At 45.3% G+C, this 72,089-nt stretch overlaps 1 protein-coding gene across 1 annotated transcript; it reads right to left on the bottom strand.

Moving 5' to 3' along the window:
• Positions 1–38,063: 38,063 nt before the first annotated feature.
• LOC136004429 (cilia- and flagella-associated protein 20-like) lies at positions 38,064–71,292 on the bottom strand. Its single transcript, XM_065660915.1, has 6 exons — positions 71,068–71,292; positions 67,054–67,293; positions 41,302–41,380; positions 40,141–40,253; positions 39,303–39,491; positions 38,064–38,183 (listed from the first exon to the last, which is right to left on the bottom strand). Exons 1-6 carry the CDS (start codon positions 71,290–71,292, stop codon positions 38,064–38,066), a joined length of 966 nt encoding a protein of 321 aa, XP_065516987.1.
• Positions 71,293–72,089: the final 797 nt, after the last annotated feature.

Genomic DNA, 72,089 nt, shown 5'->3' with positions numbered 1-72,089 from the left:
CTCAAGAATCAGGAAGGTGCCAGAACCAGAAACACATCAGAACTGAGAAAAAGTATGGCATGTCGAGTCTTCAGGACCCGCACATATGAGACTATATTGATCATAATATTAACTTGTATAATAATAATAGGTGTAGAAGCATGGAATCAAAATCTGTATCTGAGATTGATACAAAATGTTACTAATGTCTTAAACAAGAGTGACTGTTGGATCTGTACTCAGCTACCTAAATCAGGAGAGAGACTGGGTATTCCTTTAATTGGCCTCCCTATCCCCTTTAAAACAAATGGGAATAGTTTATGGAGAGATCCTGTTTATACTGACAAGAGCCATATGAATTTTAGGGATACAAGCCTCAAATATGTCAGAAGTTAAATATGTAACCACTAACAAAACTCTTAATCAAGGCAACATGTCAGTAGGAAATTACCCATATTGCAGCTGGGCAATGCAACTTCACCTTCTAAAACCTTTAAGTGGTTATTGGAATGTTCCTGAAGCAAAAGGGTGGTATTGGTTATGTGGAGAAAATGCCTATAAGGCTTTGCCTCCTAACTGGAAAGGGACATGCATACTAGGAGTAGTGGTTCCAAACTTTACAATAATTGACATTCATCCCTCTGGAACCTGAGTTCGGAGTTTTATTAAAAGAATCAAATGAGGATATAATCCCATAGCAGAATGAAACATTGCTTTCCATAGCTTTGTTAGATGGTTTATTCCATCTCTAAAATCAAATGGCATTACATACACTGTTAGCATCCCAAGGAGGAGTTTGTTCTGTAATCAATGATAGCTGTTGTTCCTATATAGATCAAAGTGGAAGAATTACTACTGATCTAAAGGAAATGTGGAAACAAGATAATGTGGAAACAAGATAAAATATTTCATGAGGTGGCACAGGACAGCACCTCATGGGGATTTGAGGAAATTTGGGAAAAATTAACATCATGGGTACCCAATCTCTCCTGGTTGAGACAATTGTTTTTTACTGTATTTTAGGAATTGTTGCGATTACATGTATAATGGTCCAATGCTCCTTTTGGTGTTGCAAACAAACCATGACGAACTATGACAAATGGAAGAGAAACAAAATTAAGCATCAAGTAGAAACAGGGAAATACTTCAGGAAACTTTAAATAAAAATGAAATAACTCAGTTGCAAAAGAATTTGCAATAGGACAAGAAAAGGGGGGATTGAAGAATGGGGTTGATTGAAGAATAGGGGGGAGTGAAGAATGGGGTTGATTGAAGAATAGGGTTGTAAATAAGTAACCTTAAGAACATCAGGCTTTGTTAGCAACTATAGAGAAAAGGAAATTACAAAGATAAGCTTTACCAGAACCATCTGGTGGTTACTGATATGACTGATACGACAACGATCCTAAAACAAAGTGATGAAGAAATAACCACCAGGGGTCTGAAAGCCCACTACCAGATTTTTGTATGCATACAGGAGGCATTCACTAAAAATTATTATGTAATCTAATGAATATATATGTTTAAGGACAATATAATCACAGCCTGATTGATGCTTGGTAGAGACACGCTTGGAGGAGGGATCCCCCGTGTCTCCCAGCGCCGCAATAAAGAATACCTGCTTGTCAAAACTTTGTTGGCGAGTTCCTGGAGATTTCTCTGAATCACCCCACCGCTCAACACCTGCTGGGTTGCAGCCAACAGCGGAGCTAAAGGTTCTTCTTGGTGGCAAACACAGAGGCCAACCCAGTCTTGCCCTTGACTGTGGTAGCGGACATTTGGCCAACCTCAGTCCTTTCACCTTGTCAATGCAGAGTTTCACCTGCCTCATTCAGTAACAAGTCACTACTATGGCAAAGCACACACAGATTTACATTACCATAGTAACTATTACAGGGTGCAGCAACACGATGAAGATGCTGATGGCAGTGGGGACTAGCCAAAGAAATTTCTTACCAGTGGAGTTCTCCCACCCTCTTAATTTGTTCCATTACCTGCTTTATAACACTACCACTGTATTAGAATCTTTCTAGCTTTTGCCTTAGCATTTTCTAGCAGCTGCTGCAAATTTGCATGCTCTTAACATCTCTTTTAAAAGTGACAAATCCATACAATACAAGGTGTAGTTTCTTATTAACAACTGGCTAGTAAATACAAGTGGTTTTATACACAAAATCACAGCCTCTAATAATAGCTATGTTGCAAGCACACATATTCAAGTTGTTACTTTTCAGTTGCCCCCAAGTGATGTTTTGCAAAAATTTGTTTTTTTCTTCCTCTATCTCATTCTGCTAGGGGTATTCATGTTCAGGTCCTATAGCTGAGGCATCAGGTTCCTCCACTCATATATCCAGCTCATGGTACGGCTTGACAAACTTTGCAGGCAGCCACCGTGGACCTGTAGGTAGGAGGACGCAAGCATACCCCCTCCCCCAGGTTATCAGTTCTTGAGAGGAAGACAGGTTAAAGTTTTTCCTTAAAGCAGAGGCATTCTGATGCAAAAGGAATGTGAAGAAGCTGCAGAAGTAAACTGCACAGTGTTAACAGTCAAAGAGTTTGATGTGTCATTACTGATACAGGGTTAATGAAATGTACAATGTATATCAAAATCACTTTGTAAATCGATAGAAAGAACATGGATAGCTCTGTCATAAATAATATAGTAAAAGAATTTACTTACTGTATAGAAAAGGGGGGATTGATACAGGGTTAATGAAATGTACAAAGGAAAATACAGGGGATTGTATAAGAGAGTTAGAAGAATCCCTTGCTTAAACAAAAGTATTGTCTGCTGTAAACACCTATCATGCTTACCAAGCGAACAAGGCACAGACTACTGATAAGGGGAGGAGACAGAGGCCTGATTCTACTGATAAGCAACTATTGACAAGGAAATGCGAATGTCTGGGTCTATTGATAAGGGGGAGAAGCTGCTGATTTATGGATGAGGTACCGACTAAACCCTAAAGCCATGTGTGAAGATTAAAAGGTGAAAAGTTTAAGAAGAGGAAGACTCATTTACTTCATCTTGAGGACCCCTGCCCACAGGAGGAAGACTCATTTACTTCATCTTGAGACCCCTGCCCATGACCAGAGGGGGCACTGCGCAGGCGCAAAGGACCTTCTAGCTCATTATAATACGAAGCGGGGACAGATACTAAATATGTATAGGCGTATCAGTAATCTAATGCATATGTATGCCTTAAGGGAATAAATGTAAAGGAAAAACGACCCTGGGTGTGCATGCTTTGGAGGAACGATCCCCATGCACCTCAGCGCTGAATAAAGCATACCTACTTTACAACTTTAACGAGTTGTGGAGTCAATCCGCGTATCAATTACCCTTTTTTTTTTCTTCTTTCTCTGCCACCCTGATGCTGCTTGGGTGGGGGCTGATAAAGCTTGTGGTTGCACTACCCCTCTTGCTTTTTCAGTTAGCAGTTCTTGTTTCAACAGATCCATCTGTTCCTCCAAGTCTTGGATTCACCCCCGGGTTACTTTAAACACACTAAGCAGGGCTCCTCCCATGCGCCCAGCATGTTGCAGGAGCTCTTCAGGCTTTGTTTGTGGTGTCTCTAAAATTGCTCAATACTTCAGTAGATCGAGAGGGCTTCTTTTTTTTCTTTTTTTTTTTTCATTCTCTCATGTCACTCACCCTGCTTTGCGCAGCTACAAACGCCGGCCTGCAGCTATAAATGCCTGCCTGTTCAGCAGCAGCCACTGCTGCCTGCCTGCTCTGCAGCAGCTATAAATAAATGCCGGCAACCATACTTCTGCATTAACCCTTTCTTGCCCGAAATGTTAATCTGCTACCAGTTAAAAACTTTTAGGCGAACCCGACAACAAAAAATACACAGAACGCCGTCTGCCCTCAACACACACACACACATGCATGAGATCCCACAAGCACATTCCACACAACTACAATATTTGAAACACAAAATTATATGAGTGTGATAAACAAATAAATGTAGTGGCTTTCGCAAATCATAGGTGTTGCTATGTGGATATAACTGTATGAGTTCGCAAAGCTCACTAAAGACACAAGATTAGACAACAAGTTGAAAATGGCCAGAAATATTGAGCAAAATGGAGTCTGTAAGAAACTATGAATTAGGATATTGTTTATTAAGATTTATGTTAAGCCCAATGTAAAGGTTAGGCAATAAAAAGTATGAAATCGCTTACATAGACTAACAGTCGCCAACCGCAATCGCTGATCGCTTATGCAAACATAGCAGATGTTGCCTAAAGATAGCTGTAAGATGTTCCAGGAAATGGCAGAGATAAGACGAACAAAGGACATAGGAGTAGAGGGGTCAACAATGGGACAAAAGAGGAAGACTTCTCACTTCGGCAGAAAACGACCCCCTAACAACAGCTGAAGCATGCGCAGAGTACCTCCACTACTTCATGAACACGGAAGTAAAGATGTATAAAAAGGGACTGTTTGAACTGCTCAGGACGGCAGTTGGCGGAGCGCAGACTCCCCTGTCGTCCAGCGCTGTCTTTGCTCATATTCTACTTGCTATAATTAATAAAATTTTAATTGGATTATGATCCGTTGTGGTCTCAATTTATAACAATTTCTGGTGCCGTGACTCGGATAAGGAACGGTGGGCTTTGGTCCTCCGGGGAGGCGCCCCGCCACATTTCGCGGCCCCGCGACCAACAGCTTACCTCATCCTTACCGACGAACCTAAATGCTAGAATATGAGCAAAGAAAAAACCGGTAAAATCCCATAAAAATTCTGTGCACGAGAGTCCGGACGAAGACGCAGGACGCGTAAGTATATTGCGAAATTTTCCGCAGAGCGAAATTGTTCGCGGCGGAGGTCTGCAGAGTGAAATTGGTTCACGGCAGATCTGCAGAGTGAAATTGTTCACGGCAGATCTGCAGAGTGAGATTGTTCACGGCAGATCTGCAGAGTGAGATTGCTCACGGCAGATCTGCAGAGTGATTGTTCACGGCAGATCTGCAGAGTGATTGTTCACGGCAGATCTGCAGAGTGATTGTTCACGGCAGGTCTGCAGAGTGATTATTCACGGCAGATCTGCAGAGTGAGATTGTTCACGGCAGGTCTGCAGAGTGAAATTGTTCACGGCAGATCTGCAGAGTGATTGTTCACGGCAGAGTTGTTCGCGGGTTTACCGTTCGGGCGGGATTGGGTTTCCTGGAATATAACGAATGAGAGGTTCGATATACTGAACCAAGCGAGTGTGGACCCTTAAGTACTGCGGTTCCCATCTCCCGCGAGGGACTGGGCCAGGAACAAGGGGGAGCGAGTGAGTGCGTGTTCAGAGATATTCCAGAAGATGGGGGCGAAGGGCAGCAAGCCTTCGACTCCCATGGGAAGGGTACCCATTGTATGTATAGGCGTAAGGGAATAAATGTAAAGGAAAAATGACCCTGGATGTGCATACTTTGGAGGAACGATCCCCATGCACCTCAGCGCTGAATAAAGCATACCTACTTTACAACTTTAACGAGTTGTGGAGTCAATCTGCATATAAATTTGGCGAGCCAGCCAGGAGGCCTCTGTTCGGCTGCAGGATCGGGTGAGGAGCGGATATCCTAAGCCCCCCCCAGGCCGCTTGCCTGGAGGAGCTCCGCTTCTCATCCGCTCACTGCGGGGACAGACAGCGACCTGCGCCGGCTGCGGAGAGGCGGTATGCTTGGAATTTAGGTACTTTGGGGGGCCTGTAGGGCGTACGCGTGGCCCGGGGCTGCTGGTAAGGCGTGCAGAGACGTCTGGCGCACAGCGGAGTTCCCCGTGGCAGGTAGGGCTTGCAAGCTGGGGGGGCTTGTCGACCGATAGCGCGGCTGCAAGCGATCCTGAAGGCGGATCGGGGGAGCCCGGGTTTTCGCTGCATCCTAAGTTTTGGGAGCCAGGGCGGACCTGCTAATGACCGTGTAGGAAGCAGGAGAAGGGTAAGCGAAACTATAGTGTGAGTGTGTGGGATCCCATGTGTTTCTGTGTGACTGAGACGTAGCGTAGCTACGAAGCGAGTGTGGAGTCCTAATCCGCGGTTCCGTGTCTCCGCGAGGGGAGCGGCCGGAGACGGACGAAGCGTTTATGTTTTTCTGTCCTGTGTCTTGTCTGTGTATAACCATTGTTATAAATTGAGACCACAACGGATCATAATCCAATTGAAATTTTATTAATTGTAGCAAGTAGAATATGAGCAAAGACAGCGCTGGACGACAGGGGAGTCTGCGCTCCGCCAACTGCTGTGTTAAATATTTCAAACAGCCCCTTTTTATACATTTTTTACTTCTTTGTTCATGAAATAGTGGAAGTACTCTGCGCATGCTTCAGTTGTTGTTAGGGGGTAGTTCCCTGCCTCCTGGTGATCGATGAGACCAAGGTGAGAAGTCTTCCTCCTTTGATCCTTCATCCATATGTCTTTGCAGGGAGTTGTTAGTCTTATCTCTGCCAGTTCCTGGGACATCTTGCGGCTATCTTATCTTGGCCAGCTGTGTTTTATCTCTGTCAGTTCCTTTACATTTGACTTAACATATATCTTAATAAACAATACACTAGTCTATAGTTTCTCACATGGAACATCTTATAGCTATCTTTAGGCAACATCTACTATGTTTGCATAAGCGATAAGCGATTGCGGTTGGCGACTGTTAGTCTATGTAAGCTGTGTCCGGTGACTGTTTGAGTAAGCAATTTCATACTTTTTATTGCCTAGCCTTTACATTGGGCTTAACATAAATCCTAATAAACAATATCCTAATTTATAGTTTCTCACAATCCCCCTTTTTCTTTTATCCTATTATTGTTTATTAGATGCTGCTTTCATTTTCAGAATTGTAAGCCAACCTTTTTCCACACTCCCAACATTTATCATAGCACTCACAAGGTAATTCCTTACAATCACAGGTATATTTTTTACGTGGCATGACACATTCACAACAATCTTCATCCTCATCAATAGATACACTCTTATATTTTACCCCAGATCTCGTAGTTAAAATAAGCAGTTTAGCTATGTCAAACCGTTCTCTAATAAAGTGTAAAATATAGCGTAATATACAAGGCCCAAATATAAGTCCCAGAATCAACATGATAAGCGGTCCTGCTAGAGCAGACAACAAAGTGGTTAGCCAAGGTGAGACATTAAGCCAGTTTTCATACCATGACCTGCCCACCTCACGATCCTTTTTACGTTGATCTAACCTCTTTCGGAGTTCAGACATGGTGTCCAGGACTACTCCCGTATGGTCAGCAAAAGTACAACATTCTTCATTGAGAGCTACACATAACCCTCCTTCCTTTAGGAACAATAGATCTAATCCTCTTCTATTTTGCAGCACCACTTCTGATAAAGACTTTACTGAAGTGGCCAAATTTTGGATAGATTGTTCTACTTTTGTTAAATCTTCATTTACAGCTGTCTGTAAATTTTGTAATTCCTGACCTTTTATTAGGGAGGCTATACCTGTACTTGCTCCAACTCCGCCCGCTATCAGCAGTGTAGCTAGGGTTATCACTGTAATTGGCTCTCGTTTTTGTCTATTCAGGTCTCCTTCAAAGTGGCGTAACACCTCCTCAGAGGTGTGATAGATCAGACGAGGAACAATAATCACCTGTACACAAAACTGAGATTGATTAAACACTTTTAGGGATATGCAAGGCGTTATTCCGATGTCTGAACAAACCCATTTAGCTCCTGGTGTCGGGATAGCCCATTTATCTTTTTTATTCTTATGTTTCTCTATAGTGTGTTTTTCTATAGTGACTGTTCGGTCGCATAAAGGCTGATATCTCTTGGGCACTGTACCTATACATTTTCCTTGACCAGTTACTAGTTGAATAGTAATTCCTTGCGTATGGTTTCTCTGGTCATTCCATGGGCATTCTCGTGGGTTTGAACCATTGGACCATTGAATCCTACCTAGTTTTCCAATTGCCTCAAAATATGGTGGCCTAATATTATAACATAACCAACATTCCTCAGTTAAATTTGGTTTGCTTTCATTAAGGGCACGATAAGAGGCTTGCATTAAATTCCATAAGGGGTCTTTGGATTTTGACAACTCTAGATTCCTAGATAAGGAGAATTCAGTCACAGTGCTATTAATTGTTTTCAAAAGGGAATCTAGAGAGGTGGGGGTAACACTTGTAGGGATAACCTTCTCTACGGGGACAATCTTCTTTTCGGGAAAAGTGGGTGGATTTAGGACTGGGTTTGGTCCGATTGGTAAGGGGTCATGAGGAAGCTTTTCTTTCTTTATTAGAATAAGGCCTCCTCGGTCTCTTCCAGATTCTCTGAATCTAACTCCCCATATCTTTCCTACTAGCCAGCCATCCTCTGTTGGATTTAATATTTGTATTAGTAAATGATCACAGTTTCCTATTCCTGAAGGGGTTCCTCCTCCTAATGCATACCCTGTCGCTGAAGAAGTCCATGGTCCGAATATCTCACCATCACGAGTGTATATCGGAGGTTTACAATTTGAAGGTCCCCATTTAACCTTTAAATATTTGTCTGTTTCGACTTCCCATTCTAGGGCTATTGTTTCACAACCCCAATATGAACAATAGTAATGTCCGGGACTATTACAATAACTTTTTCCTGGATTAGAGGCAGGACAAAAGTAAGTTGAACTTTTGTTACATATCCATTGATCCTTTGGTCGAGAGGCAGGAGTCCACCTCCATTGTCCTATCAATTGACAAGGGGTTGCTTTAAAAGTTGGGCCACCTACTCCTTTGAATTCACCTATAACTTTGCTTGTCTCCATCTGAATTAGTTTCCAATTCATAGGTTCATGAGGGTTTCCATTTGCCTGTGTTATTAATAACAAAATTAACGATATACCAGGAAAAAGGGTGTTTATCAATTTTTCCGAGTTAAGTATATTTTTACCAATTCTGGGGAAGTTTGGCCATTGCTGCTTTTGCATCCCATTGTTCTGGTTCTTTTCTCCACCGTTTGTTCCTCCTCTGCCTCGCCCGTCGACTCGGTTGCTTCGAGCCACGGGGTGTACCATCTTCTCGGCAGCAAGGGAATTCTTCAGGAGAACAGCCGTTTGGGCTTTTCTGCCTATTTACATAGGCTTAGAACTAATGAGGCAAAGCAATATACGGTCAGTACTTAGTTATAAAGGGGACTGGTTCGTTGGAGCAATATTTTCCAACACTGTGTGCAGACCCCTGTTGGAAGGTGTCCACTTTTATAATATATTCACTGTTTATCCTGGCATACCTTGTATTTAAAACAAGCAAATGGATAATAATTGCAGTTCAAATCATTATACTTAATCTAGCAATTTCCTCTAGCACACTTTGTATGCTTCCATATATAATAGAAAAAAAGAAATAATTATAAGAATACACACTTTATACCAAAAGATAATGCAGCAAAAGAATCGAATAAAGTCTCTATCATTACGTTATCTTTTCAGGGTTATTTTGGTGTCACCTGGAGTACTGATTACTTTCCAGTGGGGTCTCGTCACTGGGCCTTTAATGCGACTGGCATGAGTCCATCCACGCTCAGCAGTCCGGACAGCTGTTTCTGTTGTAAGCAAAACAAGATAAGGTCCCTCCCAATTGGGTTTTAGGGTTTCTTCCTTCCACACTTTAATCAGTATCCAATCTCCGGGTTTAACGTTGTGAATTTTTAAGTCCAACGGGGGTCGTTGCACAATCAGTCCACGTTCCCAGAGCTTGTTACGATATTCTGCTAATTGTGAAACATATTCATTAATCACACGGTCTCGAATTAAAATATTTGTTTGTGGATTTTCAATCCTATAGGACATTCCATACACCATCTCAAACGCTGATATTCCCATATCTGCTCGGGGTCTTGTTCTGAGGATTAACAATGCCATGGGTAGGCACCTAATCCATGATAATTTGGTTTCTATCATTAGTTTAGTCAAAATAGTTTTAATTTCTCCATTCATTCTTTCAACTTTTCCCGAACTTTGTGGATGCCATGGTGTATGGTATTCCCATTTAATACCCAAGCTCTCTGTTAGATCTCTAACAATTTTTGACACAAAGTGTGTTCCTCTGTCTGAATCAATTACTTCAGGTACTCCATATCGAGGTATAATGTTTTCAAGTAACACTTTAGTAACTTGGTTAGCAGTTGTCTTGGAGGTAGGAAAAGCCTCAACATAATGTGTTAAATGATCCACCATTACTAATAAATATCTGTAACGTCCTACCCTGGGTAGTTTAGTAAAATCCACTTGTATGTGTGAGAAAGGTCTGTATGCTGGGGAACGTCCTCCAAAAGATCTTTGTCTCATATTGTTTCGATTGACCTTTTGACAGGTCTCGCAGGCTGCTGTGACTGTCCTTGCTATATTATATACGCCTATACAGGCAAACTGTTGATTAAAATGATCAACTAATGCCTGGGTTCCCCAGTGTGTTTTACTGTGTATTTTTGAAAATATTTCGAGTGCAATGCCCTTAGGCAAGACTTCTCTCCCATCTGGCAATATGTACTTGCCATCTTGTTCCTTAGCTCCCATTTGTTCTAATTTTTCCTTTTCTGCAGATTCAAAACTTAAATTTTTATTAACAGGTACTTGTTGCATAGTCAAAATCATGCTATAATTGCCTGCCACTCGCTTTGCTTCTGTATCAGCTGCATTATTTCCCCTAACTTGATAACTTGTACCTCGCTGGTGTCCCTTTATATGTACAACTGCTATTTTATTCGGCATTTTCAATGCCCCCAGAACTCGCCGAATTAATTCTGGGTGTATCAGTTCTTTTCCCTGTGAGTTAACGAATCCTCTTTCCTCCCATATTTTTCCAAAAGTGTGTACTACTCCGAACGCATAGCGTGAGTCTGTATATATAGTTCCATCCTTTTCCTTCAGTGACACTAATGCTTTCCACAATGCATACAGCTCACAAGCTTGAGCCGACCAACTGGCACTCAGGGGGCCTGATTCTATTGTCTTAAATTCTCCTTTTTCCAACTTAACAATGGCATATCCAGACAATCGTTTACCTTCTATTATTCGTGATGACCCATCTATAAATAATACTTCTCCACATTGTAGTTCATCTTCTTCTAAGTCTGGCCTAATGCGTGTCTGCTGTTCAATTGTTTGAAAACAATTGTGCACTAGTTCATTACCTTCTCCTGAGTACAAAAATTCAGCAGGGTTAACTGCTCCAATAGTTTTCAAAGATAGTTTAGGGGATTCTATAAGTATTCCCTCATACTTTAATAATCGGCTATCTGTAAGCCATTTTTCTGCTTTTTGTTGTAACACTCCTCTGATGTTATGAGGTGCATATAAGACAACTTCTCCATTAAAGGTAATGCGATTCGTTTCCTCAAGTAATAAGGCAGCAGCAACAATGATTTGTAAACAACTCGGCCAGCCCCTGCTCACAGGGTCCAGCAGCTTTGATAAGTATGCCACCGGTTTCTTTTGTCCGGCCCATTCTTGTGTTAATACCCCAAATGCCGTTCCTTCATGTATGTTAACATATAAATGGAATGGCCGCTTTAAATCAGGTAGGCTTAAAACTGGTGCTTGACTTAACTCCCTTTTGAGACTAGCAAACTGCTCTTGATCCTGAGGGGTCCACTTGGGTATTTTGTCCTTGGACAATTGTTCATATAAGAATTTAACTTTAAAACTATAGTTCTCTATCCATTGCCTACAATACCCAAATAACCCTAATGCCTGCCGAATTTGCCTCTTAGTAACAGGCATAGGTAGTTCCAGAATTCCTTTAATGCGCTCTGGATCCAATATCTTTTGGCCATTAAACAAATAATGTCCTAAATATTTCACTTTTTCCTCCACAAATTGTAATTTTTCTTGTGATACCCGCAATCCCTTTTGTGCAAGAAAGTTTAGAAGTCGAATGCTTTCCTTTCTTACATCCTCCTGATTATTCCCTGCTATTAGCAGATCATCTACATACTGTAACAGCACATTTCCCGTTTGTACCTGGTATTCTTTTAAGAGCTCTTCCAGGGCCTGTCCAAACAGATTAGGGGACTCAGTGAACCCCTGGGGAAGCACGGTCCATCTCAATTGCTGTTTACGACCTGTCTCTATGTCTTCCCATTCAAAGGCAAAATAATCACGGCATTCTTCTGCCAGTGGACAGGCCCAAAAGGCATCTTTTAAATCAATCACACTATACCAGGAGTTATGGGGTCCTAGTTTGCTTAGCAGTGTGTATGGATTTGCTACTACAGGAAACCGGGTGATGGTTCTTTTGTTTATTTCCCTTAAGTCATGTACGAGCCGATATTTCCCATTTGGTTTCTTTACAGGCAAAATGGGGGTGTTAAAGGGTGACATACAAGGCTCTAAGATCCCTTGTGCTAACAATCGATCAATTTCTGGCTTTAATCCTCTCCGTCCTTCTAGGGATATAGGATATTGCCTTACCCTCACAGGTATGTGGGGTTCGGAAATTTTGATTTTAATCGGTGGAATTTCCAGTCTACTAATTGTGTCCGGAGAGTACCAGGCATCGGGGTTAATTTGTTTTTGATCATCCACGGTCAAAGGATAAGCAGACACTGTTAGCTCTTGATTTTGTACTTTTATCTCTAATTGTAATTCAACAATTAAATCTCGTCCTAACAGATTAACTTCTGCTTCGGGGACGAGCAAGAGTTCACCCATTCCAAATTTATTTTCAGTTTCAAATACCACATTTTTGATTTTACTTACTTTAAAGGGTTCTCCTTTTGCCCCAATTACTTGTACTTTTTCAGAGGAAACTTTACATCCCTCAGGTATTTGCTTAATAGTTGATTTCTCAGCTCCAGTGTCTACTAAAAAGGTGAACTCTTGTTTATGGGGACCTATTCTTAATTTTATCAAGGGCTCATGATGACTCCGGTCCCCTAAAATATAGAGCCCCTGACTCTCCTATTCCGTTTTCAATATTTCCTCATCCCTGATCCTTTCTCTGCAATTCTTCTTTATATGTCCCTTTTTTTCACTGTAAAAACAACGTCCCTGTTCCTTCATTACCACTACATTCCTTTGTTTTATTCCATCAGATCTGTATTTACCAGTTTGCTCTTTGCGATCCTCTCTGACCGCTGCTACCATCATTTTTACTTGTCGCTTGCTGCTCTCTTCTTCTCGCCTTACGTAGACTTTCTGAGCCTCCCTTAATAATTCATCCAACCCTCTATTCTGCCAGTCTTCTAACTTTTCAATCTTCTTTCTGATATCTTCCCATGATTTTGCCACAAACTGAGTTTTGAGGAGCGCTTGCCCTAAAGGGTCGTCTGGATTCACCCCAGAGTACAACTGAAGGGCTTTCCTCAGTCGTTCCAACCACTCAGTAGGGGTTTCATCTTTCTTTTGCATTTCATTAAATGCTTTATTAATATTCTGGCCACGGGGTACTGCTTCTCTAATTCCCTGAATCACTATAGTTCTCAGGTCTTGCATATGGGTTCTATGCACTGGATCTTGATTATCCCAATTAGGTTTTTGGAGTGGCCATTTAATATCTGCTTGGGGTCCCTGGACATGTTGAGCATCCCACAGTCTCATTCCTGCTCGTCTAATCATATCTCTTTCCTCAATAGTGAATAATTGACCAAGAATAGATTGCATCTCATCCCAAGTATAAAGATTCGGTCCCAAAAATTGATCTAATCTTTCTGCCACTCCGAGTGGGTCCTCAATTAAGTTTCCCATCTCGGTTCTTTTAAAGTCTCGTAGGTCAGCTGAATTTAAGGGTATGGAAATATATCCAATCACAGGTTGAGGCCCCCCCATGGGTATTTCCCTTAGGGGGTACATCTGAGCTGCCCCTTTTTGACTTCTAGTTACGCGTCTAGGAGCAGGGGGATACTCTTGCTCTGACTCTGGTGGGGGAGTGGATGCTCTGGGGACCTCCGGAGGGGCTGTAGGAGCAGGAGGAGTAATGTAAGGAGGGGGGTTTAGAAGGGTTTCGTCTAACTCTTCCTTCTGTTTCTTTTGTTTAGTTTTTATTTCATTCAGCGGGTAAAGTCTAGCTCCTGGTCTTTTTAGCCACACTTCCGCATATTGACTCTCTTTCTGGTTGAGAGGTTTCTTATTATTAACCCAGAGGTTTAATTGCTGTCTTACCCAATCTTCTTCTGACCCATAGACTGGCCAGAAGACATTTTTTAAAATCTTCTTCCCTCCCCATATCTTAGTACAATATTCTATCATTTTTTGCTTATCTTTCCCTAAGGTTCCAGGGAGACATTTCCAATTGTCTAAGATATATGCCAGAGGGGTATTCTTAGGTACAATGGGTACCCATCCCATGGGAGTCGAAGGCTTGCTGCCCTTCGCCCCCATCTTCTGGAATATCTCCGAACACACACTCACTCGCTCCCCCTTGTTCCTGGCCCAGTCCCTCGCGGGAGATGGGAACCGCAGTACTTAAGGGTCCACACTCGCTTGGTTCAGTATATCGAACCTCTCATTCGTTATATTCCAGGAAACCCAATCCCGCCCGAACGGTAAACCCGCGAACAATCTCTGCCGTGAACAATTTCACTCTGCAGTCCTCCGCCGCGAACTGTTTCGCTCTGCGGAAAGTTTCGCAATATACTTACGCGTCCTGCGTCTTTGTCCGGACTCCCGTGCACAGAATTTTTATGGGATTTTACCGGTTCCTTCTTTGCTCATATTCTAGCATTTAGGTTCGTCGGTAAGGATGAGGTAAGCTGTTGGTCGCGGGGCCGCGAAATGTCGCGGGGCGCCCCCCCGGAGGACCAAAGCCCACCGTTCCTTATCCGAGTCACGGCACCAGAAATTGTTATAAATTGAGACCACAACGGATCATAATCCAATTGAAATTTTATTAATTGTAGCAAGTAGAATATGAGCAAAGACAGCGCTGGACGACAGGGGAGTCTGCGCTCCGCCAACTGCCGTGTTAAATATTTCAAACAGCCCCTTTTTATACATTTTTTACTTCTTTGTTCATGAAATAGTGGAAGTACTCTGCGCATGCTTCAGTTGTTGTTAGGGGGTAGTTCCCTGCCTCCTGGTGATCGATGAGACCAAGGTGAGAAGTCTTCCTCCTTTGATCCTTCATCCATATGTCTTTGCAGGGAGTTGTTAGTCTTATCTCTGCCAGTTCCTGGGACATCTTGCGGCTATCTTATCTTGGCCAGCTGTGTTTTATCTCTGTCAGTTCCTTTACATTTGACTTAACATATATCTTAATAAACAATACACTAGTCTATAGTTTCTCACATGGAACATCTTATAGCTATCTTTAGGCAACATCTACTATGTTTGCATAAGCGATAAGCGATTGCGGTTGGCGACTGTTAGTCTATGTAAGCTGTGTCCGGTGACTGTTTGAGTAAGCAATTTCATACTTTTTATTGCCTAGCCTTTACATTGGGCTTAACATAAATCCTAATAAACAATATCCTAATTTATAGTTTCTCACACCATCAAGCAGCTTAGAAAGCGGGGGAAGGTCCGGCTACCCCTCCCGCAGTGGATAACTTTACGAAATACAAGTGCAAGGGAATTTCCTATATGCCCTGTGAGAGTATGTGCCTTGTAAGAGTGTAACTGTATGTGACGGGTGGCATTTCACGTGGATATTGCCACTCAGGACAGCGGTGGGGCAGATACTGCTCGGGGTGTCTTACAAAACACTGGTGGGTGGGAAATTATAATTATCTAATCGGTGACCAGAAATAAAAGATTACTTCGTGGAGAAAAGCCACAAAATCCTGGCGGACTTCCGGGAAGTTAGAATGGAAAACTGAGAAAGGGTTTATAAAAGGTATCAAAGAAAATTTGAGAAGATGTGGTTACAAAGGAAAAAATAAAATGGGAATACAACAATTAATGTCTCTCTTTTTGGGACAATCAACGGGGGATATCAGGAAAACCTTCGTAACCTGACATATGAGTGCATAATAAGTTTTGAACAGTGGAACCTGCTGTGGATACTAGGGCAGTGTAAATTTTGCTGGAACTGAAACTATGTTCTAATGACAGGGGAGTTGATCTGCAGAACCCAGAGATACTATCTTACTGAATCCCCTGAGAATATCATAAAACTTGTGTGTAGGTGCTCTCATATTTTAAGTGCATTTGCAGAGCACTGGGAAAGAGAAGCTATAGAGATTTGTAAGAGATTGTTTGAAATGGGAGCCTGTCAAAACAAGGGAATTCTGAAGAAAAGCCCATTGGGTTACATTTTGGCACATTGGAAAGAACTGGGAGGGTCTTCTGGGGGCTCGGTAAACAAGAAAACATTGGTAAAATATTGTAATCAATGGTGGCCTTTATAAACTTTGGAAAATCAGGAAAAATGGCCTAAAAATGGAACTCTGAATTCTAATGCATTTTTTTTACAATTTATGTTGGTTTTGAGGTGGCCAAGAAAATGCAATGAAGTAATGTATGCAGATATGTTTCGCTTTAAGAAAGCACCTGGAGTGGCAGACAGAATGTGAAATTAATATAACTCTGCCAGATCCCTAATTTTGGTTTTGGAAAAGGACAGGGAAAAACAGAAAGCTAAGCTGGAGAGATGTTCAGCCTGTGATATTGGGACAGTCATCAAGAAAATTATATATCACAGGTACCTCCGAGAGGAGCACCCTCTGCCTCTGTCCTATCAGGTATTGATAAGGAGGAGGAAATTGCTGTCACTGGCAACAAGCAGCACATTCACATTCAGGGTTAAGAAGGGGTTAAACCAGAAGTGCTGTTGCAGAGGCAGGCATCTGTAACCCCTGCAGAGCAGGGTGGGCACCTGTGGAAAATAATAAATAAATAAATAAAAAAGGGAAAACCAAAGGGGAAAGGAGGGAAGCTCCCGCAGTTCCTCTGTTTGAGCATGAGATGGGTGCTGGGGCAGGCAGACAGACATGTTGACAGACGGGATTGAACGGTTGATGAATAAATGTGGATGGAAGTGAAGGAGGAAGCATGGAGAGTGTATAGGAATTGGAAACAGGTAGAAAAGAAAAAGCTGGGTCGTGCTACAGCCACGGCTGCGCTGGTTGCTCTAAAACTGGTGGAGGACGAATGTCGGACAGAAGTGGGGGAGTGACCTCCTCTTCTGTGGAACTGGATCGGTGTGAGTGCTATGAGGAGTTTGGATGCTGGGAGTGAGACTACCCTAGTGGGAGTGCCATGGGGTGGCTCGGGTGACTGAATCGGAACTAGGCTGACGGGACCAGGGGAATCTTCCCTAGCAGATCCACTGGTTATAATGGAATTTTTGGTTGATACAGGTGCAATGTATTCAGTTTTAAACAAAGCTTTAATACCTTTGGGGACGATTATATGATGATAAAAGGGGCGACTGGCCGAGGTGAAAAGGCTTATTTTTGTAAACTACTAAAATATCAATTGGGAAAACAATGGGGCATCCATAAGTTTTTGTATATGCCTAACTCCGCAAAAGCTCTTTTGGGGAGAGATTTGTTAGAACACTTGGGAGCAACCATTACTTTCAAAGGAGGTGAGATCACTTTAAAAAGGACCAACAGTATATAGAACTGTTAAAAGCTTAATTTTGATCACTAATCATGTCGAGGGAGAAGTCAGATTGAAGATATACAGGATCAGGTATTCCCAGGGATATGGGCTACAAACATACCTGGAAGAGCTCTTAAAGGAATACCAGGTACAAACGGGGAACGTGCTGTTACAGTATGTAGATGATCTGCTCATAGCAGGGAATAATAAGGAGGATGTAAGAAAAGAAAGCATTCGATTTCTAAACTTTCTTGCACAAAAGGGCCTACGGGTATCACAAGAAAAGTTACAATTTGTGGAAGAAAAAGTGAAATATTTGGGACATTATTTGTTTAATGGCCAGAAAATATTGGAGCCAGTCGCATTAAAGGCCCAGTGACGAGACCCCACTGGAAAGTAATCAGTACTCCAGGGGACACCAAGATAACCCTGAAAAGATAACATAATGATAGAGACTTTATTTAATTATTTTGCCGCATTATCTTTTGGTATAAAGTGTGTATTGCTGTTTATATTTGCTATAATTATTTCTCCTCTTTTCTATTATATATGGAAGCGTACAAAGTGTGTTGAAGGAAATTGGTAAATTTATGCAACCACACAATAGTGAATATAGAAGATATGCTGATGTAAATAATGTATGTACTCTAGATATACAAATTAGGTGTAATAATTTGAATTGCAATTGTTATCCATTTGCTTGTTTTAGGTGTAAGGTATGTCAGGATAAATGGTGGACACACTGTGAATGTAGATGCCCTCCAATAGGAGTTTGCACACAGTGTTGGAAAATCCAAAAGAACTCTCACTGAGTGGAAATTAAAACAATTAGAGTCTAAAACAAGAAATTATTTGGGAATCCCATGAGTGGTGGGAGATTTTTGCCAAAGGAATAAACCCTCAATATTATTGTTACCACTCCAATGAACCAGTCCCCTTTATAGCCGAAATTTTGATTATAAAGTGTAGAAGGGAAGTACTAACTGTATCTTGCTTTGCCCCATTAGTTAAGGCTGCAAAGTGGGAAGCCTATGTAAACAGGCAGAAAGCCCGAAACAGCTGTTCTCCTGAAGAATTCCCTTGCTGCCGAGAAGATGGTACACCCCGTGGCTCGAAGCAACCGAGTCGACGGGCGAGGCAGAGGAGGAATAAACTGTGGAGAAAAGAACCAGAACAATGGGATGCAAAAACAGCAATGGCCAAACTTCCCCAGGACTGGTAAAAATATACTTAAATTGGCAAAATTGACAGACACCCTTTTTCCTGGTATACCGTTAGTTTTGTTATTGATAATAACCCAAGCAAATGGAAACCCGCATGAACCATTAAAGTGGGAATTAATATCCTGAGAAACATCCAAAGTGATAACCACTTTCACTGGGACGGGACAACCTGAATTCCCTGTACAACCTTAATGTAGAACTCCGGAAAAGGTTAAATCAACGTAAGAAAGATCGTGAGGCGGGCAGGTCATGGTATGAAAACTGGTTTAATATTTCACCTTGGCTAACCACTTTGTTGTCTGCTTTAGCAGTGTTATAAATTGAGACCACAACGGATCATAATCCAATTAAAATTTTATTAATTATAGCAAGTAGAATATGAGCAAAGACAGCGCTGGACAACAGGGGAGTCTGCGCTCCGCCAACTGCCGTCTTAAGTAGTTTAAACAGTCCCTTTTTATACATCTTTACTTCCGTGTTCATGAAGTAGTGGAGGTACTCTGCGCATGCTTCAGCTGTTGTTAGGGGGTCGTTTTCTGCCCCCTGATGGTCGTTGAGGCCGAAGTGAGAAATCTTCCTCTTTTGTCCCATTGTTGACCCCTCTACTCCTATGTCCTTTGTTCGTCTTATCTCTGCCATTTCCTGGAACATCTTACAGCTATCTTTAGGCAACATCCGCTATATTTGCATAAGTGAAAAGTGATTGCAGTTGGCGCCTGTTAGTCTATGTAAGTGATTGCGGTTATTTTACAAGCTGCGTCCGATGACTGTTTGAGTAAACAATTTCATACTTTTTATTTCCTAGCCTTTACATTGAGCTTAACATAAATCTTAATAAACAATATCCTAATTCATAGTTTCTTACAATCCCCCCTTTTTCTTTTTTTATGCTATTATTGTTTATCAAACGCTACTTTCATTTTCAGAATTGTACGCTAACCTTTTTCCACACTCCCAACACTTATCATAACACTCACAAGGTAATTCCTTACAATCACAGGTATATTTTTTACGTGGCATGATACATTCACAACAATCTTCATCCTCATCAATAGATACACTCTTATATTTTACCCCAGATCCCGTAGTTAAAATAAGCAGTTTAGCTATGTCAAACCGTTCTCTAATAAAGTGTAAAATATAGCGTAATATACAAGGCCCAAATATAAGTCCCAAAATCAATATAATAAGCGGTCCTGCTAAAGCAGACAACAAAGTGGTTAACCAAGGTGAAACATTAAACCAGTTTTCATACCATGACCTATTTGCCTCGTAATTTTTCTTTCGTTGTTCTAACCTTTTTCGAAGTTCGGCCATGGTGTCCTTAACTACTCCTGTATGGTCAGCAAAAGAGCAACATTCTTCGTTAAGAGCTACACACAATCCTCCGTCTTTTAAGAACAATAAATCCAGTTCTCTTCTATTTTGCAGGACTACATCTGACAAAGACTTTATGGAATCAGCTAAATTTTCAATAGATTGTTCTATCTTTGTTAAATCCTCATTTACAGCCACCTGTAGATTTTGTAATTCTTGACTTTTTACTATGGAGTCTATGCCTGTACCTGCTCCAACTCCGCCCGCTATCAGCAGTGTAGCTAGGGTTACTACTGTAATTGGTTCTCGTTTTTGTATATTCAGGTTTCCTTCAAAGTGGCGTAACACCTCCTCAGAGGTGTGATAGATCAGACGGGGAACAATAATTACCTGTGTACAAAACTGAGATTGATCAAACACATTCAGAGATAGGCAAGGTGTTACTCCGATGTCTGAACAAACCCATTTAGTTCCTGGTGTCGGGATGGCCCATTTGTCATTTCTATTTTTGTGTCTCTCTATAGTTTTTGTAGTAATTGATGCATTTAAATTGCATAAATACTGATAATTTTTGGGCACTGTACCTATACATTTTCCTTGACCTGTTACTATTTGAATAGTAATTCCTTGCGTATGATTTTTCTGTTCATTCCATGGGCATTCTCGGGGATTCAAACCACTTGACCATTGAATTTTTCCTACTTTTCCAGTTGCCTCATAATATGGTGGTGTAACATCGTAACACAACCAGCACTCTTTAGTAAAATCTGGCTGGCTTTCATTAAGGGCACGATAAGAGGCTTGCATTATACTCCATAAAGGATCTTTGGATTCTGGTAATTTTAGATCCCAGGATACAATGTTATTAGTCGTTTCCGAAAGGGAGTCAGGAGAAGTGGGTGCTATACTTGCGGGGGCAACCTTTTCTTCAGAGAAAGTGGGTGGATTCAGGACCAGATTTGGTCCTACTGGTAAGGGATCGTTTGGGACTACTTCCTTTTTTATGAGAATTAAACCGCCCTTATCTGTCCCTGGTTCCGTATACCTCACTCCCCACACTTTTCCAATTATACATCCTTCGTCTCCGGGGTTGGTGACATTTAAGAAGAGGTATTTACAGTTTCCACGTCCTTTCCACCCTCGTGGTGGTCTGCACCCATATGGACCCCATTGAACTTTTAGGTATTTGTCTATACCACTGCCCGGTATCCAACCAGGGGCTATGGTCTCACAACCCCAATAACTGCAGTAATATTGATTAGGGAAGTTACAATATCCCTTTCCAGGATTCGAACTAGGGCACATATAGAATCCCAGGTATTCCCAGCATCGGGGTCTCGGGACAGGCTGACATAGAGTAACATTAAAGCTTGGTTCACCCGGTGTTATTTGGGTTGTGATAACCTGTTGATCTTCAAATCGGAGTAGGGTCCACTTAAAAGGTTGGTGGGGTTGGTAGTTCATTCCCTTAGCCCATGTTTGTGGTAGGCATATTATAAGTAGAATAAACAGTGTGCTTAGGATGTGCCAAAAAGTGTGGAATCCTTTCCATTTCTTTGTTGCTACTAATTTTGGATTATTTGGATATTTTATGTTTGTTATTGTCCAGTTCATAGGTTCATGAGGGTTTTCATTTGCTTGCGTTATTATCAATAACAAAACTAACGGTATACCAGGAAAAAGGGTGTCTGTCAATTTTGCCAATTTAAGCATATTTTCACCAGTCCTGGGGAAGTTTGGCCATTGCTGTGTTTGCATCCCATTGTTCTGGTTCTTTTCTCCACAGTTTAGTTCTCCTCTGCCTCGCCCGTCGACTCGGTTGCTTCGAGCCACGGGGTGTACCACCTTCTCGGCAGCAAGGGAATTCTTCAGGAGAATAGCTGCTTTGGGCTTTCTGCCTGTTTACATAGGCTTCCCACTTTGCAGCCTTAACTAATGGGGCAAAGCAAGATACAGTTAGTACTTCCCTTCTACACTTTATAATCAAAATTTCGGCTATAAAGGGGACTGGTTCATTGGAGTGGTAACAATAATATTGAGGGTTTATTCCTTTGGCAAAAATCTCCCACCACTCATGGGATTCCCAAATAATTTCTTGTTTTAGACTCTAATTGTTTTAATTTCCACTCAGTGAGAGTTCTTTTGGATTTTCCAACACTGTGTGCAAACTCCTATTGGAAGGCATCTATATTCACAGTGTGTCCACCATTTATCCTGACATACCTTACACCTAAAACAAGCAAATGGATAACAATTGCAATTCAAATTATTACACCTAATTCGTATATTTAGAGTACATACATTATTTACATCAGTATATTTAATATTGTGTGTTTGCATGAACTTAGCAATTTCCTTTAGCACAGTTTGTATGCTTCCATATATAATAGATAAAAAGAGAACCAAATATAGCCAATATAAACAGCAATACACACTTTATACCAAAAGGCAATGTGGCAAAATAATCAAATAAAGTTTCTATCATTACGTTATCTTTTCAAGATTATCTTGGTGTCACCTGGAGCACTGATTACTTTCCAGTGGGGTCTCGTCACTGGGCCTTTAATGCGACTGGCATGAGTCCATCCGCGCTCAGCAGTCCGGACAGCTGTTTCTGTTGTAAGCAAAACAAGATAAGGTCCCTCCCAATTGGGTTTTAGGGTTTCTTCCTTCCACACATTAATCAGTATCCAATCTCCGGGTTTAACGTTGTGAATTTTTAAGTCCAACGGGGGTCGTTGCACAATCAGTCCACGTTCCCAGAGCTTGTTACGATATTCTGCTAATTGTGAAACATATTCATTAATCACACGGTCTCGAATTAAAATATTTGTTTGTGGATTTTCAATCCTATAGGACATTCCATACACCATCTCAAACGCTGATATTCCCATATCTGCTCGGGGTCTTGTTCTGAGGATTAACAATGCCATGGGTAGGCACCTAATCCATGATAATTTGGTTTCTATCATTAGTTTAGTCAAAATAGTTTTAATTTCTCCATTCATTCTTTCAACTTTTCCCGAACTTTGTGGATGCCATGGTGTATGGTATTCCCATTTAATACCCAAGCTCTCTGTTAGATCTCTAACAATTTTTGACACAAAGTGTGTTCCTCTGTCTGAATCAATTACTTCAGGTACTCCATATCGAGGTATAATGTTTTCAAGTAACACTTTAGTAACTTGGTTAGCAGTTGTCTTGGAGGTAGGAAAAGCCTCAACATAATGTGTTAAATGATCCACCATTACTAATAAATATCTGTAACGTCCTACCCTGGGTAGTTCAGTAAAATCCACTTGTATGTGTGAGAAAGGTCTGTATGCTGGGGAACGTCCTCCAAAAGATCTTTGTCTCATATTGTTTCGATTGACCTTTTGACAGGTCTCGCAGGCTGCTGTGACTGCCTTTGCTATATTATACACGCCTATACAGGCAAACTGTTGATTGAAATGATCAACTAACGCCTGGGTTCCCCAGTGTGTTTTACTGTGTATTTTTGAAAATATTTCGAGTGCAATGCCCTTCGGCAAGACTTCTCTCCCATCTGGCAATATGTACTTGCCATCTTGTTCCTTAGCTCCCATTTGTTCTAATTTTTCCTTTTCTGCAGATTCAAAACTTAAATTTTTATTAACAGGTACTTGTTGCATAGTCAAAATCATACTATAATTGCCTGCCACTCGCTTTGCTTCTGTATCAGCTGCATTATTTCCCCTAACTTGATAACTTGTACAGAATCACAGAATCACAGAATCCCAAGGGTTGGAAGGGACCTAAAAAGATCATCTAGTCCAACCCCCCTGCAAGAGCAGGGTAACCTACAGTACATCACACAGGAACTTGTCCAGGCGGGCCTTGAATATCTCCAGTGTAGGAGACTCCACAACCCCCCTGGGCAACCTGTTCCAGTGCTCTGTCACTCTTACAGTAAAGAAGTTCTTCCTGATGTTAACGTGGAACTTCCTATGCTCCAGTTTACACCCATTGCCCCTTGTCCTATCACTGGATATCACTGAAAAAAGCCTAGCTCCATCATCCTGACACCTACCCTTTACATATTTGTAAACATTGATGAGGTCACCCCTCAGTCTCCTCTTCTCCAAGCTAAAGAGACCCAGCTCCCTCAGCCTCTCCTCATAAGGGAGATGTTCCACTCCCTTAATCATCTTTGTGGCTCTGCGCTGGACTCCTTCAAGCAATTCCCTGTCCTTCTTGAATTGAGGGGCCCAGAACTGGACACAATATTCCAGATGCGGCCTCACCAAGGCTGAGTAGAGGGGGAGGAGAACCTCTCTTGACCTACTAACCACTCCCTTTCTAATGCACCCTAAGATGCCATTTGCCTTCTTGGCCACAAGAGCACATTGCTGGCTCATGGTCATCCTCCTATCCACCAGGACCCCCAGGTCCCTTTCCCCTTCACTACTTTCCAGCAGGTCAACCCCCAACCTGTACTGGTACATGGGGTTGTTCTTCCCCAGATGCAAGACTCTACACTTGCCCTTGTTAAATTTCATCAAGTTTCTCCCCGCCCAACTCTCCAGCCTGTCCAGGTCTCGCTGAATGGCAGCACAGTCCTCTGGTGTGTCAGCCACTCCTCCCAGTTTTGTGTCATCAGCAAACTTGCTGAGGGTGCACTCAGTTCCCTCATCCAGGTCATTGATGAAAATATTAAACAGCACCGGTCCCAGCACCGACCCCTGAGGAACTCCACTAGTCACAGACCTCCAGCTAGATTCTGCGCCATTGACCACAACTCTCTGCCTTCTTCCTTTCAACCAGTTCTCGATCCACCTCACTACTTGATCGTCAAGCCCACACTTCCTTAGCTTATCTATGAGGATGCTGTGGGAGACAGTATCAAATGCCTTACTGAAATCAAGAAAAACTACATCTACCGCTCTACCATCATCCCTCCACCTAGTCACTTCCTCATAGAAGGCTATAAGGTTGGTCATACATGACTTCCCCCTCATAAAACCATGTTGGCTGTTCTTAATGACCCCCTCATCCTTGATATGCCTAGTGATGGAGTCAAGAATAAGTTGTTCCATCACCTTTCCAGGGATGGAGGTAAGGCTGACCGGTCTATAATTACCCGGGTCCTCCTTCTTGCCCTTCTTATAGATTGGTGTGACCTTTGCCATCCGCCAATCCTCAGGCACCTCGCCCGTTTCCCACGACTTACCAAAGATGATGGAAAGTGGCCTAGCAATGACCTCCGCCAGCTCCCTCAGCACCCGTGGGTGCATTCCATCCGGACCCATCGATTTACAGATGTCCAGATTGCATAGCTGATCCCTAACCCAATCCTCATCTACCAAAGCAAACTCCTCCTTTGTCCTGACTCCTTCTGGGGCTATAGAAATCCGGGGCCCTCGGGGAGAGTCTGCAGGAGTAAAGACAGACCTCGCTGGTGTCCCTTTATATGTACAACCGCTATTTTATTCGGCATTTTCAATGCCCCCAGAACTTGCCGAATTAATTCTGAGTGTATCAGTTCTTTTCCCTGTGAGTTAACGAATCCTCTTTCCTCCCATATTTTTCCAAAAGTGTGTACTACTCCGAACGCATAGCGTGAGTCTGTATATATAGTTCCATCCTTTTCCTTCAGTGACACTAATGCTTTCCACAATGCATACAGCTCACAGGCTTGAGCCAACCAACTGGCACTCAGGGGGCCTGATTCTATTGTCTTAAATTCTCCTTTTTCCAACTTAACAATGGCATATCCAGACAATCGTTTACCTTCCATTATTCGTGATGACCCATCTATAAATAATACTTCTCCACATTGTAGTTCTTCTTCTAAGTCTGGCCTAATGCGTGTCTGCTGTTCAATTGTTTGAAAGCAATTGTGCACTAGTTCATTACCTTCTCCTGAGTACAAAAATTCAGCAGGGTTAACTGCTCCAATAGTTTTCAAAGATAGTTTAGGGGATTCTATAAGTATTCCCTCATACTTTAATAATCGGCTATCTGTAAGCCATTTTTCTGCTTTTTGTTGTAACACTCCCCTGATGTTATGAGGCGCATATAAGACAACTTCTCCATTAAAGGTAATGCGATTCGTTTCCTCAAGTAATAAGGCAGCAGCAACAATGATTTGTAAACAACTCGGCCAACCCCTGCTCACAGGGTCCAGCAGCTTTGATAAGTATGCCACCGGTTTCTTTTGTCCGGCCCATTCTTGTGTTAATACCCCAAATGCCGTTCCTTCATGTATGTTAACATATAAATGGAATGGCCGCTTTAAATCAGGTAGGCTTAAAACTGGTGCTTGACTTAATTCTCTTTTGAGACTAGCAAACTGCTCTTGATCCTGAGGGGTCCACTTGGGTATTTTGTCCTTGGACAATTGTTCATATAAGAATTTAACTTTAAAACTATAGTTCTCTATCCACTGCCTACAATACCCAAATAACCCTAATGCCTGCCGAATTTGCCTCTTAGTAACAGGCATAGATAGTTCCAGAATTCCTTTAACACGCTCTGGATCCAATATCTTTTGGCCATTAAACAAATAATGTCCCAAATATTTCACTTTTTTCTCCACAAATTGTAATTTTTCTTGTGATACCCGCAATCCCTTTTGTGCAAGAAAGTTTAGAAGTCGAATGCTTTCCTTTCTTACATCCTCCTGATTATTCCCTGCTATTAGCAGATCATCTACATACTGTAACAGCACATTTCCCGTTTGTACCTGGTATTCTTTTAAGAGCTCTTCCAGGGCCTGTCCAAACAGATTAGGGGACTCAGTGAACCCCTGGGGAAGCACGGTCCATCTCAATTGCTGTCTACGACCTGTCTCTATGTCTTCCCATTCAAAGGCAAAATAATCACGACATTCTTCTGCCAGTGGACAGGCCCAAAAGGCATCCTTTAAATCAACCACACTATACCAGGAGTTATGGGGTCCTAGTTTGCTTAGCAGTGTGTATGGATTTGCTACTACAGGGAACCGGGTGATAGTTCTTTTGTTTATTTCCCTTAAATCATGTACGAGCCGATATTTCCCATTTGATTTCTTTACAGGCAAAATGGGGGTGTTAAAGGGTGACATACAAGGCTCTAAGATTCCTTGTGCTAACAATCGATCAATTTCTGGCTTTAATCCTCTCCGTCCCTCTAGGGATATAGGATATTGCCTTACCCTCACAGGTATGTGGGGTTCGGAAATTTTGATTTTAATCGGTGGAATTTCCAGTCTACTAATTGTGTCCGGAGAGTACCAGGCATCGGGGTTAATTTGTTTTTGATCATCCACAGTCAAAGGATAAGCAGACACTGTTAGCTCTTGATTTTGTACTTTTATCTCTAATTGTAATTCAACAATTAAATCTCGTCCTAACAGATTAACTTCTGCTTCGGGGACGAGCAAGAGTTCACCCATTCCAAATTTATTTTCAGTTTCGAATACCACATTTTTGATTTTGCTTACTTTAAAGGGTTCTCCTTTTGCCCCAATTACTTGTACTTTTTCAGAGGAAACTTTACATCCCTCAGGTATTTGCTTAATAGTTGATTTCTCAGCTCCAGTGTCTACTAAAAAGGTGAACTCTTGTTTATGGGGACCTATTTTTAATTTTATCAAGGGCTCTTGATGACTCCGGTCCCCTAAAATATAGAGCCCCTGACTTTCCTATTCCATTTTCAATATTCCTTCGTCCCTGATCCTTTCTTTACAATTCTTCTTTATATGTCCCTTCTTTCCACAGTAAAAACAGCGTCTCTGCTCCTTCTCTATTATTACATTCCCTTGTTTCGTTCCCGCAAATCTATATTCATCAGTTCGCCCTTTGCAATCCTCTCTGACCGCTGCTACCATCATTTTTACTTGTTGCTTTCTGCTTTCTTCTTCCCGCCTTACGTAGACTTTCTGAGCTTCCCTTAATAATTCATCCAACCCTCTATTCTGCCAGTCTTCTAACTTTTCAATCTTCTTTCTGATATCTTCCCATGATTTTGCTACAAACTGAGTTTTTAGGAGCACTTGCCCTAAAGGGTCATCTGGATTTATCCCAGAGTACAGCTGAAGGGCTTTCCTCAGTCGTTCCAGCCACTCAGTAGGGGTTTCATCTTTCTTTTGCATTTCGTTAAATGCTTTATTAATATTTTGGCCACGGGGTACTGCTTCTCTAATTCCCTGAATTACTATAGTTCTCAGGTCCTGCATATGAGTTCTATGCACCGGATCCTGATTATCCCAATTAGGTCTTTGTAGTGGCCATTTAACATCTGCTTGGGGTCCCTGGACATGTTGAGCATCCCACAGTCTCATTCCTGCTCGTCTAATCATATCTCTTTCCTCAGTAGTAAATAATTGACCAAGGATAGATTGCATCTCATCCCAAGTATAAAGGTTTGGTCCCAAAAATTGATCTAATCTTTCTGCCACTCCAAGTGGGTCCTCAATTAAGTTTCCCATCTCGGTTCTTTTAAAATCTCATAGGTCAGCCGAATTTAAGGGTATGGAAATATATCCGATCACAGGTTGAGGTCCCCCCATGGGTATTTCCCTTAGGGGGTACATCTGAGCTGCCCCTTTTTGACTCCTAGTTATGCGTCTAGGAGGAGGGGGAGATTCTTGTTCCGACTCCGGTGGGGGAGTGGATGCTCTGGGGACCTCTGGGGGGGCTGTGGGAGCAGGAGGAGGAATGTAAGGAGGGGGGGTTAGAAGGGTTTCATTTAACTCTTCCTTCTTTTTTTTTGTTTAGCTTTTATTTCATTCAGCGGATAAAGTCTAACCCCCAGTTTTTTTAACCACACTTCCGCATATTGACTCTCCTCCGGGTTAAGGGGTTTTTTATTATTAACCCAGAGGTTTAATTGCTGTCTTACCCAATCTTCTTCTGACCCATAGACTGGCCAAAAAACATTTTTAGAAATCTTCTTCCCTCCCCATATCTTAGTACAATATTCTATCATTTTTTGCTTATCTTTCCCTAGGACTCCAGTGAGATATCTCCAATTGTCTAAGATATATGCCAGAGGGGTATTCCTAGGTACAACGGGTACCCTTCCCATGGGAGTCGAAGGCTTGCTGCCCTTCGCCCCCATCTTCTGGAATATCTCTGAACACGCACTCACTCGCTCCCCCTTGTTCCTGGCCCAGTCCCTCGCGGGAGATGGGAACCACAGTACTTAAGGGTCCACTCTCGCTTGGTTCAGTATATCGAACCTCTCATTCGTTATATTCCAGGAAACCCAATCCCGCCCGAACGGTAAACCCGCGAACAACTCTGCCGTGAACAATCACTCTGCAGATCTGCCGTGAACAATTTCACTCTGCAGACCTGCCGTGAACAATCTCACTCTGCAGATCTGCCGTGAATAATCACTCTGCAGACCTGCCGTGAACAATCACTCTGCAGATCTGCCGTGAACAATCACTCTGCAGATCTGCCGTGAACAATCTCACTCTGCAGACCTGCCGTGAACAATTTCGCCCCGCGGAAAATTTCGCACTATACTTACGCGTCCTGCGTCTTCGTCCGGACTCTCGTGCACAGAATTTTTATGGGATTTTACCGGTTTCTCCTTTGCTCATATTCTAGCATTTAGGTTCGTCGGTAAGGATGAAGTAAGCTGTTGGTCGCGGGGCCGCGAAATGTCGCGGGGCGCCTCCCCGGAGGACCAAAGCCCACCGTTCCTTATCCGAGTCACGGCACCAGAAATTGTTATAAATTGAGACCACAACGGATCATAATCCAATTAAAATTTTATTAATTATAGCAAGTAGAATATGAGCAAAGACAGCGCTGGACAACAGGGGAGTCTGCGCTCCGCCAACTGCCGTCTTAAGTAGTTTAAACAGTCCCTTTTTATACATCTTTACTTCCGTGTTCATGAAGTAGTGGAGGTACTCTGCGCATGCTTCAGCTGTTGTTAGGGGGTCGTTTTCTGCCCCCTGATGGTCGTTGAGGCCGAAGTGAGAAATCTTCCTCTTTTGTCCCATTGTTGACCCCTCTACTCCTATGTCCTTTGTTCGTCTTATCTCTGCCATTTCCTGGAACATCTTACAGCTATCTTTAGGCAACATCCGCTATATTTGCATAAGTGAAAAGTGATTGCAGTTGGCGCCTGTTAGTCTATGTAAGTGATTGCGGTTATTTTACAAGCTGCGTCCGATGACTGTTTGAGTAAACAATTTCATACTTTTTATTTCCTAACCTTTACATTGAGCTTAACATAAATCTTAATAAACAATACCCTAATTCATAGTTTCTTACAAGCAGGACCGCTTATTATATTGGTTTTGGGACTTATATTTGGGCCTTGTATATTACGCTATATTTTACACTTTATTAGAGAACAGTTTGACATAGCTAAACTGCTTATTTTAACTACGAGATCTGGGGTAAAATATAAGAGTGTATCTATTGATGAGGATGAAGATTGTTGTGAATGTGTCATGCCACGTAAAAAAATATACCTGTGATTGTAAGGAATTACCTTGTGAGTGTTATGGTAAATGTTGGGATTGTGGAAAAAGGTTGGCTTGCAGTTCTGAAAATGAAAGTAGCGTTTGATAAACAATAATAGCATAAAAAGAAAAAGGGGGGATTGTAAGAAACTATGAATTAGGATATTGTTTATTAAGATTTATGTTAAGCCCAATGTAAAGGTTAGGCAATAAAAAGTATGAAATCGCTTACATAGACTAACAGTCGCCAACCGCAATCGCTGATCGCTTATGCAAACATAGCAGATGTTGCCTAAAGATAGCTGTAAGATGTTCCAGGAAATGGCAGAGATAAGACGAACAAAGGACATAGGAGTAGAGGGGTCAACAATGGGACAAAAGAGGAAGACTTCTCACTTCGGCAGAAAACGACCCCCTAACAACAGCTGAAGCATGCGCAGAGTACCTCCACTACTTCATGAACACGGAAGTAAAGATGTATAAAAAGGGACTGTTTGAACTGCTCAGGACGGCAGTTGGCGGAGCGCAGACTCCCCTGTCGTCCAGCGCTGTCTTTGCTCATATTCTACTTGCTATAATTAATAAAATTTTAATTGGATTATGATCCGTTGTGGTCTCAATTTATAACAAGTCACATAGCAAAAGAATTTGCAAAGGTAAAAGGGGGGGGGGCTTGATATGAGAAAAGCTAATGCCGGGAAAACATAGGGTTAAAGTACTTTTAGCTTAACTTAGGTTGAGGATAAAAAACAATGTTTGTGTTGGAAGTCTATGGAATTTAGTGGCCCCGCTAAACATGAATGAGTTATTTCACACCACCCTTCTACTTATCAGTTAGTTTGGAGACAGTGGCTCCCAAACATCTGCTAGCTTTGGATACTCCTTGTCTGCCCATCCTGCAATAAATTTTGCACAAAGGTCACACTGTTTTAAATCTTTGCCAGCTATCAGAATAATTACAGATATGTCTGGTTTCAGCTAGTTGTGTGATTACTGGGGCATCCAACTGTGCCAAAGGTGAAAAGGACACTGTGAGGAAGACTACTTACTTCGTCTTGAAGACCCCTACTCACAAGAGGAAGACTGCTTACTTCATCCTCAAGACCCCTGCCCACAATCACCGGAGAGAAGTGCACAGACGCCAAGAGGAGGAGACTTATGATAATAAGTTCCTGGAGCTAGTTATAATATTCTCTACCTATATGCAGCAATTATGAATATGTATATGGCTAATGCAATAGTGAAAGTATATAAACCTGTAACAAATGCTAATCAGCGCACCTCTGGCTACGGTCACACGCCCAGCACTGCTGCTTTTGCTTTATTGTCTTTGTCCCTCAATAAAACCCTGTTATCTTGTTTAGAGGAGTGAGCTCATATTTCACATAAGGAAAGCAAGTGCCTGGAAAACATAGGGTTAAGATACTTTTAACTTAACTTAGGTCGAAGAGAGAGAATAATGTTTTTGTTGTAAGTCTGTGGTGTGATAACAGAATTTAGTAGTCTTACTAACAAGAGTGAATTATTTCTTACCATCCTTCTTAGCCTGCTTATTAAGGTTCCGTGGGAAATAGCCCTAGAGGGCAGGGGGGCCCAATACTGCTGGCTGATATTCAAGGATCACCTACTGCAAGCTCAGGAGTGTTGCATCCCAACTAGAAGGAAGTGCAGCAGTGTAAGAAACTATGAATTAGGATATTGTTTATTAAGATTTATGTTAAGCCCAATGTAAAGGTTAGGCAATAACCGCAATCGCTTACATAGACTAACAGTCGCCAACCGCAATCGCTTATCGCTTATGCAAACATAGCAGATGTTGCCTAAAGATAGCTGTAAGATGTTCCAGGAAATGGCAGAGATAAGACGAACAAAGGACATAGGAGTAGAGGGGTCAACAATGGGACAAAAGACGAAGACTTCTCACTTCGGCAGAAAACGACCCCCTAACAACAGCTGAAGCATGCGCAAAGTACCTCCACTACTTCATGAACACGGAAGTAAAGATGTATAAAAAGGGACTGTTTGAACTGCTCAGGACGGCAGTTGGTGGAGCGCAGACTCCCCTGTCGTCCAGCGCTGTCTTTGCTCATATTCTACTTGCTATAATTAATAAAATTTTAATTGGATTATGATCCGTTGTGGTCTCAATTTATAACAAGCAGGAAGGCCAGGAGACCTCCTTGGATGGATAAGGAGCTGCTGAGGAAAATTCGAAGGAAAAAAGAGGCTTATAAAAGGTGGAAGCAAGGACAGGAGGCCTGGGAAGAATACAGGAATGTTGTCCGGGAAGCTAGGGACCAGGTTAGGAAGGCTAAGGCCCAGTTAGAATTAAACTTAGCTAAGGATGTTAAGGATAACAGGAAGGGATTCTATAGGTATGTAGCAAATAAAAGACAGACTAGGGATAACGTGGGCCCTCTCCAGAAGCTATCAGGAGAACTGGCTACACAGGATTTGGAGAAGGCTGAGGTTCTGAATGACTTCTTTTCCTCAGTCTTCACCGGCAAATGCTCTGACCACACCACCCAAGTCTTCGAAGGCAGATGCAGGGACTGCAAGAATGATGACCTATGCCCACTGTAGGAGAGGATCTGATTTGAGACCATCTTAAAATCCTGAACGTACACAAGTCCACGGGACCTGATCAAATCTATCTGAGGGTCCTGAAGGAGCTGGCAAATGAAGTTGCTAAGCCACCGTCCATCATATTTGAAAAATCATGGCAGTCAGGTGAAGTTCCTGACAACTGGGAAAAGGGAAACATAACCCCTTTTTCAAGAAGGGGAAAATGGATGACCCAGGGAATTACAGACCAGTCAGTCTCACCTCTGTGCCTGGCAAAATCTTGGAGCAGATTCTCCTGGAAGGCATGCTAAGGCACATGAAAAACAACAAGGTGCTTGGTGACAGCTAGCATGGCTTCACTAAGGGGAAATCCTGCCTGACCAATTTGGTGGCCTTCTATGATGGGGCTATGGAACTGATGGACAGGGGTAGAGCAGTCGACATCATCTACCTGGACTTGTGCAAAGCGTTCAACGCTGTCCCACACAATATCCTTGTCTCTAAATTGGAGAGACATCAATTTCATGGAGTTCCTCCTGTTCGGGTGCCATTTGTGGCGTATCAAAGACAGACTCCAGTTCTGGTGAAATCTGAAGAATTTTATTGCCCGTCTGGCATCCCTTTTATAGTCCACTAAGTGCTAAGCAGTAATTTTCCACTCTCTTACTTCCTTGTCATCCTGATTCAGCAAAACCACTAAGGGTTACAAATATTTCCATCATTTGGTCTGGGTTTGAGTTCCACATCCTGCTTTATCTTGCAAAACGCCTGCTTTGTTTTGCTAACTGATCTTTACCCTTCATTGTTCTCTTTACCCTTCCCAAGGCTTAAGCCCCACCAGGGCAATAACACCTGGTGTTTTCTTTACTGTTCCCAAGGCTTAAGCCAGAGCAGGGTGATAATGCCTGGATCCATTTCATTAACTATTTCTGCCCTGTCACCCCCACCCCCACTCTTCCCATGGAGGAGGATGTTGTGTCCCAGCCAGGGCAAGAGCCATAAGCAAAGCAGCAAGAATCTGTGTGCTTCATCACAAGAGTTCTGCTCGTGCTCATTTATTCTGAGAAATGGCTGTGGGCAGGATGTCTGTGACATTCCAGCCTCTCCATGAGCAACATCCTCTTTTCCTGCAGGAAGAACATCCAAACTTCATTCACCTTCAGCAAGATGGTTACAGTTTTGATGGGAGAAAGGGATTAGGAAAAGATTTCTTTATATAAATCCACTACCACCTGGCCCTAAAGGAAAGAGGTGACTCCAGCACAACCACAGCAGGGCAGGTAAAGGCAGCAGCAGCTCCTGGCAAGTGCTTGGCCACAACTGACTGCAAGGAACACACGCTCCTGAGCAAGAACTTGTGGGAAAGGCTGCTGGCATCTGATGGATTCCCTCAGCAGCTCCTCCAGCCCTGGCAAGCTTTGCAAATCTGGCAGGAAAACCTTGCCATGGGCTTCATTAAGGCCAATCCTTGGCAAGCAACACCATGCAATTCCACTTAACTTAATCGCAAAAGTACAGCCAAGCCTTCACAGATGTCAAAGCAAGATGGATGGTGCCTTCCCATATGGGCTTCCCCGGCTCGGCTCTTTAGAGCTACCACACGACATCCTTGTCTCTAAATTGGAGAGACATAAATTTGATGGATGGACCACTCGGTGGATAAAGAACTGGCTGGATGGCCGCACACAAAGAGTTGTGGTCAATGGCTCAATGTCTGGCTGGAGACCAGTAACGACTGGTGTCCCTCAGGGATCGGTGTTGGGACTGGTCTTGTTTAACATCTTCGTCGCTGACATGGACAGTGGGATTGAGTCCACCCTCAGCAAGTTTGCTGATGACACCAAGCTGTGTGGTTCAGTTAATACGCTGGAGGGAAGGGATGCCATCCAGAGGGACCTCAACACGTTTGTCAAGTGGGCTGATACCAACCTCATGAAGTTTAACCATGACAAGTGCAAGGTCCTACACCTGGGTAAGGGCAACCCCAAGCACAGCTACAGGTTGGGCAAAGAAGAGATTCAGAGCAGCCCTGCAGAGAAGGACTTGGGGGTGCTGGTCGATGAGAAAATGAACATGAGCCGGCAGTGTGCGCTCGCAGCCCAGAAAGCCAGCCGTATCCTGGGCTGCATCAAAAGGAGTGTGACCAGCAGGTCGAAGGAGGTGATCCTGCCCCTCTACTCTGCTCTCGTGAGACCTCACCTGGAGCATTGTGTACAGTTCTGGTGTCCTCAACATAAAAAGGGCATGGAACTGTTGGAACAAGTTCAGAGAAGGGCCACAAGGATGATCAGGGGACTGGAGCACCTCCCGTATGAAGACGGGCTGAGAAAGTTGGGGCTGTTCAGCCTGGAAAAGAGAAGGCTGCGTGGAGACCTCATAGCAGCCTTCCAGTATCTGAAGGGGGGCTATAGGGATGCTGAGAAGGGACTCTTGATTAGGGACTGTAGCGACAAGACAAGGGGTAACGAGTTAAAACTTAAACAGGGGAAGTTTAGATTGGATATAAGGAGGAAATTCTTTCCTGTTAGGGTGGTGAGGCACTGGAATCGGTTGCCCAGGGAGGTTGTGAATGCTCCATCCCTGGCAGTGTTCAAGGCCAGGTTGGATGAAGCCTTGGGTGAGATGGTTTAGTGTGAGGTGTCCCTGCCCATGGCAGGGGGGTTGGAACTAGATGATCTTAAGGTCCTTACCCTAACTATTCTATGATTCTATGATTCTATTCAGCTGCTATATTGGAAAGGTCTTCTCCAGAAAGCCTTCTGCAAACGCAATCCAGCACCACGTGGCAACAGCTCCAGTTCAAAGCCCACTAGCTTTAAAGGTGCCATAGATAAATCAGGGTCCATACAGAGGACCTGCTGACCATGAGGGTACAGACATACCAAACCTTTAAACCAGGTGGAGAGTCAGTGGCCGGATGTCCCACAACAGGCTCTCTTCCTCCTGGGAGAGACCATCTTTGTTTTATGGGACAATAATGATAGTGAAGTCTTCCTAATTCACTGCACAGGCCAGCACCAGGGAAGGATCAGGACCTGGCTTAGGTACCTACCCACCAGCGTAGCTGTGGGAGCCTGATCCAGGGAGGAAAAGCATCAGCTGCTCCCAGACTCTCCAGTACTGGCAGAGGTCTTCAGTCACCCCTCTGCAAGCCTTTCCCCAGCAAAGGCAGATTGGTTTGAGGCAGGGAAGGGCAGCTTCAGCAGAGGAAAAGACCTGCTCCTGTTATGCTGCTTTGCTAAATCTCCCCTTTGATCCCTGGGGAAAAGGACAATTTAGCAGCTGGAAGCCTATTGTGTGCCTCTTGCTATAAGTATCTGTGAAAGGCTTGGATGAGAGCTGAGCTGAGTTGGTTAACTACACAGCAAACAGAGCTGTGCCCTAACAGGCAGATTAAGACCAGTTTGTCACTGCTGGGAAAACAGCTTCAAGTAAGAAGGGAATGAAAAAAACAATTCCATGGACTAAAAGTGAACCGCATGAGGTTTTGTCACAGGTAGAATACCACAAATTTCAAGCACTGGAGACAGATTCTGCTTTCTCTAGGGAAACCTTATTATTTTTCCTCTCTCCAGATTGCTGTTCACATCTGTGCCATCCCTTGAACAGTGAGAGTGACAATCAAAGTCACATTCAGAGGCAAATTCTAACATCTGGGTTCCTAAAGAAATTCTTCAGCAGTTTGTGAAGCACTAATATGTGCAACTTAAAGGATCCGTCAAAGGAGGAAGAAGCCAGAAGCTGACTTATTGTCAAATGTTTAATAATTTTCCAAGAGTTAGTATTACAACCATATTTAGAGCATATATAAAACAAGAGATGGAAAACAAGGAAAGAAAAAACAACATCGGTATTTTCAAGAGGGTACACTTAACCCTGTAATTCCTGCTGTATCTCCTCTTTGGAGGCACAGCGGCCACTCGGAACAACCCCTCTGTGCAACACAAGATCAGTACCAGGCCACTTGCAGTGTTTGGGCTCAGCACTTTAGGAACAGCTAGGAAAACTCTGGTTCTGTACAACTCACACACCAAAAGGTAGTCCCAGAGCTGATACATGGTTAATTGTGTCCTGTTCAGAAGAGAGATACCAGCTGAATCAAAGTTACCGTAGGCAAAGTGAGCTAATCTAAAACTTGGTCTCAGCAGGGCCTTCTCTTCCACCTGCTTGTGTTTTCTGACTGACCCCAAATGTTTCTTGCATCTCTTCCCAATGTGGTGTTATTGCTGGATAGAGCAGGGAAAAGAAAGGAAACAGTAGACTCAGCAGCACCAATACAATGGTACTGGGAGGGCTCCAAGCACTCCCCAGACACTCCTGAGAGGCTGCCACAGCCCAGAGGGCAGTGACAGATTCCTCAGAGGTGTTACCTGCTGTTAATACTCCCTTCTACCTCCCACTGAGACCAGCACCCAATATCTTCCATCAGCTCCTTGAAATTCTGCCCAGAAATCTTCTCTGCACTGAGACAAGCCGGTCCTGGCAAAGAAGGTGCTTCCTCACAAGCCTCAAGACTGCTGCCAGTATGCCAGGGACTCCTCTCCCATCACCAGTAGAGCTTGGCCTCCTGCTGGGCAGCCACAACCTTACCCTTCCCTCTTAGCACCACCGTCTGCTCCCAGCAGGGAAGAAATGAGATGGGAGTAAGGTTAGAGGGTTTGGGTTAGAAGGACACAAACAGCTTCTCTCCTGGAATACAAGTGTGGAGCTGCAGCTAGCTCTGAAGAGCAAAGCTGCCATGCTGAGTCATGGGTGAAAGCTCCGGAGAAATGCTAGGAGCCTGCCACCCTGCCCAGAGTCCTTCAGCATGAACAGGAAGGATGTGGGGAGCAGCTGCACAGCTCACCCTGCTCCTAGATGGGAATGACAACGTCTACGTGCTTTGGCAGGAAAGTCACTCAGCAAGGTACCCTGACACACTGCTCACCCAGACAGCAGTGAGGGTGTTCCTGGGCTGACAGCCAAAGCTGTAAGAGCTCAGTGCTAGAAGGAACTCTGGATTGTGAAGACAGTGGGAGGAGGAAAAGGAATGCCAGCCTGGTGCAGCTGCTGCTCCCACCCTCCCTGCCCATGGCTAGCTCACCTTGGCCTTGTTCTGGACCGGAAGATACAGCTTGAACTTAGCTGGGAGCTCATCCTCTGAGTAGAGTTGGTCAGAGAAATACACCCGTCGGATGCGACAGTTGGCATGGATCTGAGAATCAAAACAAAGAGTCAGTCCATTTTCCATGCGATCTTTCCACATCCATCTGTGCTGTCATGCAGCAGCCTGGGTTCCTTGGCTCAGCAGCTGGAGAAGAGACCTCACTGCCTCTCTCTCAGAATCTGACAGTGTATCAGAGAAGAAATAGTGGCCCATGCTCCCTGCTTTGCGTTAGATGCTCTCTCCAGTGATGGAAGCTGGCTCAAGAGATTTGGCCAAGCTCTGGCATCTTTGCAAATTGAGATCTGCCTTAGTTGCTTAGAGGGTCCTTTGCTGTGAATCTACCTCTGCTTCTCCCCTGGTATCAGCATTTGCCAGAACGCTCTCAGCCTCAGCTTGCTGCATTTTTAACACTCCCTCTTCAGGACCTCCCTGAGGTCAGGAATGAGACTGTCCAGGGCTGTACTACCTCCACAATCAGCTGGCAGCAAAGAAGTTTACTCCAGTCCCCCTCATGGCTATGTGAGAGGACAGACATTTCCCAGTTGACTGCCTGTTCATCTCAGAACCGCAGCAGTCCCATCCGCTAAGGAACAGACACACTCTGCACATGGGCATTCCTCAAAGTAACGCATACCACCGGACACAGGGAACACGAATCCCTAGCATATGGAACTCCATGCCCTCAGCAAGAACAAACGTTGTGTCAGCTCTGGTCCAAGGGGCTCAGTGAAGGCAGGGTCGCTCCGCACACTAGGAAACAAGCTTGACCAGGGGTATCTACAGCCCATGACACCCTAGGTCTGTACCAGCCAGACTCCCACTTGGCCAGTGGTTGTCTGGATAGTAAGGCAGAACACAGCTAATTCCCAGCAGACCTTCCTCCAGCAGGATGCCAGGAACTTTAGGTGGACTGCAACTCCTACCCCAACTGACAGCCAGCAAAAGAAACAAGATGGAAATGGGCTCCTTCATCCCAGTCTAGTCCAGTGAAGCAAGGCAGCATCAAGACCTCTGCTGCCTCAGTAAGGCCTTTGCTTCCCTCCCACAGTGCTCTTCAGAGTAGGACTGGCAAAGGAACCAGTCAGGGTTAAGCCCAGATTACCAACCTGCTCCCAGCCAGCAGGAAGATTACCAACCATGGGTGTGTGTGGGCATGTCTCTCCTCACCTGAACTCTCAGGGTCTCAATGTAGTTTGTCCCATAGGCCCGGCGCGTGAAGTCCAACAGGTTGAACTGGATTTGGTTCCAGCCATCGTCCAGTCGCATAGGCATGGTGCAGATGAAGGGCTTCACCTGGGTCGTGCTCTGGTAGTTACTTGCTCGGAAACGCCAGCGAATGTTTTTATAATCCAGCACCTGGGGCAAGGAAGGAAGGCTGCTGAGCCTGGCAGCAGAGTCCCCAGCTCCCCAAGGCAACAGCTCTTCCAAACTCAGGCTCTGCCCGTCTCAGAGCAGGCTCTCCCACCCCTCCATATCACAGAAGTATTTTTAACTCAGGAAATAGACCCTTTTTTGGGAATAGCAACAATGTGCTTGGGGGCTGACTGATGCCCCCATAGCAGAAGACCTGACACATCAGAGGGACATAGACATGCTCGAGTGAGTCCAGAGGAGGCCATGGAGATGCTGTAAGGGCTGGAGCAGCTCTGCTCTGAAGCCAGGCTGAGAGAGCTGGGCTGGTTCAGCCTGGAGAAGAAAAGGCTCCAGGGAGACCTTAGAGCAGCTCCAGTGCCTAAAGGGGCTACAAGAAACCTGGAGAGGGGCCTGTAGGGACAGGACACTGGGAAATGGCTTTAACCTGCCAAAGGGGAGACTGAGATAAGACCTTAGGCAGAAGGTCCTTTCCAACCCAAACCAGTTGGTGATTCTATGATCACATGGCTAAGAAAGCAAAACTGTTTTGGGGACCACTCACTGCCTCGGATGAGTTCCAGTGTAAGACTGCAGCCTCCTAGCACCTTCCTTGCCTGTCCCTAGAGGGGCCTCCCCACTGCACACTCCTCACCTGCACTTCAAACATGAAGTATTTCTTCAGGTTCTTGATGATCATCACTAGGAAAGGTAGTTTGATGCCCAGGGTCTTCTTTGGGTCCACAGGGCACGTGATGTACGTGGTACGGAGAGGACAGAAAAACGTTTTAGGATCTCACATAGCATAATGAGCACAGCCTGAGTCCCAAGTCTCTCCCTTGACCTAATATAGTATTGGAGGGCAGGCAGAATAAGATAGCTGTGACCATAAGAACTCAGCGACAACCAGTGCTTCCTTTAACAGAAGGCAGAGTTTCAGAGGTAGCTGCAGGGAGAAAAAAGATGCTCAAAGAATGCATTTCAAATCCCACTTTTCACACCCAGGGCATGAACCACCTTCCTGGACAGTTTCACCTCCCCAATTTCACAACCATGTCAGTGCTGTTTCTTAACGCAAACTCCTCCTCCCCTTGATTGAACAGGTAGAGCCCTCCAGAACACCACAGAGGCCCTGTGTGCTCTATATGGCTGGGAACACAGAGGTGGTGAGCCCTAACCATGCATGTCATGCCTGGCAAGTTCCATATCAACACATCTCAGGAGGAAGGGAAGCATTGACTCAGCAGGAGAGGAACCTCCACTGCCCTTATAAGGAGCTGCCTGCTCCAATGGCCCCTGGAGAAGCCCTGGAGGGCTGAACCCACTCACAGAGCTGGCATCACTCTTCCCAGCTGATGGAGAGGAGGAGGGAAGCACCACAAGCAACTCCCCTCATATATCTGCCTTTGATCTTCCTGCTATATGGAGAGAGCAGCAGAGCAGGCCTAAGACAACAGAAGATGCAGCAGACAGAGTGCTGCTTTCTCAGTAATTGGCAGCACTGTCAAGGGACTGGGATTCAAATACAGCCTTCCTTCCCCCCCCCCCCCCCCCCCCCCCCCGTGATGGAAAAATAATGGGATTTATTTTTTCTTTTTTATCCCTGAGACCCACTGAGGATGAGAGAGCTCTCCAAGCACATCCAGGGAAAGGCACTGTGGTGTAGTGCCACAGAAGGGTAGCAGGCATCTGACCCGAGACCATTACTCTTCAATTTATTGACAAAAAGATTGCAGTAGAGTCTGAAGGAGACATCTGCTGGACACCACCATCTTTCACTCTGCTCCAGGGTCAAGCCCCTTCTCCTTCTCCTACCTGACATTAGTTCCTTCGATCTCCAGCACCAGGGACTGAATGTCATTGTCAGTGATTCGCTTGATGTGGCCATTACGCACCTGGAAGAAAAGCAGGGCAGACAGCACAGTCTTCCTTTACTTGAGAGGGAAGCAAGAGGTGCCACAGCTCCACTGAGAGGGGGGAAACATCCCAGGAGGACACATCTATGTTTCCTTGGCTTCTATTGTTCTGGCCATCACTGTTTCCAAGGATTTGCTCACTGCCTCAAAGTGCCAGGACTCCAAGCAAGAGTTTACAGACCAGCATGCTACACGGACACCAAGTGCAAGACTTTGGTCTATCCAGACATGCTACAGTGAATACCATTGACTCAAGGCCCAAACAAACATTAAAGCGTCAGATGAAGATCAAACTAGAGTGGGACAAGAGGTAAAAACAAGTAAGAGCAATAAGGGGGCAAGCAAAGGGAGCCACCAACCAGACATGGGTCACAAAGGGGTCTTGGTCCCTACTGATGGCATGGCTGGCTGCCTCTGTGGAAGAGCAAGACCAGATGAGAGCCTGGTTGGAATTCTTCATAGTTCCAGCACACACAAGCACAGAGGCATCATCTGCTCTGCTGAGGGGCACAGGCATTTGGCTACTTGGATGCAGCCAGCTCCCCACAAAGATCAGGGAGGGCAGGGCCAACACAAACTCATTTTTCTCCACAAGCAATGTGGCTGAATCCCAGGGGCTGAGGATTTATTGTTTTAATGAAGCAGCTCACTTCCCCTCAAATTTATCTCCATTTAAAGCACTTTTGCAAAATTTCTTCCCCATGTGATAAACACTTAAATGTAATGGCTTTCACAAATCATAGGTGTTGCTATGTGGATATAACTGTATGAGTTCGCAATAACAGAAACAAAGCTCGCTAAAGACACAAGATTAGACAACAAGTTGAAAATGGCCAGAACTCTTGAGCAAAATGGAGTCACATAGCAAAAGAATTTGCAAAGGTAAAGGGGGGGGGGGGGGGGGCTTGATATGAGAAAAGCTAATGCCTGGAAAACATAGGGTTAAAGTACTTTTAGCTTAACTTAGGTTGAGGATAAAAAAAAAACGTTTGTGTTGTAAGTCTGTGGTGAGATAGCAGGATTTAGTGGCCCCACTAAACATGAGTGAATGATTTCACACCATCCTTCTACTTATCAGTTAGTTTGGAGACAGTGCCTCCCCAGCATCTGCTAGCTTTGGATACTCCTTGTCTGCCCATCCTGCAATAAATTTTGCAGGAAGGTCACACTGTTCTAAATCTTTGCCAGCTATCAGAAGAATTACAGATATGGCTGGTTTCAGCTAGTTGTGTGATTACTGGGGCATCCAACTGTGCCAAAGGTGAAAAGTACACCATGAGGAAGACTGCTTACTTCATCTTGAAGACCCCTGCCCACAATCACCGGAAAGAAGTGTGCAGGCACCAAGAGGAGGAGACTTATGATAATAAGTTCCTGGAGCTAGTTATAATATTCCCCGCCTATACACAGCAATTATGAATATGTATATGGCTAATGCAATAGTGAAAGTATATAAACCTGTAACAAATGCTAATCAGTGCACCTCTGGCTACGGTCACACGCCCAGCACTGTTGCTTTTGCTTTATTGACTTTGTCCCTCAATAAAACCCTGTTATCTTGTTTAGAGGAGTGAGCTCGTATTTCACAAATGGGGGCTTGTCCTTGCTTCCGTGGGCCTAGGGGAATTTGAGCAAAAGGCATGCCCTGCCAGTTTTGGCAGTTTGCTCGGTTTCTTCTGGTCTCATCGGCACTTGCAGGTGTCGTGGTTTAAACCCAACCACAAAGCTCGTTCACTCACTCCCCCGGAGGGATGGGGAGGAGAATTGAGAGAATGTAACTCCCACAGATTGAGATAAGAACAGCCCAGTAACTAAGGTATAATACAAATCACTACTGCTACCACAAATGATAATAACGATAAGAGAAAATAACAAGAGGAGAGAATACGATACCACCGCCGAACGAGTTCAACCCCCCCGAAGAGAGACCATGCCCTTCCAGGTAACTGCCAGTAACCTCCCCAGGCATGACGTACTGTGGTATGGAATACCTCTTTGGCTAGCTTGGGTCAGGTGTCCTGTCTCTGCTTCCTCCCAGCCTCCCCTCATCCCCAGCAGAGCATGAGACTCACAGAGTCCTTGGTCAGAATAAACATTACTTAGAAACAATTAAAAACAATCGGTGTTATCAGCTCTCTGCCCAGGCTGGAAGTCAAAACAGAGCTTGCACCAGCTACTAAGAAGGAGAAAAACAGCTACTGGTAAACCCAGGACAGCAGGTTATATCCTGGGCAAGGAAGGGGACTCCTAAAGCAAAAGGGGGGAAGGGCTCTCAGGGAAACCGCGGTCGCCTGTAATTCACGTGCACGAAGACCCGGACAAGAAAACAGACTGTAAGTATTGTTCAGTTAGGCAGGAATATGGGGGTGATCGGTGTGTGAATGAGACAAGGACCGGGTAGCCTGGATCTGTGAAGACACGGACTGGGTATCCAGGATCTGTGAAGCGAGTGCGGAGTCTTTCTAACCGCGGTTCCAATCTCTCGCGAGGGAATTGGCCGGTGAAGAGATGAAGTGAACGAGTAACTGAATAAAGACTGAAAGACACCCCAGGGTATAAGTATGGGACAAGGGGCAGGTAAGCCGAGTCCTGAGAAGAAAGGGAGCAAGGAACTACCGGCCAAAATACCCCCAGACAGTCCACTGGGGCTTATGTAAGCTAACGGAGTATGGTTCAGGTACAAAAGGAAAGGACAAGATAAATTCAACAGGAGGACATACAAGACTAGGGGTGTGTCCTGGGTTCAGCAGTAGCAGTCATTTTTCTCCTTCTTAGTAGCTGGTGCAGCACTGTGTTTTGACGTTTGGCCTGGGAACAGAGCTGATAACACAAATGTTTTAGTCTGACCACAGACTTTCTGAGCCTCATGCTCTGCCAGGGAGGAGGGAAAGCCGGGAGAAAGCAGACAGGACACCTGACCCAAGCTAGCCAAAGAGGTATTCCATACCACAGCACGTCATGCCCAGGATGTAACAGAGAGTTACCCGGAAGGGCTAGTCCACTGCAGGGTTGGACTAGGTATCTGTCAGTGCTCAGTCAGGGTGGGGCGAGTTATCGGTTGGCTGGTGGTGAGGTGTTGTATTCTCTTCCCTTGTTATTTCCCTTATCATTATTGGTGGTAGCAGCAGTGGTTTGTGTTATACCTTAGTTACTAAACTGTTCTTACCTCAACCCGTGGGAGTTGCATTCTTTTCGATTCTCCTCTCCGTCCCTCTGGGCGTAGGGGGAAGGCAAGAAGGGGGGGGAGTAAGACAGCAACTGCGTGATTTATGGCTGACTTTGTTTAAACCACGACAGGGTGTCAGGGGCTCTACCTCCTGGGGAATAAATACCATCTAGAGCCCTTGATAAATTTAAAAGTAGGACCCAAGGGGGAGACATAGGTGTTTTTAGTATGTATCAGGTAAAGGGGTGTCCTGGGTTCAGCAGTAGCAGTCATTTTTGTCCTTCTTAGTAGCTGGGGCAGCACTGTGTTTTGACTTTCAGCCTGGGAACAGAGCTAATAACACAAATGTTTGGTCTGACCAAGGACTTCCTGAGCCTCATGCTCTGCCAGGGAGGAGGGGAGGCTGGGAGGAAGAAGAGACAGGACACCTGACCCAAGCTAGCCAAAGAGGTATTCCATACCACAGCACGTCATGCCCAGGATGTAATGAAGAGTTACCCCGGAAGAGCTAGTGCACTGCAGGGTTGGACGAGGTATCAGTCGATGCTCGGTCGGGTGGGGGGGGTTGGGGCGAGTTATCGGTCGGTGGGTGGTGAGGTGTTGTATTCTCTTCCCTTTTTATTTCCCTTATCATAGTTACTATTGGTGGTAGCAGTAGTGGTTTTGTTTTATACTTTAGATACTGGACTGCTCTTATCTCAACCCGTGGGAGTTGCGTTCTTTTCGATTCTCCTCTCCGTCCCTTCAGGAGTAGAGGGAGGGAAAGAAGGGGGGGAATGAGTGAACGAGCTGTGTGGATCGGTTTAAACCATGACAGTTCTTTCTGGCACCCAACATGGGGCACAAAGAGTTGAGATTATGACAGATCTGACTGGATTAATAGTCACTTGTCACAATGCTGATTTATTGGCTCTCGAAGTTGTTTCTCTTGATCTCACAGTTTCAGAATGCCGTACATTACTTAGAGCCGGTATTTGCTGGGTTAGTGTTTATCAAGTGTGGGACTTGGGCTAAGGTTCTTGTTTCACTGTACTTTATGGCAATGACTTGTAATACAGGCAGGCTCCGGCAGCAGCGCGGGATGGACGTGGCTGTGGACTTGTACCTGGCCGCCCCACTGCTCTTCACCGTCCTGGCCCTTGTCCTCGCCTCCATCTTCGTGAGGCTGCGGGGAGCCTAGGGGGAGCGGCCCCGGGAGCCGGCGGCGGCTGAAGCGTCCCGGGAGAGCGGCCCCGGGGACCAGGCGGGGGCGGGAGCAGGGCCGGAGACCGGGAAGGAGGCAGCTGCCGAGCAGCGGGAGGAGGCAGCAGAGGAGCTGAGCCCCATGGCCGAGCCCAGCCCTGTGACGGCCGAAAGCATCCCCCGGAAGCCGCCCGCCGAGCCCCAGGCAGATGCAGGAGTGCATGCAGCATTTCCCAGCAAGGCAGAGGAGGAAGATCTGCACTCAGGAAAAGAGAAGCTGGTGGTGGGAGAGCCGGCAAGCACAGCAGCTACACCAACCCCAGGGACAAGTACAGCAGCATCATTTGAGAGTTCTGAAGGGTTTGAATGGCCTTTGGGTACCCTTGGGACCTGCCTGCTGATTGTGATGGGGATCAGCATGTTGGCACATACACAGTGTGTTCTACCCATGACCATTTTATCTGATCTCAAAAGTTAAGCAGAGTCGGGTTTGGGTCTTGTCTAGAGTTAGACAATGATATAGGAGGAGCAGGAGATTTTCCCCAGGGCTGGACAGTCATGAGTGGCAGGGTGTGTGGGAAAGTATGTGTAAGTATCTATTCGACTGGGCCCCTCCAGTGCTTTGGAAGCGTCGGAGATGGAAGGCAGCTATATGGAGTTCTCAGTGACAAGTTGCAGAAACTGCTGAAGGGGACAGTGAATTATTTTGAGCCTGGTGGGCCCATGACACTTGAGGCCATCAGGGCAGAGAGGCAACACAGAGATGGACTCATGATCGAGGGGTGGACTTAACAATGGACACTATTGCCCAGGTTATTCACGAGTGTGAACACTGCACACAGCCTCTCCTGCTCTGAGAGACTGTTACAAGAGATGGAGCCTGACATCATGGATCAGATGGAATCAGCAGCTTTATAGGGACTGGTCCATGCACTAAGAAAAGAGTGCACTGAGATAAGAGTGATGGTATATTGAAAATGTGAGATCTGAGCATGACGTGAATGGTATGGAATAAGGGGTGGATACTGTCCTGGGTTCAGCAGTAGCATTTGTTTTTCTCCTTCTTACTATATGGTGCAGCACTGTGTTTTGATTTTCAGCCTGGGAACAGAGCTGATAACACAAATGTTTGGTCTGGCCAAGGACTTTCTGAGCCTCATGCTCTGCCAGGGAGGAGGGGAGGCTGGGAGGAAGCAGAGACAGGACACCTGACCCAAGCTAGTCAAAGAGGGATTCCATACCACAGCATGTCATGCCCAGGATGTAGTGGAGAGTTACCCCGGAAGAGCTAGTGCACTGCAGGGTTGGACTAGGTATCCATCGGTGCTCAGTCAGGGTGGGGCGAGTTATCGGTTGGCGGGTGGTGAGGTGTTGTATTCTCTTCCTTTGTTATTTCCCTTATCATTGTTATTATTGGTGGTAGCAGTACTGATTCATGTTATACCTTTAGTTACTAAACTGTTCTTATCTCAACCCATGGGAGTTGCGTTCTTTTCGATTCTCCTCTCCATCCCTCCAGGAGTAGAGGGAGTGAAAGAAGGGGGGGAGTGAGTGAACGAGCTGTGTGGATTGGTTTAAACCATGACAAGGGGATACCTATAAGTCATGAGGAGACGTCCTACGTGAGGTAAAGAGCGCGGGTGCTCGCCCCAAGGGTTGGTTTATTAGGGTATTGATACAGGGGTAACTGCACTAATGGCATTACAAACCTTTGGTAGGTAAACAATGGCTTGAGATTTATGTGTTACCAATTATTGGCTTAGATAACATTCTGTGCTAAGTGGGTGATAGAGAGATGGCCCCCTGCGTGAATGAGTGTTTTCTGTGAGACATGGCACAGCTACAAAGCGAGTGGGGAGTATTGATCCACGGTTCCGTGTTCTCCTTGAGGAGAGTGGCCGGAGACAGATAAAGCATATATGTCCTTTGAAATTGAACCTCTTGTTGAGTTTTGGTGTCCTATCCACTGTAGTGTTGTGTGTAAACCAATTTTTGTCTTTGAATGTTTTGTTTGTGCAGATAAAGTGTGGATGGAATTTGGTTGGTATTTTTGGTGTGTTAATTGCCTGGGAAATAGGTCCGATTGGGACCAGATTGAACATTTGGGCGAATTAGTATGAGTAATTTGTTGAAATTTGGGAGAACTAAAGAACCAGTAGAGCAATATAGAATCATAGAATCATAGAATGGTTAGGGTTGGAAAGGACCTCAAGATCATCTAGTTCCAACCCCCCTGCCATGGACAGGGACACCTCTCACTAAACCATCCAACACAAGGCTTCATCCAACCTGGCCTTGAACACCGTCAGGGATGGAGCACTCACAACCTCCCTGGGCAACCCATTCCAGTGTCTCACCACCCTAACAGGAAAAAATTTCCTCCTTATATCCAATCTAAACTTCCCCTGTTTAAGTTTTAACCCATTACCCCTTGTCCTGTCACTACAGTCCCTGACAAAGAGTCCCTCCCCAGCATCCCTATAGGCCTCCTTCAGGTACTGGAAGGCTGCTATTAGGTCTCCACGCAGCCTTCTCTTCTCCAGGCTGAAAAGCCCCAACTTCCTCAGCCTGTCTTCATACGGGAGGTGCTCCAGTCCCCTGATCGTCCTCGTGGCCCTCCTCTGGACTTGTTCCAGCAGTTCCATGTCCTTTTTATGTTGAGGACACCAGAACTGCACACAATACTCCAGGTGAGGTCTCACAAGAGCAGAGTAGAGGGGCAGGATCACCTCCTTCGACCTGCTGGTCACGCTCCTTTTGATGCAGCCCAGGATACGGTTGGCTTTCTGGGCTGCGAGCGCACACTGCCGGCTCATGTTCAATTTCTCATCGACCAGCACCCCCAAGTCCTTCTCTGCAGGGCCGCACTGAATCTCTTCTTTGCCCAGTCTGTAGCCGTGCCTGGGATTGCTCCGACCCAGGTGTAGGACCCTGCACTTGTCGTGGTTGAACTTCATAAGGTTGGCATCAGCCCACCTCACAAGCGTGTTGAGGTCCCTCTGGATGGCATCCCTTCCCTCCAGCATATCAACCGGACCACACAGCTTGGTGTCATCGGCAAACTTGCTGAGGGCGCACTCAATCCCACTGTCCATGTCAGCGACGAAGATGTTAAACAAGACCGGTCCCAACACCGATCCCTGAGGGACACCACTCGTTACCGGTCTCCAGCCGGACATCGAGCCATTGACTACAACTCTTTGTGTGCGGCCATCCAGCCAGTTCTTTATCCACCGAGTGGTCCATCCATCAAATTGATATCCCTCCAATTTAGAGAGAAGGATGTCGTGTGGGACAGTGTCAAACGCTTTGCACAAGTCCAGGTAGATGACGTCAACTGCTTTACCCTTATCCATCAATTCTGTAGCCCCATCATAGAAGGCCACCAAATTGGTCAGGCAGGATTTCCCCTTAGGGAAGCCATGCTGGCTGTCACCAAGCACCTTGTTGTTTTTCATGTGCCTTAGCATGTTGTCCAGGAGAATGTGCTCCAAGATTTTACCAGGCACAGAGGTGAGACTGACTGGTCTGTAATTCCCTGGGTCTTCCATTTTCCCCTTCTTGAAAACGGGGGTTATATTTCCCTTTTTCCAGTCGTCGGGAACTTCACCTGACTGCCATGATTTTTCAAATACGATGGCCAGTGGCTTAGCAACTTCATTCGCCAGCTCCTTCAGGACCCGCGGATGGATTCCATCAGGTCCCATGGACTTGTGTGCGTTCAGATTTTGAAGATGGTCTCGAACCAGATCCTCTCCTACAGTGGGCCCAAGGTCTTCATTCTCACAGCCCCTGCATCTACCTTCTAAGAACTGGGTGGTGCAGTCAGAGCCTTTGCCAGTGAAGACCGAGGCAAAGAAGTCATTCAGAACCTCAGCCTTCTCCAAATCCTGTGTAGCCAGTTCTCCCGAAAGCTTCCTCAGGGGGCCTATTTTGTCCCTAGTCTGTTTTTTGTTTGCTACGTACCTGTAGAAACCCTTCCTATTATCCTTAACATCCCTGGCTAGGTTTAATTCTAACTGGGCCTTAGCCTTCCTAACCTGGTCCCTAGCTTCCCGGACAACATCCCTGTACTCTACCCAGGCCTCCTGTCCTTGCTTCCATTTTTTATAAGCTTCTTTTTTCCTTTGAATTTTCCTCAGCAGCTCCTTATCCAGCCAAGGAGGTCTCCTGGCCCACCTGCTGCACTTCCTTCTAGTTGGGATGCAGCACTTCTGAGCTTGTAACAGGTGATCCTTGAATATCAACCAAGAGTCTTGGGCCCCCCTGCCCTCCAGGGCTATATCCCATGGAACCTTACTAAGCAGGCTCCTGAAGAGGCCAAAGTCTGCTCTTTTGAAGTCCAGGGCAGTGAGCTTGCTACACGCTCTTCTCACTCTCCTGGGGATCTCAAATTCGACCATCTCGTGATCACTGCATCCAGGGCTGCCCTGGAGTACCACATTCTCAACAAGCCCTTCCCTGTTGGTGAGCACAAGGTCAAGCATGGCACCTCTCCTTGTCGGCTCCTCTATTACTTGCAGAAGGAAGTTGTCTTCCACACAATCGAGGAACCTCCTGGATTGCTTGTGCCGTGCAGTGCCATCATTCCAACAGATGTCAGGGTGGTTGAAATCCCCCATGAGAACAAGGGCCTGCGAGCGTGAGGCTTTTCCTATCTGTCTGTAGAGTGCTTCATCCACAGGTTCTCCTTGATCTGGCGGCCTGTAATAGATTCCCACAGTAATGTCTCCCACGGCTGTTTTCCCTTTAACCCTGACCCACAAACTCTCTGTAAACTGCTCACCTGTCCCCAGACAGAGTTCCATACTCTCCAGCCTATCCCTAACATAAAGGGCTACTCCTCCTCCCCCCGCCAGGCCTGTCCTTTCTAAAGAGCCTGTAACCTTCCATTCCAACACTCCAGTCATAGAAGCCATCCCACCATGTTTCTGTGATGCCTATTGTATCATACCCCCGTAGATGTGCACACATCTCTAATTCCTCGTTTGTTCCCCATGCTATGGGCGTTTGAATAGAGGCATCTGAGACGAGCTCCAATTGAAGCCGGCTCGTTGGCTGGAGCAGCTGGAATATATCTACATTGTTCCGAACATTTATTATAGGTGCTGGCAACTGACTGGGTGTGTTGGGATGGAATGATGCCCCCCTCCCCCAACACATCTAGTTTAAAGCCTCCTTGACCAGTCTGGCAAGCCTCCTACCAAAACTGTTCTTCCCTTTCTTTACCAGAGCAGCTCCACCAGCCCCTAGTAGACCTGGCCTACTACCTTCAGTCTTATGTTCAAGACACCCAAACCCCTGACTATGACACCACCCTTTTAACCATCTGTTGACCTGGCCAGTCCTCCTAGCTTTTTCTTGGTCCTCCCCTGTGTCCTGGATAATTGACAAAAAGACTATCTGAGCACCGGAGCCCCTAACCACCTCTCCCAGGGCTCTGTAGTCTTTCTTTATGGTCCCCAGTCTACTACTACCTATATCCCTAGCACACACATGGATCACCAGGAGCGGGTAATAGTCCGTGGAACTTACTAGAGCAGGCAGCCTCTCTGTAACATCCCTGATCCGTCCCCCTGGTAGGCAGCACACCTCCCTCGAGACGGGGTCAGGCCGACAGACGAGTGCTTCTGTCCCTTTCAAAGTAGAGTCCCCTATTACTACGACCCGCCGCTTTTTCTTTGTAGCGCCAGTAGAGATCTTAACCCGTGCATAATCCGGCTGTTTGTGGTGCAAGTTTGTTTCCACATTAGTCTCCTGCAGGACAGCAAAGCGGTTCTGCGTGGGGACAACAGATTTAGGAGGAAGCTCCTTGCTTTTAATTGTCCTTTTCCTCCTTCTTTTGTTATTTTTCTTTGTCACCAATTTCCCGGGTTGGTGGCCTCCTTCTTTTCTTCATGAGTTGGAGGGGAAGCTTGAGGCCCCTGCACAGTATGGGGCTGGAGCAAGCAGCCCCGCTTCCTCTCAGCTACCCTGACATCTTGAAGCCCGCTAATAGCATTCCGCAGCTCAGCCACCTGCTGCAGGAGGGCCTCCATCAGGGAGCACCGAGCACAGCCCTGCCCGTCGTGCTCCTTTCCCTCACAAGACCAGTGCAGGCACTCTCTACACTCCGAGCTCTGCACTGCAGCCTCCCCTCTCATCGGCTCTGTCTGGGTGCCTATGCTGGCCACCGCCGGGGCAGCCAGAGCAGAGCTCCCAGAGCGGGCCCTGCCCATACGACGGGTGCTCACCATCCCGCTCGCCTGCCTGCGCAAACTGCCTCGCCGCGCTCCTGGTCGCTCGCGCTCCCTGGGGCAGGTTTTTAACCACTCAGGGTTGGTGCTGCTGATCCTGGCTCCGCCCCCTGTGAGTCAGCGGCTCTCGTCCGCGGAGCTGCCGGCTCCTGGGCAGGTCCTGTCGAGAACTTGAAGCTCCCTCGGTATCTCTGGCCTCTCTGAGTTGAGGCTCCTATATAATATAGGGGTTAACTGTCAAAGTAGTGTTCAAGCTCCTTTGCATGGGGCTCGAACTAGCCCTTGCCCTATCTGTCATCACTGTAGTTTGTATATCCGAGCTAAGTGTCCCGCTTGTTTGAAATATATTATCTCTTTTGGTGGGAGACAAGAGGTTTATTTACGGAACTGTTTGGAATTTAGGTGTATCCGTTGTGGGTGCAGCACTCCATTATACCTTTTACTCTGGGTATGATATTGTAGGGCTAACCGTATCATATATCTTTAAAGGATTACAATGGGAGGGCAACAGACTGGGGAAATTCTCAGAAAGAGCCTGTTAGGTTGCATTTTAGCTCATTGGAAAGATATTAGGGTGCCACCAGGAGGAAGTGTGAATAAGAAAAATCTGATCAAATATTGTAATCAAGGGTGGCCTTTACATAAATTGGAAGATAGGGAAAAGTGGCCCTTCAATGGAACTTCTGAACTATAATACATTGTTACAATTGATGTTGTTCTTAAAGCGACAAGGAAAATGGGATGAAGTGATGTATGCAGATATATTTTTCACTTTAAGAGACCACCCGGCATGACAGACAGAATACAAAATTAATATGGCTCCCTTAATTTTGGCTTTGGAAAAGGACAGGGAAAAACAGAAAGCTAAGCTGGAGAGATGTTGTTCAGCCTGTAATACTGGGGAAAGATGTTTAAAGTTAAAAAAAAACAACAACAAAAACAAAACAAAACAAAACCACCAAACCCAGAGTAATCAGGAAGATAGGTTGGAAAATTATGTATCACAAGTACCTCCGAGGGAAGCACCCTCTACATCTGTCCTATCTGATACTGATAAGGAGGAAGAGATTGCTGTCACTGGCAACAAGCAGCAGATCCACATTCAGAGTTAAAAAGGGGTTAAAACAGAAGTGCTGTTGCAGAAGCAGGTATCTGCAGCCCCTGCAGAGCAGGGTGAGCAACTGTGAGGAAGAAAAAAAAAGGGAAAACCAAGGGGGAAAGGAGCTCACACAGCTCCTGTGTTTGAGCATGGGATGAGTGCTGGGGCAGGCAGACAAGTGGGAACAGACATGTTGACAGATGGGACTGAGGGCTTGCTGGACCTTCACTGGACAAACCCTTTTATTTGTATGAAGCAATATTAATTAATAATTATGATTTAACATTAATGGTGGACAAAAGCCTAAACCCTGCTCAGTTCTTATACGGGGAGCCAAAAGAAGGTTTAACCCATAACTGTTTAGAAGTTATACAATACCAGACCAAGATTCGGGAGGATTTAATGGAACAGGCCCTCCCTTAAGCTGAAAGAATATATGTGGATGGATCTTCTAGATGTCTACAGAGAAAAAGGATGTCAGGGTAAGCGCCAGTTAACGAGAAAAGATGCAAACCACTGAAAAAGGGAAACTACCCTCAAATTGGTCTGCTCAAATGTGTGAGCTATATGCTCTAAAAAGAGCCTTCGAATACCTAGCGCATAGGAAGGGAACTATTTATACTGACTCAAAATACACATTTGGTGTAGTGCACACCTTTGGGAAAATTTGGGAAGAACGGGGACTTTTAAATTCAAAAGGGAAGGGGGTTGATTCACGAAGGGCTTATCTTGGAAGTCTTGGAAACATTAAAATTACCTGAAGAAATAGCTGTAGTGCATGTTAGGGGACATCAGAGAGGAATGGCACCCGAAATAAGGGGAAATAATCTAGCAGATCAAGAAGCTAGAGATGCAGCTGAAAACGGAATTGAGAGAGTCATGTTGGTTCTGTTACCTGAGGAAGAAGAATTGGAGATTCCAAAATTCAGTGAGTCGGAAGAGAAAGAGTTGAGTAAAATAGGAGGAAAACATGATCGACATGGGAAATGAAAACTCCCTGATGGGAGGCAACTCCTTAATAAACCACCGACCAGACAGATATTAGAAAACATACATCAAAAGACTCACTGGGACACACAAGCCCTATGTGACCACTTTTTAAGGGAGTATGGATGTATCGGAATTTTTGGGTTAGCAAAACAAATAACTGATAAATGCATGACTTGCCAAAGAGTGAATAAAAAGGTTATAAGAAAAACTACCTCCGGGGGACGTGAATTAGTGATGCGGCCCTTTCAAAGCATCCAAATAGATTTCACTGAACTCCCTCCTGTGCAGAGGTGGAAGTCCCTCTTAGTAATAGTAGATCACTTAACTCACTGTGTGGAAGCAGTTCCGGCTGCCAGGGCTACAGCAAATACAGTATCAAAAACTCTTTTGGAACTAATTATCCCTAGATATGGGATGGTTAGCAGAATTGACTCAGATAGGGGAACACATTTTACATCAAAAATTGTACAAGTAACCCAAGCCTTGGGGATAAAATGGGAATTGCACACCGCATGGCATCCTCAAAGCTCGGGAAGAGTGGAAAGAATGAATCAAACCTTGAAACAAACATTAACTAAACTAATTATTGAGACCCAAATGTCCTGGGTAAAGTGTTTGCCTTTAGCCTTGTTACGGGTTTGAACACAACCCAGATCGGATTTAGGGATATCTCCTTATGAAATTATGTTTGGATTACCTTTTATGACAACCCAAAAGGAGACTGCTACTTATGAAGGAGGAGAGAAGAGTATCAGAAAATATATCACCACAATAGCTCAGACTCTGGAACATTTAAGATTAAAAGAATGGATTCCCCAGACGATACCTTTAGACTTTAAAATTCATAACATTAATCCCAGAGAGTGGGTACTGATTAAGACCTGGAGAGAGCAATCTTTAACTGCACAATGAGAAGGTCCCTTTTCAGGTACTGCTGACAATGGAAGCTGCGGTCCAGACCAGAGAAAGAGGATGGACCCACGCCAGCAGGATTAAAGGACCTGTGGAAGAACCTACAGAGTGGACTGTCATATCTGCACCAGGTGACACCAAACTGACTCTCAAGAAGAGGACTATGTAGTAATATACAGGTGATAACCCGTGAATACAGGGAGAAAAAAGGTTAAGGGCGAGTTTATATGACGGGTTTCAAATTCCCTTGTGGGTTACTTTGAAGAAACTCCAATTCTCTTCCTGGGGAGGTAATATTCCCCAATTTGGGGGATCCAGATTATATTATTCAGATACACATGGGGAACTGGGTCTGGTTTGTGATCTTGTAATAGAGGAACGAGAGCCTTAACCAAGGTATATACATCGCGTGTAAGACACCCCCATACAAGACACACTAGTTGGGTGTTCTGTCGGTGTAAGACTTGTAAACAGAAGAGATATTGCAGCTCCCATAATAGACACCTGCGTTGTATGACGCGTCGTAAAAATTCACCCTGGATTGAATATAGACAACAATAACAGGACACTGATGTACTGTGGCTGGGAGTTACTTGTTGCAGCAGGGAGGAATCATCACGACCATTGTGATCAATAAGCACGATTCGTTTATTGGGCTTCTACCTTCGGTTAATATAACAGTGAATATGCAAATACTAGGCACTTGATTGGTTCTGGCACAAATAAGGCATTGTGTAAGCTCATTATTTTTGCGGTTAAACTGTGTACTTTTATATCCTCTATTTTTATGTGCTTATCTTGTTTATTAGTTAGTGTCTTTGTCTTTAATTGGCCAGAGCATGGCGCTTCCCTCCAGATGTCCCTCAGTTCCTCATTATCTGGTGCTAGTAAGTCTGCACCATTCTCTAAACAAATGTTCTATTTCAGCTCGTTGATGGGAACGTGACCTTTCTCTGTTAGCCACTTCTCCACAATTCCCCCTTTTTCTTTATGAAGGAATAAGGACTGAGTCAGGAGTCGTAAACAAGCAGAACAACATTGCAAAGCACAACAAAGCAACAAGCCCCCTATAATTATGAGACCTATAATGGCGAAGCACCTTGTAAAGCAAATGTATATGCAGCTCTATGAAGCAAACCTCGACTTTTAAATAACTCGAGTAATTAAAAATCTGTACTTATAAAATAAGCTAAATATTTCCGAAGTGCTGCAAGCGGGTTACATAAAAGTTATTTCGACAGACTATACAAAAAGTCTTTGTTTCAGCCAACTCTGGCGAAGATATCTTATAGACTGACAACCACCACAATACAATTCTACTGTAGGGTCACACTGATGACAAAAACTACAAGGTAGTATCTACTGTGGTTGCCAAGTCCATTCCGAGGTTGCCGGCGGTGGCTGGTTGCAAGGCAATCGAGTTTGACTTGCTGCGTACACATGTTGAGGCGCAGGGGCTGTGGGACCCATGCTTGGGATCATCGCGTGACAGGTCTCGGTGCTCCGCTGCCTGTTTCCCGACCAGTTCTGTTTACGTTGACAGGTAGCAGCACAATGGTTGTCCATTTGACAATTAGGGCACCAAACCGAGTGGTGGCAATCTTTTCTCATGTGCCCATTTTGACCACATATAAAACATCGAGGATCCTTGACCATACCGGTGGCTTGCAAAGGTGCCAAGGCCGCTAATACTTGCGAATGACTTTTTTGAATTGCCTCTCCCACCCACTGCTTTTACTGCCTCAACCAACATTGCCTGATGCCCCATAGGTACCCACGTCATACGTTCTAACATCACTTCTACAGTGGCATTTGCAGGTAACTGAACAAGTATCTGCCTTACAGCATCATTACAATTCTGTATTGTACACTGACACAGTAAAATACCATGCATGTATTCTGGAGTACCTGACTTCCTTATAGCATCAGCTACCCTATCCACAAAGGTACTGAAGGGCTCGTCCTTTTTCTGTGTCACTTTCATGTAGGCAGGAGCTGCAGTAGTATCTTTAATCTGCGATAGAGCTCGCAAGGCTAGTGTCATAGATTCTTTTAACAATTCTGGACCTAGCTGGACTTGAGCTTCCTTAGTGGAGAACTGTCCAGTTCCCATCAGGTGTTGTAATTGCACCCCAATCAGGGGATCTCCCTGGCCTCGCTGAACTGCAATCACCTCTTGACAGGCTTTCTGCCAATACATGTTCCATAACAACAACTGCAAAGGGGTGAGGATTAATTTCACAATACTTTTAATATCCTCGATTAACAGCAAATCTGTTCCCCAAATATATGACAACATTTGCCTAGTGGGTTCAGACTGAATGCCTGTAGAAAAAACAGTTTGCCTTAACTGAGATAGCAATTTCCAATTTAAGGGAGACATTTCAGCATTTACTGCCTGACCTTGAGCGTTAATCTGGTACTTAACAGGAAAGGCGAGAATCTTTTCCTGCAATGCCTGTGAACAATCAAAATCATTGTTTGACAGAGCCTCCCTCTGAATAGATTTCCAGTCTACCACCTGGATTCGCATTTGTCTACCTGTGCTCTGCAACTTTACCTTTTTTTTTTTCTTTTTTTTTTTCTCTCTAAAGTTGTTCACCCTGCTTTGCATGGCTACAAACAGCAGCCTGCTTGGCAGCAGCTACAGCTGCCTGCCTGCTTCAGCAGCAACCATAAATACCTGCCAGCAACCACACTTTTGCATTAACCCTTTCTTGCCTGAAATGTTAAACCGCTACCTGTTAAAAACTTTTACATGAACACAATAACAAAAAAAATACGTAGAACACCATCTGCCCTCATCACACACACACACACATACGTATGCGTATGGGATCCCACAAGCACACTCACAGAATCACAGAATCACAGAACCCCAAGGGTTGGAAGGGACCTCAAAAGATCATCTAGTCCAACCCCCCCGCAAGAGCAGGGTAACCTACAGTACATCACACAGGAACTTGTCCAGGCGGGCCTTGAATATCTCCAGTGTAGGAGACTCCACAACCCCCCTGGGCAACCTGTTCCAGTGCTCTGTCACTCTTACAGTAAAGAAGTTCTTCCTGATGTTAACGTGGAACTTCCTATGCTCCAGTTTACACCCATTGCCCCTTGTCCTATCACTGGATATCACTGAAAAAAGCCTAGCTCCATCATCCTGACACCCACCCTTTACATATTTGTAAACATTGATGAGGTCACCCCTCAGTCTCCTCTTCTCCAAGCTAAAGAGACCCAGCTCCCTCAGCCTCTCCTCATAAGGGAGATGTTCCACTCCCTTAATCATCTTTGTGGCTCTGCGCTGGACTCCTTGAACAGAGGGGCCCAGAACTGGACGCAATATTCCAGATGCGGCCTCACCAAGGCTGAGTAGAGGGGGAGGAGAACCTCTCTTGACCTACTAACCACACCCTTTCTAATGCACCTTAGGTTGCCATTTGCCTTCTTGGCCACAAGAGCACATTGCTGGCTCATGGTCATCCTCCTATCCACCAGGACCCCCAGGTCCCTTTCCCCTTCGCTACTTTCCAGCAGGTCAACCCCCAACCTGTACTGGTACATGGGGTTGTTCTTCCCCAGATGCAAGACTCTACACTTGCCCTTGTTAAATTTCATCAACTTTCTCCCCGCCCAACTCTCCAGCCTGTCCAGGTCTCGCTGAATGGCAGCACAGCCTTCTGGTGTGTCAGCCACTCCTCCCAGTTTTGTGTCATCAGCGAACTTGCTGAGGGTGCACTCAGTTCCCTCATCCAGGTCATTGATGAAAATATTAAACAGCACCGGTCCCAGCACCGACCCCTGAGGGACTCCACTAGTCACAGACCTCCAGCTAGATTCTGCGCCATTGACCACAACTCTCTGCCTTCTTCCTTTCAACCAGTTCTCGATCCACCTCACTACTTGATCGTCAAGCCCACACTTCCTTAGCTTATCTATGAGGATGCTGTGGGAGACAGTATCAAAAGCCTTACTGAAATCAAGAAAAACTACATCTACCGCTCTACCATCATCCCTCCACCTAGTCACTTCCTCATAGAAGGCTATAAGGTTGGTCATACATGACTTCCCCCTCATAAAACCATGTTGGCTGTTCTTAATGACCCCCTCATCCTTGATATGCCTAGTGATGGAGTCAAGAATAAGTTGTTCCATCACCTTTCCAGGGATGGAGGTAAGGCTGACCGGTCTATAATTACCTGGGTCCTCCTTCTTGCCCTTCTTATAGACTGGTGTGACCTTTGCCATCCGCCAATCCTCAGGCACCTCGCCCATTTCCCACGACTTACCAAAGATGATGGAGAGTGGCCTAGCAATGACCTCCACCAGCTCCCTCAGCACCCGTGGGTGCATTCCATCCGGACCCATCGATTTACAGATGTCCAGATTGCATAGCTGATCCCTAACCCAATCCTCATCTACCACAGCAAACTCCTCCTTTGTCCTGACTCCTTCTGGGGCTATAGAAATCCGCACTCCACACTCCACACATCTTTTGGAACAATATTTGAAACACAAAATCCAGACAATCATTACTCCCACTACAAAGTCCCACGTACAGAACGTGGCACAAGGACTCTGTGAAGACTATCAGGAAACCAGCTCCAACAAGCATCATCGTAGTGCGAGGTGGCAGGCTCAACCTTAGCAATCATCCCCGCAGAGGGTCTGTCTCCCCCACATTGCATGAGGCTTGGGCTTTTATACTGACCAAAATGCACACTCATTCTGACACAGGTGGCCAGCCTACGTCAGAAGAAGTGGCCAGCAATATCTATAAAGGTTTCCAAGCGTCAATAGAATCATAGACATATTTGCCAACTTCTAGTACATGAGTATCACAGAGAGACTGTATCAAATAAGTTGTATATGGGGCCCCAAGTCCACGGTCCACCACAGTCCGCCCGATACCCCTGATAAGGGCATACGAGAGACCTTCCCACCGCGGGTCTTGATCCAGCACACACATCACAGGGAAAGCACACAATACATCTGCATCCCCCACCCATCTCGTTTCTCCCTTTACAGCTGCCCATTTATCATGAGGATCTGGGGGATATAAATCAGGCTTCTTTTCCGGCTCCATGTCAAAAGGACCATCCAGATCAGCATCAGAATTAACAGGCGTCAGAACCTCAGAAGCAGCAACAGCAGCCTGATGAGCACGCACAGGCTCCTTCTTGGGGTCAATAGGGCCCGGGTCAAAATCTCTGTCCTCAGTCTTTGCAGCCGCGGCGGCAACTGGCAGAGGCTCAGGGGTGGCCAGGGGTGGGGGGGACACTGGGTTCCACGACCTCACTTTTTGACTTTAACATCTCTAAAATAGTTCTCCAAATGACTAACAAATGTTTCACAGTGTCACTGCCTTTTGTGGCTGCGTCCCACAACTTAACTCGTGCACCATTCCATAAAGAGACCTCAGATACGGTAGACTCATCAGCCTCTGGATAATGCGTCTTCAACCATTTCAACATTAAATTTAAGTCTGTCTCTTTAAAGGTTGCTCCCTTCACCTTAAGGACTGAAAACATCCATAAAACAGAGACTTCTTCCTTAGCGATTTTTTCCCAAGTCCCAAGCTCAAAGGCTTCTCCAACCCCCTGGATTAAGTCCTTCTTAATCCAGAGCAACAATCTTTTTAGCATAGCTTCATCATACGCTATCCCTCTCGCAGAGAGGATATGTCGGAAGAGTTGAAGTACTGCATACTTATGTAGGCAATTAATAACTGTCCTCCAGTCTTTAGCACATTTTTTTTTTTTTTGCTTGCTTGTTATCATCAATCACTCTATTCCAAAGCTCATCCCCAAACTTCCTCCATTCGGGTGGATCAAATACGTCGTTAGGATCTCGGAAACAACCTAACTCTCTCGCGCATTCTAACAGAGCCTTTAATCCCTTCGTTAAGTCCAATTCCTTATCCACTCCCCACTTCTCTAAGAAGCACTTAAATAAATCATATGCTGCCTCTCTATCCATTATTACTCAATTTTTTCTCAACTCATAAAGACGTTGGTGCCAGTGCAGCTCACCAGGAGGCAGACGAAATGCGGGTGGCGAGCCAAGTAAAATCTTGCTCAGGCTCTCGGAACCGACGCTGCCAGCAGCGAAGCGTTCTTTGCCTTCCAAAGGCTGCTTTCTTTGGAGCTTTCCCGATCCCTGCTGTCTTCCCAGCCTTTAAAGGTACCTGGGTTCCTGTTCCAATCAGTCCGCTCCCCTCCTATTCCAGCTGTCTTCTTCGCTCAGTCAAGCAACAGCAAGAGGGTCCCTGTTTGGGCACCAATTTGTTGCAGCAGGGAGGAATCATCACGACCATTGTGATCAATAAGCACGATTCGTTTATTGGGCTTCTACCTTTGGTTAATATAACAGTGAATATGCAAATACTAGGCACTTGATTGGTTCTAGCACAAATAAGGCATTGTGTAAGCTCATTATTTTTGCGGTTAAACTGTGTACTTTTATATCCTCTATTTTTATGTGCTTATCTTGTTTATTAGTTAGTGTCCTTGTCTTTAATTGGCCAGAGCATGGCGCTTCCCTCCAGATGTCCCTCAGTTCCTCATTATCTGGTGCTAGTAAGTCTGCACCATTCTCTAAACAAATGTTCTATTTCAGCTCGTTGATGGGAACGTGACCTTTCTCTGTTAGCCACTTCTCCACAGTTACTGTTACCATTGGAGTGGGAGGTAACTGAAGATAAGTGGGAACCCACTATAAGGGTGTGTGAATAAAAGTCTGCGTGGAAACTGAATAGGAGAAAATAAGATGGCCGAGGGCAAGCCCAGGTTGACCTCTATGCCTGCCACTGAGAAGCATAAACATACCTCAGCTGTGGGCAGCAACCCCACAGGATGGAGGTATATGTCATACTGGACCGCTGATCATCATATGGCTCCTGTCCCTATCATGAGTACGAGCCTCCTCCAATTGCATGGAATGTATAAAGACCACTTTGAGTGGACACTTGACCATGCAAACTTTAATCTATCACACCCATTATCAGTGCAGTGGAACCCCGCTTGAGATGTGTACCCATAACAATACAGAGTACGCTAGATGTAATGCTAAAGGCAAGATAATCTGTTATGATCCTAAAGCAAAAGTAAAAGAATGGTGGTTGGAAGTGTGGTCCCTGGGGAAAGACAGAACAGTAGTAGGGCGAAGTGAAATTACCAACATACTATGCCCAGCAAGCGTAGTCTTTGATGCTTGTGAAGCAATAGACAGTGGCAAGTGGGTAGGAGGATGTGGAAGTATGGAGTGGGTGCAAACCTACATGATCAAAAATATATGTGCTCCTCTTGGAGGTACAAATCTAAAGCGGCAAGTTCTAATTGTACAAAGAATTGGAATTATTGTACTTCTTGGACCTGTGTTATTTGGTCCACAGATTATACCCCAGGAAAGTATACCCAGAGACTACAGGAGTGAGGACATTGGATAGTTAAGCTAGAAAGACTGAAAGCCCCAAACGAATGCAGAAGAAACCAGTGTAACCCACTGAACTTAACCATAAATAAACCCAGAACCTGGAATGAGGATTGGAAAATGGCCAAACACACTTTTGGCCTGCAGACTGACGGCACTGGCTCAGACCCAGGAACTTTAATCTATATTAAGATCCAGGAAGTTGTACACTCAGAGAAGGAGGAGGAACTACTGTTCCATTCTTTCCATCATGAAATGGAAACTGGGGCCAAATATGAAATTCCCACAATTGCCAGAAATTTGTTTGTGAACTTGGCAGAAAATATAGCAAAAGTACTCAATATAAGTAATTGTTATGCTTGTGGGGGTACCAATATGGGGGAACAATGGCCTTGGGAGTCGAAGGAAATTAATATTACTGACAATAATATATGGAACTCAAGCAAAGTCCAGAGAGCGAAACAATGGGCACTACAGACGAGTATCATTGATCAAAACTGTTGGCAAAAGCCCCCTGGAAGACAAGGAAAAAAGCCAGTGGGAGGTTTAACTTGTGAAAACAGTAGAATTTGGAATGAAACAATGAGAAACTGGACAACTTAGGGCCATCCTTCGGATATTGCAGATGGAGGGAAAAATTGGACTTTAAATAAGCATCCTGAGGATAACTGGGAAGCTCCAGAAGGACTACATTGGATCTGTGGTAAATATGCATACTCTGAATTACCCAGGAATTGGACTGGAACATGTGTTTTGGGAACCATCTGGCCAAGTTTCTTTTTATTACCAATACGTAGGGGAGAACGATTAGGAGTGCCAGTCTATTCCGATGTATCTGAAATATCCCAGGCAAAAAGGGACCTACAGATTGGAAACTGGAAAGATGATCAGTGGCCCCCAGAGCAAATTATTGCATATTACGATCCTGCCTCCTGGGCTGAGGATGGATCCTGGGGATACCAGACTCCTATATATATGTTAAATCGCATAATTAGATTGCAAGCAGTCCTAGAAATTGTGACTAACAAAACTGGTGATGCATTAACCATATTAGCCAAACAGAATAGCAAAATTCATACAGTGGTATATCAAAATCGCTTAGCCCTGGATTACCTTTTAGCCCAGGAAGGGGGAGGGGGGTGTGTGTGTGTGGGGGGGGAAATTCAATCTATCCAACTGTTGTCTACAGATACATGATGAAGGAAAAGCTATCGAAAAGATAAGTACTGAAATGAAAAAGGTTGCACATGTTCCCTTTCAAACCTGGAAAGGGTTTAACTTGAGTATGGAAAAATGGTGGAACGATAACTGGTGGAACTTTGGGAGGTTAAGAAGAATCCTGCTGGATTTTGTCAATAATTGTTTTACTCCTTGTACCTTGTGTTGATCCCCTGATGAGCAGAATGGTCTGTAGGACCATAGAGTAATTACGGTTTGAAATAATTACTCCTGAGGGGACAAAATCAAAAACTAGAATGTTAAAAAATTCGGTCTTGTGATGATCCGTTTGAGGAGGCAAAACTAATCTTCAAAAAAAATGAATGAATGAGAAAAGCCAGAAATGGAAATTATGGCTCAAGCCAAAAAGATTAAGAAAAAGGGGGGAATGGTGATAAACAGTTAAATGGCTTTTGCAAATCATAGGTGTTGCTATGTGGATATAACTGTATGAGTTCGCAATAACAGAAACAAAACTCGCTAAAGACACAAGATTAGACAACAAGTTGAAAATGGCCAGAACTCTTGAGCAAAATGGAGTCACATAGCAAAAGAATTTGTAAAGGTAAAAGGAAAAAGGGGGGGGTGGACTTGATATGATGAAAGCTAGTGCCTGGAAAACATAGGGTTAAAGTACTTTTAGCTTAACTTCGGTTGAGGATAAAAAACAATGTTTGTGTTGTAAGTCTGTGGTGAGATAGCAGGATTTAGTGACCACACTAAACAAGAGTGAATGATTTCACACCATCCTTCTACTTACCAGTTAGTTTGGAGACAGTGCCTCCCCAGCATCTGCTAGCTTTAGATACTCCTTGTCTGCCCGTCCTGTTTTGCTTGCAATAAATTTTGCAGGAAGGTCTCAGACCTCAGAGATGATTCGGAGAAAACTCCAGGAACAAACTTGCCAACAAAGGTTTCAAGCTGACAAGCAGGTATTCTTTACTGCGGCACCGGGAGACACAGGGGATAGCTCCTCCTAACGTGTGTCTCTCTGTTGCTACACAAGTCATCCTTATATAGTCCCTGGGCATACATACATTACGTCATTTTCCAGAAAGTTCCCCGCATGCGTACAGAATTGTGGTGGTGGTCTCTGAGGGTCGTTTACTTCTTCCAACAATCTTCATCAATTCTGGCAGCCTTTGGAGCACGCGCAGTAGATGCGCATACCAGTTTAATTGGTTCGTTAGCACAGGAGACATAATAATCCTCCTATCCTCCTGCTTATCAGTTTAACTGCAGCCCATCCTGGACACCTGCCATTCCCAGATACTCCTTATCCCTGTGTCCTGTTCTTCTAGACTGTTTTTCTTAAAACTGTGTCAACTATAACAATTTATCTTGTACAAGAATGCTCAGTGTGTTCTCTAGCTGCACTCTACTTTTTTTTCTATGTATCATGCACTTTAGTAATTTTCCATTGTTACTGTTACAAAGCCATCAAACTTAACATTACTTAAAACTGATTCTAAAGGTTTATATATTCCATTTTGTGATTTTGTGTCCCCCTTGTCTCAGAGACCACCACCACAATTCTGTACGCATGCGGGAAACTTTCTGGAAAATTATGTAATGTATGTATGCCCAGGGACTATATAAGGATGGCTTGTGTAGCAACACAGAGACGCATGTTAGGAGGAGCTGTCCTCCGTGTCTCCCGATGCCGCAATAAAGAATACCTGCTTGTCAGCTTGAAAACTTTGTTGGCAAGTTTGTTCCTGGAGTTTTCTCCAAATCAGATTTTACAGTAACAGAAACAAAGCTCGCTAAAGACACAAGATTAGACAACAAGTTAAAAAGGGCCAGAACTCTTGAGCAAAATGGAGTCACATAGCAAAAGAATCTGTAACGGTAAAGGAAAGAGGGGGGGGGCTTGATATAAAAAAAGCTAGTGCCTGGAAAACAGAGTTAAAGTACTTTTTAGCTTAACTTAGGTTGTAGAAAGAGAACAATGTTTATGTTGTAAGTCTGTGGAATGTAGTGGCCCCACTAAACATGAGTTAATTGTTTCACACTAGTCTTCTAAAGTACCTTTAGCTTTAAAGAACAATGTTTGTGTTGTAAGTCTGTGGTGAGATAACAGGATTTAGTGGCCCCACTAAACATGAATGAGTTATTTCACACCACCCTTCTACTTATCAGTTAGTTCAGAGACAGTGCCTCCCCAGCATCTGCTAGCTTTGAATACTCCTTGTCTGCCCATCCTGCAATAAATTTTGCAGGAAGGTCACACTGTTTTAAATCTTTGCTAGGTATCAAAAGAATTACAGATATGGCTGGTTTCAGCTAGTTGTGTGATTACTGGGGCATCCAACTGTGCCAAAGGTGAAAAGTACACTGTGAGGAAGACTGCTTACTTCATCTTGAAGACCCCTACTCACAAGAGGAAGACTGCTTACTTCATCCTCAAGACCCCTGCCCACAATCACCAGAGATCAGTGCGCAGACACCAAGAGGAGGAGACTTATGATAATAAGTTACTGGAGCTAGTTATATTATTCCCCACCTATACACTGTAATTATGAATATGTATGTGACTAATGTAATAGTGAAAGTATATAAACCTGTAACAAATACTAATCACTTGCACCTCTGGCTACAGTCATGTGCCCAGCGCTGTTGCTTTTGCTTTATTGACTTTGTCCCTCAATAAAACCTTGTTATCTTGTTTAGAGGGGTGAGTTCGTATTTCACACCACCTATACGTGGGAATTATGAATATGTATATGGCTAATGCAATAGTGAAAGTATATAAACCTGTACCAAATGCTAATCAGTGCGTCTCTGGCTACGGTCATGTACCCAGCACTGTTGCTTTTGCTTTACTGACTTTGTCCCTCAATAAAATCCTGTTATCTCGATTAGAGGAGGGAGCTCGTATTTCACACCCACATCCAGCCTCAGTCTTCCCTCTTTTAGTTTAAAACCATCACCCCTCATCCTATCGCAACAGGCCTTGCTAAGAAGTCTCTCCCCATTTTTCTTATAGGTCCCTTTTAAGAACTGATAAGGCGCCTGTAAGGTCTCCCCTTAAGGAGCTTATTTTCTCTAGGCTGAAGAAGCCCAGCTCTCTCAGCCTGGCTCCAGAGCAGAGCTGTTCCAGTCCTCTCCGGTTTGCTTTCTGCTGCATATTCCCAGCGTTTGCCACTGTTTGCAAACTCTGGCAGTGCTGCAGCTCCTGACCCCGGGCTAACTGCTACCCTGGTAGGGCTCTGCTCAGCAAAGCCAGAACAAAAGATTCAGTGACACAGACACATTCCCCTCCGCAACAAACAGCGCCAGAGAGTCCTAACCACCTCGCACTGACGCCTCAGGCACCGGCGGCCACCCAAGTGCGGGCACTCGTACGCGGCCCCACTAGATGCAACGCCAGACCCTCCCCAGAAGTCTGCTCCCATGGTCCCCAGCACCGCCTCACCTTCTTGTCCCAGATCTCTAGCGGCTTGCTGCCGATGCTGTACAGCACGGAGAGAAAACTGCTCTGGAACGTGTTCTTGAATATAGCGGAGACACACCATGCACCGCTTCCGCAGTCAGGACAACACACAAGCACGCCACTCTTTCCACAGATCCCTCCGCATTGCGAAACCACACTCCCCACTCGTAGCGCCACCGTCAGCACGGAACTACTTATCGTACCGCACTGCTGCTGCCGGATCTACTTCCACTGAGGGACCTGGGAGTGTGGGAGCGCGCAGTGCCGTGGCAAAGGCGGTGGTTGGTGTCCGTAAGCCCGGGTGGGGCCCTCCGCTGGTCACGGCAGCGCAGCCCCGTGAGGAGGCCGTGGGCTGCCCCAGGCAGCACCGGCTGTTCGGTAGCGACTCGCCGGGCCCAGCGCCTGGCTCCTGTCGTTGATTAACGGCGGGCACAGCCCTGCTGAGGGCTGGGGCCCCGGCGGGCCGGGGTTCGCGCGGGCAGGGTTCGCGCAGGCACCGCTTCGTCTCTCATGCCCTCAGTAAAGGGCAGCCCCGTTGGACGCCACATAGCCGTAGCTAACGAAATGGCTGGTGCTGCATGCACTAAGCACTTGGGACTGCGGTGGCTGCGGTTTGTTCCTGCCCGTGGCAGGGGGGTGGCATTGGATGAGCTTTAAGGTCCCTCCCAGTCCAGAGTAGTCTGTGACTGGTTTTTAAAACATCCCAGTTCTCCCCCTGCAGTTCACAACCATCAGACAGAAGATACTGCTCTGTTTTTTTGTTCCCAGCGCTGCACTTTGTTCATGGAGTGTTTCCCAGTTCCACCTCTCCTCGTTTGTCCTAGGGACCTCTGTTTCTCTCTGTGCTGGTTTTACAGGATTGGAGTGGACTATCTGGATGGCATTTGCTCTGCTTTGCTGCTTCCTTTAGCCCCAGTCTTGCCAGCCAGCCATACCGTCCGCCCATTGGAAGTCCTGTGTGACTATTAACTGACAGCAGTTCCATTAAGACACAAGTGACACATGCTCACGGCTTAGCCCTGTGCCTGTGGAACTGCATTTCTGGATAGCACTACCACAGAGTGTGAGTAGCAGAAAGCAGCTGCTGGGGCTCCCAAGCAGGTGCAAGAGGTTGTCCCAGCACTGCCTCATGTTTGCTGGTGTGATAAACACATAAATGTATTGGCTTTCACAAGTCATAGGTGTGGTTATGTGGATATAACTACGAGTTTACAATAACAGAAACAAAGCTCACTAAAGACACAAGATTAGACAACAAGTTAAAAAGGGCCAGAACTCTTGAGCAAAATGGAGTCACATAGCAAAAGAATCTGTAACGGTAAAAGAAAGAAGGGGGGGGGGGAGGGGGGGCTTGATATAAGAAAAAAGCTAGTGCCTGGAAAACAGAGTTAAAGTACTTTTTAGCTTAACTTAGGTTGTAGAAAGAGAACAATGTTTATGTTGTAAGTCTGTGGAATGTAGTGGCCCCACTAAACATGAGTTAATTGTTTCACACTAGTCTTCTAAAGTACCTTTAGCTTTAAAGAACAATGTTTGTTTTAGCCTTCTATGAGGAAGTGACTAGGTGGAGGGATGATGGTAGAGCGGTAGATGTAGTTTTTCTTGATTTCAGTAAGGCATTTGATACTGTCTCCCACAGCATCCTCATAGATAAGCTAAAGAAGTGTGGGCTTGACGATCAAGTAGTGAGGTGGATCGAGAACTGGTTGAAAGGAAGAAGGCAGAGAGTTGTGGTCAATGGCGCAGAATCTAGCTGGAGGTCTGTGACTAGTGGAGTTCCTCAGGGGTCGGTGCTGGGACCGGTGCTGTTTAATATTTTCATCAATGACCTGGATGAGGGAACTGAGTGTACCCTCAGCAAGTTTGCTGATGACACAAAACTGGGAGGAGTGGCTGACACACCAGAGGACTGTGCTGCCATTCAGCGAGACCTGGACAGGCTGGAGAGTTGGGCGGGGAGAAACTTGATGAAATTTAACAAGGGCAAGTGTAGAGTCTTGCATCTGGGGAAGAACAACCCCATGTACCAGTACAGGTTGGGGGTTGACCTGCTGGAAAGTAGCGAAGGGGAAAGGGACCTGGGGGTCCTAGTGGATAGGAGGATGACCATGAGCCAGCAATGTGCTCTTGTGGCCAAGAAGGCAAATGGCATCTTAGGGTGCATTAGAAAGGGAGTGGTTAGTAGGTCAAGAGAGGTTCTCCTCCCCCTCTACTCAGCCTTAGTGAGGCCGTATCTGGAATATTGCGTCCAGTTCTGGGCCCCTCTGTTCAAGAAGGACAGGGAATTGCTAGAAGGAGTCCAGCGCAGAGCCACAAAGATGATTAAGGGAGTGGAACATCTCCCTTATGAGGAGAGGCTGAGGGAGCTGGGTCTCTTTAGCTTGGAGAAGAGGAGACTGAGGGGTGACCTCATCAATGTTTACAAATATGTAAAGGGTAGGTGTCAGGATGATGGAGCTAGGCTTTTTTCAGTGATATCCAGTGATAGGACAAGGGGCAATGGGTGTAAACTGGAGCATAGGAAGTTCCACGTTAACATCAGGAAGAACTTCTTTACTGTAAGAGTGACAGAGCACTGGAACAGGTTGCCCAGGGGGGTTGTGGAGTCTCCTACACTGGAGATATTCAAGGCCCGCCTGGACAAGTTCCTGTGTGATGTACTGTAGGTTACCCTGCTCTTGCAGGGGGGTTGGACTAGATGATCTTTTGAGGTCCCTTCCAACCCTTGGGATTCTGTGATTCTGTGATTCTGTGATTTGTGTTGTAAGTCTGTGGTGAGATAACAGGATTTAGTGGCCCCACTAAACATGAATGAGTTATTTCACACCACCCTTCTACTTATCAGTTAGTTCAGAGACAGTGCCTCCCCAGCATCTGCTAGCTTTGAATACTCCTTGTCTGCCCATCCTGCAATAAATTTTGCAGGAAGGTCACACTGTTTTAAATCTTTGCTAGGTATCAAAAGAATTACAGATATGGCTGGTTTCAGCTAGTTGTGTGATTACTGGGGCATCCAACTGTGCCAAAGGTGAAAAGTACACTGTGAGGAAGACTGCTTACTTCATCTTGAAGACCCCTACTCACAAGAGGAAGACTGCTTACTTCATCCTCAAGACCCCTGCCCACAATCACCAGAGATCAGTGCGCAGACACCAAGAGGAGGAGACTTATGATAATAAGTTACTGGAGCTAGTTATATTATTCCCCACCTATACACTGTAATTATGAATATGTATGTGACTAATGTAATAGTGAAAGTATATAAACCTGTAACAAATACTAATCACTTGCACCTCTGGCTACAGTCATGTGCCCAGCGCTGTTGCTTTTGCTTTATTGACTTTGTCCCTCAATAAAACCTTGTTATCTTGTTTAGAGGGGTGAGTTCGTATTTCACACCACCTATACGTGGGAATTATGAATATGTATATGGCTAATGCAATAGTGAAAGTATATAAACCTGTACCAAATGCTAATCAGTGCGTCTCTGGCTACGGTCATGTACCCAGCACTGTTGCTTTTGCTTTACTGACTTTGTCCCTCAATAAAATCCTGTTATCTCGATTAGAGGAGGGAGCTCGTATTTCACACCCACATCCAGCCTCAGTCTTCCCTCTTTTAGTTTAAAACCATCACCCCTCATCCTATCGCAACAGGCCTTGCTAAGAAGTCTCTCCCCATTTTTCTTATAGGTCCCTTTTAAGAACTGATAAGGCGCCTGTAAGGTCTCCCCTTAAGGAGCTTATTTTCTCTAGGCTGAAGAAGCCCAGCTCTCTCAGCCTGGCTCCAGAGCAGAGCTGTTCCAGTCCTCTCCGGTTTGCTTTCTGCTGCATATTCCCAGCGTTTGCCACTGTTTGCAAACTCTGGCAGTGCTGCAGCTCCTGACCCCGGGCTAACTGCTACCCTGGTAGGGCTCTGCTCAGCAAAGCCAGAACAAAAGATTCAGTGACACAGACACATTCCCCTCCGCAACAAACAGCGCCAGAGAGTCCTAACCACCTCGCACTGACGCCTCAGGCACCGGCGGCCACCCAAGTGCGGGCACTCGTACGCGGCCCCACTAGATGCAACGCCAGACCCTCCCCAGAAGTCTGCTCCCATGGTCCCCAGCACCGCCTCACCTTCTTGTCCCAGATCTCTAGCGGCTTGCTGCCGATGCTGTACAGCACGGAGAGAAAACTGCTCTGGAACGTGTTCTTGAATATAGCGGAGACACACCATGCACCGCTTCCGCAGTCAGGACAACACACAAGCACGCCACTCTTTCCACAGATCCCTCCGCATTGCGAAACCACACTCCCCACTCGTAGCGCCACCGTCAGCACGGAACTACTTATCGTACCGCACTGCTGCTGCCGGATCTACTTCCACTGAGGGACCTGGGAGTGTGGGAGCGCGCAGTGCCGTGGCAAAGGCGGTGGTTGGTGTCCGTAAGCCCGGGTGGGGCCCTCCGCTGGTCACGGCAGCGCAGCCCCGTGAGGAGGCCGTGGGCTGCCCCAGGCAGCACCGGCTGTTCGGTAGCGACTCGCCGGGCCCAGCGCCTGGCTCCTGTCGTTGATTAACGGCGGGCACAGCCCTGCTGAGGGCTGGGGCCCCGGCGGGCCGGGGTTCGCGCGGGCAGGGTTCGCGCAGGCACCGCTTCGTCTCTCATGCCCTCAGTAAAGGGCAGCCCCGTTGGACGCCACATAGCCGTAGCTAACGAAATGGCTGGTGCTGCATGCACTAAGCACTTGGGACTGCGGTGGCTGCGGTTTGTTCCTGCCCGTGGCAGGGGGGTGGCATTGGATGAGCTTTAAGGTCCCTCCCAGTCCAGAGTAGTCTGTGACTGGTTTTTAAAACATCCCAGTTCTCCCCCTGCAGTTCACAACCATCAGACAGAAGATACTGCTCTGTTTTTTTGTTCCCAGCGCTGCACTTTGTTCATGGAGTGTTTCCCAGTTCCACCTCTCCTCGTTTGTCCTAGGGACCTCTGTTTCTCTCTGTGCTGGTTTTACAGGATTGGAGTGGACTATCTGGAT

The sequence above is a fragment of the Lathamus discolor genome, chromosome W (genome assembly GCF_037157495.1).
Source record: "Lathamus discolor isolate bLatDis1 chromosome W, bLatDis1.hap1, whole genome shotgun sequence".
NCBI lineage: Eukaryota > Metazoa > Chordata > Aves > Psittaciformes > Psittacidae > Lathamus > Lathamus discolor.
Note: the sequence above shows the minus strand (reverse complement) of the source record. Positions and strands in the feature narration are given on the sequence as shown.

What these genes read in the sequence shown, in the direction of transcription:
- LOC136004429 (XM_065660915.1), bottom strand. Translation starts at nt 71,292, where the DNA reads ATGGTGTGTCTCCGCTATATTCAAGAACACGTTCCAGAGCAGTTTTCT. An exon ending in TGAGGCGTCAGTGCGAGGTG is followed by an intron (nt 67,294 to 71,067) that starts GTTAGGACTCTC and finishes CAGTGGAAGTAG; the next exon opens with ATCCGGCAGCAGCAGTGCGG. An exon ending in GATCGAAGGAACTAATGTCA is followed by an intron (nt 40,254 to 41,301) that starts GGTAGGAGAAGG and finishes TCTGTCCTCTCC; the next exon opens with GTACCACGTACATCACGTGC.